Source organism: Salmo salar, chromosome 02 (assembly GCF_965601325.2).
Source record: "Salmo salar chromosome 02, fSalSal1, whole genome shotgun sequence".
Taxonomy (NCBI): domain Eukaryota; kingdom Metazoa; phylum Chordata; class Actinopteri; order Salmoniformes; family Salmonidae; genus Salmo; species Salmo salar.
In genome coordinates, this window is record NC_138292.1 from 70,076,336 (window position 1) to 70,146,288 (window position 69,953).

General features: G+C 42.3%; 3 protein-coding genes and 1 long non-coding RNA gene across 5 annotated transcripts; 2 read left to right on the forward strand and 2 right to left on the reverse strand.

Moving 5' to 3' along the window:
• The first annotated feature begins 4,378 nt into the window (after window positions 1-4,378).
• On the forward strand, window positions 4,379-17,627 carry LOC123733207 (uncharacterized). The gene is made up of 2 exons (XM_082966413.1): window positions 4,379-5,001; window positions 14,935-17,627. Exons 1-2 carry the CDS (start codon window positions 4,656-4,658, stop codon window positions 15,726-15,728), a joined length of 1,140 nt encoding a protein of 379 aa, XP_082822539.1. The 5' UTR covers window positions 4,379-4,655; the 3' UTR covers window positions 15,729-17,627.
• Window positions 17,628-24,192: 6,565 nt separating this feature from the next.
• On the forward strand, window positions 24,193-28,185 carry LOC123730790 (uncharacterized). Its single transcript, XM_082969381.1, has 3 exons — window positions 24,193-24,299; window positions 24,537-25,135; window positions 26,396-28,185. The coding sequence occupies exons 1-3, from the start codon at window positions 24,193-24,195 to the stop codon at window positions 26,521-26,523; spliced, it is 834 nt and encodes a 277-aa protein (XP_082825507.1). The 3' UTR covers window positions 26,524-28,185.
• A 5,037-nt stretch (window positions 28,186-33,222) lies between these two features.
• LOC106593715 (uncharacterized) lies at window positions 33,223-36,739 on the reverse strand. Of its 2 annotated transcripts, XR_006762233.2 has the most exons (3): window positions 35,267-35,889; window positions 34,882-35,008; window positions 33,223-33,717 (listed from the first exon to the last, which is right to left on the reverse strand). It is a non-coding gene; the product is annotated as an uncharacterized LOC106593715 (long non-coding RNA). The 2 variants fall into 2 exon arrangements; XR_014381849.1 differs by lacking the exon at window positions 34,882-35,008 and having other exon boundaries at window positions 35,267-36,739.
• Window positions 36,740-43,239: 6,500 nt separating this feature from the next.
• LOC106590815 (uncharacterized) lies at window positions 43,240-46,700 on the reverse strand. The gene is made up of 2 exons (XM_014181974.3): window positions 45,937-46,700; window positions 43,240-43,906 (listed from the first exon to the last, which is right to left on the reverse strand). Exons 1-2 carry the CDS (start codon window positions 46,301-46,303, stop codon window positions 43,386-43,388), a joined length of 888 nt encoding a protein of 295 aa, XP_014037449.3. The 5' UTR covers window positions 46,304-46,700; the 3' UTR covers window positions 43,240-43,385.
• Window positions 46,701-69,953: the final 23,253 nt, after the last annotated feature.

Here is a 69,953-nt window from a genome sequence, read left to right on the forward strand (position 1 = left end):
TACTGAAAAAACAAGTAAAAATCCTTGGACTGAGGATGGGCAAAATAATCAAATGGATTTTCAGTGCTTTCGCTGTCCCTTTCTATTTTCCCTGTACTGGGCTCTAAATCTCTCCTTCTGCCCATCTGGTTGTTCTAAAGAATTGTAAGAACCGACGCCGGACAGGAGAAGCAGGTACGGGGAGTCAAACATTTATTCTGCAATGGACAAAGAACACGACAGGAACAGCGTCAGCACACGGATAAACAAGGCCATATGACAAACAATCCCGAAGCAGGGAACAGAGCTAGGAAACAGACAGTTATAGGGAAGGAAATTACACAAGTAATTGAGTCTACGTGAGTCCAATGAGCGCTGATGCGCGTGACGGGGAAAGTCAGGTGTGCGTACTGAAAGTGGCTTGAGTGCGTAATGTTGGGGAGAGCAGGAGCACGCATGACAAGAATGAGATTAACATTGTAAATAACCTAAATTTAAAAGTGTATTACTTGTGCAGTCATCGATTGTATGCCCCCCCATTTACAGTCCTACTGATAATCTCATAAATAAAGTACATATTCATCTAAAATCATAGCCTACATGTTTAGGTTTGTGCTCTTAAGTTGTACCTGAAGGTTCCTGCTCTGAGTCTGACTCTGTACTGACCACCATCTCCAGTTCTGCAGGAGCACCTGAAGCTCTAGTGCTGCTGCTGCTTCCTTCCCCACCTTTACAAAGAAAATACTCTATTATCATACTCACTATCATTACTGTATCAGTAGGCTACATTAATACAGCTCTGGAAAAAAATTGAGTGGTCTCTTAGTGTGGTCTCTTAATTTTTCCCCAGAGCTGTATATTATTGTAGTAACTTGTAATGCTGGTACTAATGGTGCTAATGATCTTTGTCATTTCCTGTGCTGTGTCACACAGGCTACTGTGTTAAGTTCATGGACGTATTATGGTTACGTTACTGTAGCCTGTTTTGCTGTATGTGCACTTTCCCCAGCTTATGTGGCATGAGTCATGACCGAATCCTGGCAAGTCCTTAGTCTAGGTTTACTATTAGTTGAAACATATTGCCTTCAATGTCATATTATGATCGCTATGTTGCCCTCATTGCTATGATATAATTCCTCCACAAAGATATAAGACGTGCAAACTGTTTAGCCTACCGGCCGTCGTGTCACTATTATTAGCTAGGCTACTTAGCTAGCCACGCTGGGTGTCGTGTGTCAGTGTGTGTGTTTTAGCTAGTGTTTTTGACTGACCTGGTCCCTTACTGGCAAAAATGTCGCTTATTTTGCAGAATTTAGCTGCATCTGTGGCAAGGGCCTTTCTCTTTTTTTATTCTCTCCCTCTCTGCTCCATCTTTCCTTTTCTGACCGTCCATTTCGCCTTGCGACTTGTCCAAAATGTTATCGGTAACAGAAAAAACAAAACAGAGATGCTTGTTCTAGGTCCCAAGAAACAAAGAGATCTTCTGTTGAATCTGACAATTAATCTGGATGTACAGTCAGTCGTCTCAAATAAAACTGTGAAGGACCTCGGCGTTACTCTGGACCCTGATCTCTCTTTTGAAGAACATATCAAGACTGTTTCAAGGACAGCTTTTTTCCATCTACGTAACATTGCAAAAATCTGAAACTTTCTGTCCAAAAATGAGGCAGGAAAATTAATCCATGCTTTTGTTACTTCTAGGCTGGACTACTGCAATGCTCTACTTTCCGGCTACCCGGATAAAGCACTAAATAAACTTCAGTTAGTGCTAAATACTGCTGCTAGAATCCTGACTAGAACCAAAAAATGTGATCATATTACTCCAGTGCTAGCCCCCCTACACTGGCTTCCTGTTAAGGCAAGGGCTGATTTCAAGGTTTTACTGCTAACCTACAAAGCATTACATGGGCTTGCTCCTACCCATCTTTCCGATTTGGTCCTGCCGTACATACCTACACGTACGCTACGGTCACAAGACGCAGGCCTCCTAATTGTCCCTAGAATTTCTAAGCAAACGGCTGGAGGTAGGGCTTTCTCCTATAGAGCTCCATTTTTATGGAATGGTCTGCCAACCCATGTGAGAGACGCAGACTCTGTCACAAAAAGAGCCGTGTTGAATAGACCAAACTGCAGCGGGAATATGGATGCTCATGTTTTAATTCAAAAAAGGAGTAACGCATCCACTGGAAAACAATATACACGACAGGACCAGTTTTGCAGGCACACAACACGCAGTGCAAAAACAACTACCCACGAAAACCAAACAAACACACACCTACTTATGGGACTCCCAATCAGAGGCAACTAGAAACACCTGCCTCCAATTGAGAGTCCAGCACCCAAAACTACACATAGAAAAACAAACCTAGAACCTATACCAAACTAATACACCCCACTACACCACACACAAAACCCCATAATACAAAACAAATATACCTCTGCCACGTCCTGACCAAATATAATAGAAATAATACCTAAATATTGGTCAGGACGTGACAGACTCAGTCTCAACCTTTAAGTCTTTACTGAAGACTTATCTCTTCAGTAGGTCCTATGATTAAGTATAGTCTGGCCCAGGAGTGTGAAGGTGAACGGAAAGGCTGGAGCAACGAACCGCCCTTGATGTCTCTTTCTTGCCGGTTCCCCTCTCTCCACTGGGATTCTCTGCCTCTAACCCTATTACAGGGGCTGAGTCACTGGCGTACTGGTGTTCTTCCATGCCATCCATGGGAGGGGTGCGTCACTTGAGTGGACTGAGTCACTGACGTGGTCTTCCTGTCTGGGTTGGCGCCCCCCCCCCCCTTGGGTTGTGTCGTGGCGGAGATCTTTGTGGGCTATACTCGGCCTTGTCTTAGGACGGTAAGTTGGTGGTTGGAGACATCCCTCTAGTGGTGTGGGGGCTGTGCTTTGGCAAAGTGGGTGGGGTTATATCCTGCCTGTTTGGCCCTGTCCGGGGGTTTCATCGGATGGGGCCACAGTGTCTCCTGATCCCTCCTGTCTCAGCCTCCAGTATTTATGCTGCAGTAGTTTATGTGTCGGGGGGCTAGGGTCAGTCTGTTACATCTGGAGTATTTCTCTTGTCTTATCCGGTGTCCTGTGTGAATTTAAATATGCTCTCTCTAATTCTCTCTTTCTCTCTTTCTTTCTTTCTCTCGGAGGACCTGAGCCCTAGGACCATGCCTCAGGACTACCTGGCATGATGACTCCTTGCTGTCCCCAGTCCACCTGGCCGTGCTGCTGCTCCAGTTTCAACTGTTCTGCCTGCGGCTATGGAACCCTGACCTGTTCACCGGACGTGCTTGTTGCACCCTCGACAACTACTATGATTATTATTATTTGACCATGCTGATCTTTTATGAACATTTTAACATCTTGACCATGTTCTGTTATAATATCCACCCGGCACAGCCAGAAGAGGACTGGCCACCCCTCATAGCCTGGTTCCTCTCTAGGTTTCTTCCTAGGTTTTTTGCCTTTCTAGGGAGTTTTTCCTAGGGAGTTTTTCCTAGCCACCGTGCTTCTTTCACATGCATTGCTTGCTGTTTGGGGTTTTAGGCTGGGTTTCTGTACAGCACTTTGAGATATCAGCTGATGTACGAAGGGCTATATAAATACATTTTATTTTATTTGATATCGGTAGAGAAGCAGGTAGACGGTTGCTATGTGCGTCGTGGAGAGACCTGATGTAATTTTTGAGCAGGGTCACTGCAGCAAGAGAGTGAGAGTTGCGCCTGATGCGTGGATTCTCCATCAACTCATTCCTGCTATATATATATATATATATATATATATATATATGTCAAGTTGACTATTCACCGCAGGCCAAAACGACCCTCAGGCCACTGGGAAATGTCCCGGTGCTCCCTACGGCCAGTCCGCCACTGCCGCTCAGCCATTGCTCATCCATATAAATCTATGTACATATTATTATTCACCCCTTTAGATTTGTGTGTATTAGGTAGTTGTTGGGGAATTGATAGATTACTTGTTAGATATTACTGCACTGTCAGAACTAGAAGCAGAAGAATTTCGCTACGCTCGCATCTGCTAACCATGTCTACGTGACCAATAAAATTTGATTTGATTAGATTTTCCAGTTAGCTACCAACTTGAAAGAGGGAACTTTAGCTAGTGTAAAACCCACATGGAAAACGGAGATTCGGCAAATAACATAACGAGTGGCTTATTTGACTCCAAACCAACAACAGTAGTTACTAAAACATAAATTGCTAATGTATGATGTAAAAGGTGGATTTTATGATGTAATGTCAACTTTATACATTCCTATCCCCGGGACCAAAAACTCATGCTTCGTACATTGAACTTGTCTGCAAATTTTAAATATACGTTTTACTCAACTGCGTTACCCACTCCAGTCAGCCGATGGCGATGTGGGAATTTAAGGCAATGACGATAGTGTGACGTATAATCTAGTGGACGGAACGCTTCTTTCAACAGTAGCAACAGTCAGTCAGCCACCTCAGTAGCTTGCTAGACAAGATAGCCGAATCAATAAAGCTCTTTAGACGCTTTCGTGTATATTAGCCACTTTGTTTTAAACTCACTTCTGTTGTCTAGTTAGTTATCCGATTTTATTTCATATTTACGTTGTTGTTATTGGTCAGCTAGCTGGCTTGTTAAGTTAGCACTAGCCTAGCTAGCTAACATCCCCGACCATGAGCTCACTAAGCTACTTTCCAGCTAAAGAAGTGAAAGAGGAGGAGGATGTAACAATACAAAAACAAGTAGAGGGTGAGGCTGTTACAGTGAAAGAAGAAGAGAAAGACGATTCAGTGAAAGATGAGCATGACGCGTTCAGAGTGAAAGAGGAAGAGGATGTTAGAGTAAAAGAAGAGGAGGATGCAGTTTTTGGAGTGAAAGATGAGGAGCGGGAGATGACTGTCACATCGAAAAAGGAGGAGGAGGAAGAAGAGGAGGAAACTGGATATCTGGGCCCGGTTTTCAAAAGGCATGTTAAGGCATCCAATGATTCTAAGGATGAACGGACCCTGGTTAACACGAGTAAGTACTGTCTTAAATACAGAGGCACAAACTCTGCCGTTGTTGAACTGATGTGTGGTGTTAAAGGGGAAATCTGCAATTGCTACATCCATATTTAGACTTTTAAATTATTTATTTATAGCCATTGATTCTTGAAGAATATAACACATGCCCCATGAGCTTAGTTCAACTGTTGTACCCCATCAGATCCCCAAATAAGCTTTTTTTACTCCAATGTTTAGAAACAATGTAAACCAGTACTGTATAGCCTCAACATGGTTAAAACTATAATGTTGATATCATTGATGGTCAGTCCTTGCATCCATAGGTCTGTCTATGAATTTGAGACCAGTTACATTTCTCCAGCCCCATCCATCATCTTATTACCAAAACAGTGGTGGAATTACAGCTTTGTTATTGTTTCAACTGCAGATTGGTTGATTGTTGTGTGGCTTTTTTTAAACCGAGGATTTAAACAGAAGAAAAATGTCAGCCCAGAGACCTGAGCTGTGTTTGAATACTAACAGCACTGTTTGTGATGTAAATTGAGTAATAGTATGCTTGTTGGTCATAGTATGGATATAGTTAGTATGCCAAAGGTTCCTGGATGTCGTACTACATTCGCCAAAATACGAAGTATACAAGCAGTGGACACTATTTCAGTGCAATTCTTCAGGAAATGGGCGTGGCTTCACATTGTTTTCCGATATGAAGAAAATGTCGGAAAACATGCAGCCGAAGTCCAACGAGATCCGATACAAATTCATTTCTTTAACGATTATGACAAATGTTATGAAAATGTTGAGCATTGTAATAAAGTAATTACTTTTCAAATAAGTTAACTCATGATAATTAGTTAGCTACGCTGTCCTTATGAACCACATAACATATCATTACAGCAGTATGTACCGGTATGTTAACTAGCTACCTAACGTTAGTTGGCTACTTATACATCAAACTTGCCAGTATATTAACTATATTCTATCTAACTAACTACCGAACGTTTATTGACTTGATTATTCCCGTCATTCTTAGCTAAATGGTATAGTCGTTGTGCGTTATCAATGGACATTCGGGTGCTTTCATAAATTCGCTCTGGCTATCTACTCCGATTTCAGAGCACTCTCTTCTGAGTGTACCAGAGTGCAGAATAATGAATTTGCTAGCGCTCAACACCCGTTGAATATGTCCAGGTGTCAATAAATGTAGGCAAAAAAGCGTAATTAAATGTTTTCCAGCAGCACAGTTACAGTCACCAACGCTCTGGATAACATGAAAACTGCTTAACCAGCTCTGCTAGGGCGAGTAAAATGGTCAGAGTGGTCTCATTTGTGTCTGGAAGTAGCCAGTTAACTTGGGTACCATTGTGAGGTCAGAATGCTCGGATCAAACCTACTCCTCGGCCAGAGCGTCCAGCAGAACAGTTTAATTTCTTTTATAATAGTATCTCAAAATCATTGTCTGTGAGAATGTAGATTAATATCTAAATCTAAATCAAAATTATACAAATCTATAAGTAACTTTTATTGCCATTGCCAACTATGTAAAAATAGCCTACATAAAGCCAACAAATAAAAGCATTGCAGCCTGCAGGTAGAAAATATCCTGATAAAAATAAATATCCTATAAATCACATTTGCTGCACATGGCCTGTCTAGAATGAACTTCAAACATTGTATCAATTATCAACTGGGTCAGCCCGAAACTCGAGATAGCAAGCTTGCAACATTGTATAAAATATTCTGGGCCCTCAGTTTCCTGCTGTCAGTGAGTTCGGACAGACACAGTTGTCGGCTATTTGTGCAAATAATGAGAAGTAATCAGGTATTTTATAATATTTCCACTGGATCAGAGCATTACATTTTTCCCTTTCGTACTGAGTGGTTATCGAAAGGCCATGAGCTGGAAATATTTTTCAAATACGTTGAACTATTGTCATTTACAAATGATTTTGATTAGACTTTGTTTACTTGCTGTTTGAGGTGAAGATTCTTTTTGAGAAGCTCCACAACTCATTAGTGGTGGTGCGTTAAGACAATCAGAAATACTATCAGACATCCCCAAATGGGCACATTTATAGGCCTACATTTGTGCGCAGGTCAGGTAGACTAGTCCTACTTCTACATGCGTAATCAGGTGTGCGTCCTTACTCAACATTGACAGTAATGTTTCAAACAAAAGACAATGAATAAATTGACAAAACTGACGCATCTTGCGGGGTCAGGTCTGGGTGGTCTGCCATGGGCCGTTTCATTTAGTATCCGTTTGGGTCGGCATGGGGAATGATTGTATTTCCCCATAGTATGTTGTACCGAAGTTGACCGACTGAAAGGGAGTGTAACTTTATGACTATAATTACTGTTCCCTGAAGGAGGGAAATGAGGTACAACACCTGTTTGGCGCTGCCCTTTCCTGGGTTGGTGAAGAGCAGTATTACATTGAAGGAATAAATCTGAGCCTCATGTTCATCACCTGTGGAAGGCGGGGCTTCCAGCGAGGCGTAGATTTAATAGTATGTTGTACCTAGTTTCCCTCTGTCGTGTCTTTGGCATCATTAAAACTGAAGACATATTTATCAAATAACTCTCTGTAATTATTGTTTCGCGATTAAACTGATTAACCTGTCTGGGCTAGGTGGGACGTCACCGTCCCACCCTATTCAACAGCGTGGCGCGAAATACAAAAACTAAAAAATGCAATAATTTCAATTTTTCAAACATAGGACTATTTTACACCATTTTAAAGATAAGACTCTCATTAATCTAACCACATTGTCTGATTTCAAAAAGGCTTTACAGCGAAAGCAAAACATTAGATTATGTTAGGAGAGTACATAGCCCAAAATAATCAGACAGCCATTTTCCAAGCAAGCATATATGTCACAGAAACCCAAAACACAGCTAAATGAAGCACTAACCTTTGATGATCTTCATCAGATGACACTCCTAGGACATTATGTTATACAATACATGCATGTTCTGTTCAATCAAGTTCATATTTATATCCAAAAACAGCTTTTTACATTGGCATGTGACGTTCAGAACATGAATTCCCACCCAAAACTTCCGGTGAAATTACTAAATTACTCATAATAAACGTTGACAAAATACATAACAATTATTTTAAGAATTATAGATACAGAACTCCTTTAAGCAATCGCTATGTCAGATTTTAAAATATATTTTCGGCGAAAGCACATTTTGCAATATTCTGAGTACATAGCTCAGCCATCACGGCTAGCTATTTTGACACCCGCCAACTTTGGGGAACACTAAACTCAGAATTACTATTAGAATAATTGTATTACCTTTGCTGATCTTCGTCAGAATGCACTCCCAGGACTGCTACTTCCACAAGAAATGTTGTTTTTGTTCCAAATAATCCATATTTATGTCCAAATACCTCAATTTTGTTCGTGCGTTCAGGTCACTATCCAAAGGGTAATGCGCGAGCGCATATCGAGACAAAAAAATCAAAATGTTCCTTTACCGTACTTAGAAGCATGTCAAACGCTGTTTAAAATCAATTTCTATGGTATTTTTTTCGTAAAATAGCGATAATATTCCAACCGGACAATAGTGTATTCATTCAAAGAGGAAAATAAAAAACAGCGTGGTCTCGTGAACACGCATCTCCAATCTCTTAGTCATCAGGCAGACCACTGACAAACTGAGCTACCATACTCTGCCCAGAGACAGGAGACGCCTCAATCCACTTTGTGAAGGCTTTAGAGAGCCAATGGAAGCCTTAGAAAGTGCAACATAACCCCAGAGATACTGTAGTTTCGAAAGGGACAAGAAAGAAGAACTACAAATTATCAGACAGGCCACTTCCTGCTTGGAATTTTCTCAGGTTTTTGCCAGCCATATGAGTTCTGTTATACTCACAGACACCATTCAAACAGTTTTAGAAACTTCAGAGTGTTTTCTATACAAATCTACTAATAATATGCATATTCTCATTTCTGGGCAAGAGTAGTAACCAGTTTAAATCGGGTACGTTTTTTTATCCAGCTGTGAAAATACTGCCCCCTAGCCCAGACAGGTTAATCGTGTAACTGTAATTAACTAGGAAGTCGGGGCACCAAGGAAAATATTCAGATTATAAAGTTATAATTTTCCTAATAAAACTTTCAGATATCATAATATCTGATCTATGAGTCTTCTGATTAATGACGTATTTGTTTACCTCGTCAGTCTCATTCCAAACATCGTAAATTGTTGGTTATCTGCACAAACCCAGTCTTCACTATGAGTCATCCATACATCAATTGTCTTAAAATCATTTATTTACTAACTAAGTAATTCACAGAAATGCATACAAAACAGTAGATATGGTTACAAGGAAATTATAGAATGTACCCTAGTGGGCTAAACTGGCATGGCGGCTTGTTAGACAAAAGAGTTGATAATTATAACAATTGATATGCTAATCCTTTGCACATGAACGCTCATTCATTCGGGAACAATTGCAATCAATATATATATTTACACTCAGTGTGTCGTCGGGACCTTTGTTGAAAAGTTCATTCTGTTGGAGAGTTTGTTCTCGCGTTCTCTCTGTCTCTCTCTCTCTCTCTCTCTCTCTCTCGGTTAGAATGGATATTTCAAAGTGACATTCATTAATGTTGTTATAGGACAGATGTTTCGTTGGTCTTCGCGTTCAATGATACCGAATTCCTAGCTGCAGACTAGTAATTCATATCAAAGACTTGTTCTTATTCTGTCTGTATCAATAGTCTAAGAGTTTAACCACGTTGTATGGTTAAAGTTCAGAACGAGGAATGCATGGTCAAACCTTGGCCCTCGTTATCGAGGTAAGCTGGTCTGGTGATAGAAACCCTGGGTGGGGGTTATATTCGGAATAACAGAAAAAGGCTGTCTCATGACGCCAGGTCCCGTCTGTTCATGGGGTGTGCCGATGACTTGGTGAAACTTTAAACAGAAACACAATTCTCTCACATTAACATCTTACAAGCATCCCAACATATTCCCAATTGCTTTATCCTTATTCATTCATTTTTATACAAGCATTAGATGTAAGTCTCACAACTGAGGCTATTTTATAAACAGCGCCATGGTAATGTGGCCGTATTGTCTCTCATGAGCTTCACAAAATTGTACCAAACGGACCAGTTCGTTGCTGGAATCTTCACCGATCTTTTATACCTTCTCCAGAACATAAATGTCGTTCAGTTCTCCAGTCCTGTGAGGTGGAAGAACTCCTTGGTTCTTTCTATGAAACCCACTCTGTCTCCATACTGTGGCCATGAGGCAGGACATTCTCTTTAGGAATTTACGACCGCTCTCACAGAGCCTGGGTGGGGGAGACAGAGGTAGGGGGATGGTGCATAGAAAACCCAAAGAGGGCAACGTCATGACACCTCCTTCAGGGAACAGTAGTTATAGTCATAACGTGTGGATTTAATAGTATGTTGTACCTAGTTTCCCTCCTTCAGGGAACAGTAGTTATAGTCATAACGTTAACCTGTTATGGCTAGGGGGCAGTATTTTCACGGCAGGATAAAAAACGTACCCGATTTAATCTGATTATTACTCCTGCCCAGAAACTAGAATATGCATATAATTATTAGCTTTGGATAGAAAACACTCCAAAGTTTCTAAAACTGTTTGAATGGTGTCTGTGAGTATAACAGAACTCATTTGGCAGGCCAAAACCTGAGAAGATTCCATGCAGTGCCCTGTCTGACAATTTCTTGCCCTCCTTGATTATCTCTATCCAATACAGGGGATCTCTGCTGTTACGTGACACTTCCTACGGCTCCCATGGGCTCTCAGAAGGCGGAAAAAAGCTGAATCGTGGCTTTGCAGGCTCTGGCTGAAAAAAAGTAGCGCGTTTGGATAGTGGCTGCTCACAGTACTGTGAGACTCAGGCGCGTGCCCGAGTCGACCCCATGCTTTATTTTCTTTCGTCTTTTTACCTAAACGCAGATTCCCGGTCAGAATATTATCGCTTTTTTACGAGAAAAATGGCATAAAAATTGATTTTAAACAGCGGTTGACATACTTCGAAGTACGGTAATGGAATATTTAGAAATCTTTTGTCATGAAATGCGCCATGCTCGTGACCCTTATTTACACTTCGGATAGTGTCTTGAACGCACGAACAAAACGCCGCTATTTGGATATAACAATGGATTATTTTGAACCAAACCAACATTTGTTATTGAAGTAGCAGTCCTGGGAGTGCATTCTGACGAAGAACACCAAAGGTAATCAAACTTTTCTAATAGTAAATCGGAGTTTGGTCAGGGCTAAACTTGGTGGGTGTCTAAATAGCTAGCCGTGATGGCTGGGCTATCTACTCAGAATATTGCAAAATGTGCTTTCACCGAAAAGCTATTTTAAAATCGGACACCTCGATTGCACAAAGGAGTTCTGTATCTATAATTCTTAAAATAATTGTTATGTTTTTTGTGAACGTTTATCGTGAGTAATTTAGTAAATTCACCGGAGGTTTGCGGGGGGTATGCTAGTTCTGAACGTCACATGCTAATGTAAAAAAGCTGGTTTTTGATATAAATATGAACTTGATTGAACAAAACATGCATGTATTGTATAACATAATGTCCTAGGTGTGTCATCTGATGAAGATCATCAAAGGTTAGTGCTGCATTTAGCTGTGGTTTTGTTTTTTGTGACATTATATGCTAGCTTGAAAAATGGGTGTCTGATTATTTCTGGCTGGGTACTCTGCTGACATAATCTAATGTTTTGCTTTCGCTGTAAAGCCTTTTTGAAATCGGACAGTGTGGTTAGATAAAGGAGAGTCTTGTCTTTAACCTGTTAGGGCTAGGGGGCAGTATTGACACGGCTGGATAAAAAACATACCCGATTTAATCTGGTTACCACTCCTACCCAGTAACTAGAATATGCATATACTTATTACATATGGATAGAAAACACCCTAAAGTTTCTAAAACTGTTTGAATGGTGTCTGTGAGTATAACAGAACTCAAATGGCATGTCAAAACCTGAGAGATTCCTTTACAGGAAGTGGCCTGTCTGACCATTTCTGGAACTTCTTTGACATCTCTATCTTTTACTAAGGATCTCTGCTCTAACGTGACACTTCCTACGTCGTCCATAGGCGCTCAGAGCCCGGGAAAAACCTGAATGTCGTCATCCCAGCCCCAGGCTGAAACACATTATCGCCTTTCTCAAGTGGCCGATCAAGGGACTCTGGGCTTAGGCGCGTGACCTGGCCGCCCCCGTCTTTGTGATTTTTTCCTCTGTTTGCCGAAAAGGAGATTCCCGGTCGGAATATTATCGCTTTTCTACGAGAAAAATGGCATAAAAATTGATTTTAAACAGCGGTTGACATGCTTCGCAGTACGGTAATGGAATATTTAGAATTTTTTTGTCACGAATTGCACCATGCGCGCGACCCTTCTTTACCATTTCGGATAGTGTCTGGAACGCACGAACAAAACGCCGCTATTCGGATATAACGATGGATTATTTTGGACCAAACCAACATTTGTTATTGAAGTAGCAGTCCTGGGAGTGCATTCTGACGAAGACAACAAAAGGTAATCAAACTTTTATAATGGAAAATATGATTATGGTGAGTGCTAAACTTGCCGGGTGTCTAAATAGCTAGCCCGTGATGCCTGGGCTATGTACTTAGAATATTGCAAAAATGTGCTTTCACCAAAAAGCTATTTTAAAATCAGACATATCGAGTGCATAGAGGAGGTCTGTATCTATAATTCTTAAAATAATTGTTATGCTTTTTGTGAACGTTTATCGTTAGTAATTTAGTAAAATGTTAGCGAATTCCCCGGAAGTTTGCGGGGGGTATGCTAGTTCTGAACGTCACATGCTAATGTAAAAAGCTGTTTTTTGATATAAATATGAACTTGATTGAACAAAACATGCATGTATTGTATAACATAATGTCCTTGGGTTGTCATCTGATGAAGATCATCAAAGGTTAGTGCTGCATTTAGCTGTCTTCTGGGTTTTTGTGACATTATATGCTAGCTTGAAAAATGGGTGTCTGATTATTTCTGGCTTGGTACTCTGCTGACATAATCTAATGTTTTGCTTTCGTTGTAAAGCCTTTTTGAAATCGGACAGTGTGGTTAGATTAACGAGAGTCTTGTCTTTAAATAGCTGTAAAATAGTCATATGTTTGAGAAATTGAAGTAATAGGATTTTTAAGGTTTTGAAAATTGCGCCACAGGCTTCAAGTGGCTGTTACGTAGGTGGGACCAATTCGTCCCGCCTAGCCCAGAGAGGTTAAAATGCTGTAAAATAGTCATGTTTGAAAAATGGAAGTTTTTGTATTTTTGAGGAATTTGTAATTCGCGCCACGCCTATCATTGGATATTGGAGCAGGTGTTCCGTTAGCAGAACGTCTAGATGTAAGAGGTTAAGCTTGTCATATGATGAACTTCAACTTAAATACTGGATCTTGCTGTCGGACAGTTTTTTTGTATTCAGATCTCTGAAATGCACTCTAACTACGTAACATTTAGTGGCTCCTTATGTTACGCTGGGCACAGCAATTATAAATAATTTCAAAATCCAATGGTTCTGAGTCACCTTAAGTTGATTCACAATACCCAAATGGATACTGTCATTAATGTGGTTCTTCAATAATTACACATAATACTTAATACTGTAGCTATTTAGTTTACAGTCACATGTTCAGCTATCAGCTGATCCAGGAAATCATTTTCTGAATGCCAGTCAAATGACAAATATCACTACATGCAACAAATTGCTTCTTTATTCATTACTCTGGTAAAGACAGTTGGTGTATGTTGTTGTTAAGTTAAGTTATGGGTCCTACAGTAGGTCTATGTTGTTGTTAGGTGAAGCTATGGGTCCTACAGTAGGTCTATGTTGTTGTTAGGTGAAGTTATGGGCTAATTTGGCATACACTAATTGTACATACCCTCATTGTCAGGGAAAAGCTAACCAAGGAACATTTCACTGGTTGAAGTGGTTTTTTTAAAAAGTATAAAGCAGTTGATTTGAGACAATAAAACAAACATATTAAGCAGGACATTGTTAGGTTGCGTCAATTCGAATCTGGTAGTAGAACAAAATAGTCAGCACAGAGTAACTTCTGATTTCTTTGTACTTTAATTAATTCAATGATATATAAATGGTAAATATGATGTTTGTATATATGGGCTCACTGTGACACCACGCAGGGCAGACAGAGAACTAACTGTCACACCCAAAGTTCTTCTTTAATACTCTGACAGAGATAGTTCCTGCTTCAGAGCCAGCCTGTCAGAGTAGAGGCTGAGTGTGGTTTAGACTTACTCAGCCTATCGTAGGTGCACAGGCTGGTCCCAGCCTCCTGGCGCATCACTGTTGCCAAGCATAGTTGTCTTCTAGCTTATCTTCGTGTGTGTACCCGAGAGTCAGACACCCAAGGACAGTGTCTGTTTTTATGCTACAGTTAGGACAGTTTCTGCTTTTGTGCTACAGCTATCTTCCATTCTACCAGTCCCCCACGTACACATGTCCTTGAGTGGTTCCACAACCAGGCAGTGTGTGTGTCACGAGTCTACTCAGCCTACACCCTAGCTGTCCAGCAACCCTCCAGTTAGTCACGTCTATTCTATGTTAATACAATACAAATCTATTATGTTTAACATTAATGTATTCATATGCTATGCAACACATCTAGTTTAATAAAATATAACCCAACAACATTCAAACGAGCATTACAATTATAATCCAAAAGTAGTGTGAAATGCACTCATAAGCAACCTGTAAATGGAGGCTATTTTTGCTGTCAGCCTATGAGAACTCCCCTGAATTAGTGAATAGACACAGAACTTAAAGTGAGTTTCCTTGAGTAGCACTCCCGATCTTGCACTTCATGGCTACACTGTTGGCATAACCTTTTACAGGGGATTTCCGCTGTTGTGGGCCTTTAAACATCTGTCTGACTTTGTTGTTCACACAGGAGAGAGACGTGATTATCGTGGATCCTCTGGGGAGCCTCAACAACCTCATGATGCTGACGAGGCAGAGAAGAGTCTCTGCAGATCAGGACACCTCAAGAAACACCAGCAGAGACCCAAAGGAAAGAAAACTCACCGCTGCTCTGACTGTGGGAAGAGTTTTGTTTTCTCAGGACAATTGAAATCACACCAGAGAACACACACAGGAGAGAAATCATATAGCTGTGATCAATGTGGGAAGAGTTTTACTACATTTAACAATCTGATGATACATCAGAGAACACACACAGGAGAGAAACCTTATAGCTGTGATCAATGTGGGAATAGTTTTGTTTCATCTGGCCTTCTGACTGTACACCAGAGAATACATACAGGAGAGAAACCATATAGCTGTACTCAATGTGGGAAGAGTTTTACTCAGCTAAGCAACCTGATATCACACCAGAGAATACACACAGGAGAGAAACCGTATAGCTGTACTCAATGTGGGAAGAGTTTTACTCAGTCAACCAGCCTGATATCACACCAGAGAACACACACAGGGGAGAAACCTTATAGCTGTGATGAATGTGGGAAGAGTTTTGCTACATCTAGCAATCTGACACTACACCAGAGAACACACACAGGAGAGAAACCGTTTAGCTGTGATGAATGTGGGAAGAGTTTTACGACATCTAGCAAACTGACTCTACACTACAGAACACACACAGGAGAGAAACCTTTTAGCTGTTCTCAATGTGACAAGAGATACTATGATAAATGTTCTCTGATTACACATCAGAAAATACATGCATGAAGGACTTGTTTCATGATATCAATGAAATAATGTAGAATATTTTAACGTTGTAGAAGGTGTATTTTAATGATATCACAATGTAGAACCTAAACATTTGCCCCCTGTTCTATTGAGTTCAGCATGATATGGATATTAGCCTCAGGGGGAAAATCCAGGCTCTGAATTGAAAGAGTATTATTTATGGGATTTAAAAAAAAGTGACAAAAAAAAGAGCTGTGTTACACTTACCGCGTTGGTGACCCACTTGAATCAAAATGTAGCTAGCTGTTTTCTACAAATGGTCCTCTAACCAGTGATGTACACATTATACCCAGATTCCATGTGGTTTTTGAGCTGTTAGTTTAAACAGGATGTGCAACCTCATCTCCCTCCTCTCGAGCAATTGATTTCAATATGATATCAATGAGTGATGACAAATAAGTGTTGCGTTCCTTTGTTTAGTGACCCCTACATTTAAATGCATCGCTCCAAAATGTAGCTTACTGTCTTCTGCAGGTTGTCCTCTAACCGGTGAGGTAACAGATATCTCCCATTTCCATGTGTTTGCTTTAGTTGTTAGTTTCAACAGCACGTACAACCTGATTTCCCCCCTAATAGATATCAGTGATTTATTGCTACTTGTCAAAACAACAGCGTTTCTGGTGCTTGTGCAGTTTATTAAGGTGCTTGTTTAAGAAAAATACAATTAATGTGATTATTGTGGCAGATGTTTGTGTACATAGCACATTTTATGTTGAGGTTTTCAATTTATCCCAAACTGTTTCTGCATATTGGTTATTGTTTTGGAAACGTTTAAACTGTGTTTTGACATTGGGCTATCCCACCTAGCAAAATGTAATTGAAAAGATGTTGAAAGTAGACTATGCAACCAAATATTTCATATTTACATTTCATGTAACATTTAGTACTGATAATTATTTATGCAACCAACTGACAATTTTTTGGGGTACAGTTATATTGACATTGTTGCCCTGCTTTTAGAATATCAGGGTTCATTCTCAGATGTGCCAACCCAAATGTACTAGAGCATGACATTAGGGACTGGGCCCAGATCCAACAACATGCCTATCTAGTGAACCCTGAAAAGAGAGAGAAGCTCCGCAGTGAGGTGGAAAGTTACTATGGATATTGCAGGAGTTTCCTCTTGAAATCGCACATGTCCGCGGTAATTACAACTTGGTTGCTGATTTTCTCAAGGGTGGGCAGTCAAAAAGATTTGTGTTTTGCGTTTAGCCAGTGCGTTGCCATGGATCACAATTTATTTTGACTGCACGTTTTTCTGTATTGGGGATTCGTTTTTTTGGGCTCGTTCCAATGGGACGAGAGTTCTAGAAGCTAGTGAGTTTTCGGAAGACGAGAGTTCTAGAAGCTAATGAGTTTTAGAATTCTATAGAAAGAAAAAGGACAAAAGATACGATTGTATGTTATTATTTAGAAATGTTTTTTCAGGTTTTTAATTGTTGACAGCCAGTAAACACCATGTTTATATTGTAGAAGGTGAAGCATTGTAGTTGATTATAATGAGAAATGGAAGTTGTTTTCTGTTAGTGGTGAGCAAACTTGTCCAACAAAAATATAGGATATATTTGTTGTCTTAAAGGGGAAGGTGTTACAGGCTTTGGTTTTTCCATTTATGTTTTGAGGTTGGACTTTAGCTCGTTAGCACGTAGGGGTGCACTGATTGGTGTCACCTCGTTAGTCAGTATGTGTTACACCTGTGCTGGCTTGTCCATCTAGTTATGGTTGAGTTTTTAATCAATGGATTCTCGTTAATCTTCTGTTTTTTATCCTCTTATGTTTGTTTTTTCCTGTGAAGACATTGCGTTGCATCCATGTCTGAAATGTGCTGTATAAATAAAGCTCAATTTGAACATATTGCAAAACAAATGAACCTCATAACAGACTTTATTTTTATTTTATTTAACCTTTATTTAACTAGGCAAGTCAATTAAGAAATTTTTATTTACAATGATTGCCTACAAGGGAACAGTGGGTTAACTGCCTTGTTCAGGGGCAGAACAACAGATTTTTACCTTGTCAGCTCTAACCACTAGGCTACCTGCTGCCCTCTTGCAAACCAATGAGCACATATCTTGGTCCATCTTAGTATTAAAAACAGTATATCTTCCACTATGTCAAAATAGTGCATGGTATGTAAGTTTAGTATCACTTTTCAACCAACGCAGTGCATTTGTTGAAACTGAACAGTTTTGAAATCAACAATACGTCAAAGGATTCAACAACTGAAAACTGAAACAAACAGATCGATTCAGACCCTGCAGGGCTTAGATTAAGCCAGAACTAGTTAAACTAGGACATTTAAGTAGCTTTGAATGTGTCTTAAATTTGGCAAAGTTAGTCAGAGACTGGAGTCCTGGAGTCAGGTAAGTAAGCCTAAATGAGAACACCTGGGTTAATCCTGATTAGGTTCAGTATGAACACCTGGGTTAACCCTGATTAGGTTCAGTATGAACACCTGGGTTAACCCTGATTAGGTTCAGTATGAACACCTGGGTTAATCCTGATTAGGTTCAGTATGAACACATGCTGTTGGTCTAGTGGTGCTCATTAAAACCCGGAATTGAAAACACCAATACTGGTGTGAATCTTGAGACGAAACAACGGCAGAGGCAAAAATAATTTGTTAAAAAAAAACTTTTGTGTGTATGAAAAAAACGCTCCAAAACAAATGTTGTTAAGCCATCCAGTTATTGAAGGTTAAAACCCCACCGCTGCTACTGAGCAGTAGAACAAGAGGGTTGGGCTGCAATTTGCAGTGAATTCAATGGAAATGTAACCACAAGAAGAGTACAACAACTAGAGGTGAGATATCTGCATTATTATCAGGTTTACAAGAAGAAACAACTTCAGGTGAGAGATCTGCATTATTATCAGGTTTACAAGAAGAAACAACTTCAGGTGAGAGATCTGCATTATTATCAGGTTTACAAGAAGAAACAACTTCAGGTGAGAGATCTGCATTATTATCAGGTTTACAAGAAGAAACAACTTCAGGTGAGAGAGCTGCATTATTATCAGGTTTACAAGAAGAAACAACTTCAGGTGAGAGCTGCATTATTATCAGGTTTACAAGAAGAAACAACTTCAGGTGAGAGAGTTGCATTATTATCAGGTTTACAAGAAGAAACAACTTCAGGTGAGAGAGCTGCATTATTATCAGGTTTACAAGAAGAAACAACTTCAGGTGAGAGAGCTGCATTATTATCAGGTTTACAAGAAGAAACAACTTCAGGTGAGAGAGCTGCATTATTATCAGGTTTACAAGAAGAAACAACTTCAGGTGAGAGAGTTGCATTATTATCAGGTTTACAAGAAGAAACAACTTCAGGTGAGAGAGCTGCATTATTATCAGGTTTACAAGAAGAAACAACTTCAGGTGAGAGATCTGCATTATTATCAGGTTTACAAGAAGAAACAACTTCAGGTGAGAGATCTGCATTATTATCAGGTTTACAAGAAGAAACAACTTCAGGTGAGAGATCTGCATTATTATCAGGTTTACAAGAAGAAACAACTTCAGGTGAGATATCTGCATTAGTATCAGGATTACTTCCGGATGCTGGAGTGAGTGGTCGTGCTGCACCTCGCTCCGCGGGTAATATTACATTTCATAACATTACATTACATTTTAACGATTTGATTAGTGTATTGTTAGCTAGCTGCATAGTTGTATCTGCTGTCTTTGTATAAAGGATAAAGGTGTAGCTCTGAGGAACTAACAAGGTTAGCTAGCCAGCTATTCGTTCGTTCGTCGCGCCGTTTTCGAAACGGCGTCAACACCATAACACCACAGCAAGCTAGCCAACTTTACCAATTAGCAGTACTGTAGAAACTATATACATTAAAACGGAATGATTTGACTAGTGTAATGTTAGTTAGCTACATAGTTGTCTTTGTATCAAGATAAAGGCGTAATACAGAGTAACTTTCGAAGTTAGCTAGCCAGCTACATTTTCTAACATAGTCTACAATGCGCCCACTGCTAGCTAGCTAACCCTACCAGCTAGCTGTATCATTTTTAGTCAATAAGATTTTTGCAACGTAAGCTTAACTTTCTGAACATTCGAGATGTGTAGTCCACATGTGTAGCTAGCAGGACTGACTTTGTGTTAGCTAGCCAATGTTTAATTACTTCTGCGTTATGAACTAGACACGGACACGAATGATCCATTGGTAGCATGTTGTTACCAAGTATTGGTGCTAACCGTGTGTTTTGGATGCCAGCATGCTAGTTAGCTACGGCGTCATAGGACACGGTGCACTAGGCGGGTTTTCACGGAAGAATACTGTACCAAGTTAACTAGCGGAATAAACTAAGTTTGAGCCTATTCCTGGAAACATTGAACCACTGTAGTTTACATCAATTTTAAGTTCTAGTGGTAGCTAGAAAAGTTATATTTTAGTGTTTCAGTGAATTGTTAGTGAGGGAGGGACTGCTCTCTCGCTTCTCCAGTTGTTTAGTTAATTTTTCATGCCAATCTCCTTTGCATTAGCGTAGCCTCTTCTGTAGCCTATCAACTATGTGTCGGTCTACCCCTGTTCTCTCCTCTCTGCACAGGCCATACAAACGCTTCACATCGCATGGCCGCTGCCACTCTAACTTGGTGGTCCCAGCGCGCACGACCCACGTGGAGTTCCAGGTCTCCAGCAGCCTCTGGAACTGCCGGTCTGCGGCCAACAAGGCAGAGTTCATCTCAGCCTATGCTACCCTCCAGTCCCTTGACTTCTTGGCGCTGACGGAAACATGGATTACCACAGAAAACACTGCTACTCCTACTGCTCTCTCCTCGTCTGACCACGTGTTCTCGCACACCCCGAGAGCATCTGGTCAGCGGGGTGGTGGCACTGGAATCCTCATCTCTCCCAAGTGGACATTCTCTCTTTCTCCCCTGACCCATCTGTCTATCTCCTCCTTTGAATTCCATGCTGTCACAATCACTAGCCCATTCAAGCTTAACATCCTTACCATTTATTGCCCTCCAGGTTCCCTTGGAGAGTTCATCAATGAGCTTGACGCCTTGATAAGTTCCTTTCCTGAGGATGGCTCACCCCTCACAGTTCTGGGTGACTTTAACCTCCCTACGTCTACCTTTGACTCATTTCTCTCTGCCTCCTTCTTTCCACTCCTCTCCTCTTTTGACCTCACCCTCTCACTGTCCCCCCCACTCACAAGGCAGGCAATACGCTTGACCTCATCTTCACTAGATGCTGTTCTTCTACTAATCTCACTGCAACTCCCCTCCAAGTCTCCGATCAGTACCTTGTATCCTTTTCCCTCTCGCTCTCCTCCAACACTACTCACTCTGCACCTACTCAGATGGTATTGCGCCGTCGCAACCTTCGCTCTCTCTCTCCTGCTACTCTCTCCTCTTCCATCCTATCATCTCTTCCCTCTGCTCAATCCTTCTCCAACCAATCTCCTGATTCTGCCTCCTCAACCCTCCTCTCCTCCCTTTCTGCATCCTTTGACTCTCTATGTCCCCTATCCTCCCGACCGGCTCGGTCCTCCCCTCCTGCTCTGTGGCTTGACGACTCATTGCGAGCTCACAGAACAGGGCTCCGAGTGGAAATGGAGGAAAACTAGCCTCCCTGCGGACCTGGCATCTTTTCACTCCCTCCTCTCTACATTTTACTCCTCTGTTTCTGCTGCTAAAGCCACTTTCTACCACTCTAAATTCCAAGCATCTGCCTCTAACCCTAGGAAGCTCTTTGCCACCTTCTCCTCCCTCCTGAATCCTCCTCCCCCTCCCCCCCCTCCTTCCTCTCTGCGGATGACTTCGTCAACCATTTTGAAAAGAAGGTTGACGACATCCAATCCTCGTTTGTTAAGTCAAACGACACCGCTGGTCCTGCTCACATTGCCCTACCCTATGCTTTGACCTCTTTCTCCCCTCTCTCTCCAGATGAAATCTTGCGTCTTGTGACGGCCGGCTGCCCAACAACCTCCCTGCTTGACCCTATCCCCTCCTCTCTTCTCCAGACCATTTCCGGAGACCTTCTCCCTTACCTCACCTCGCTCATCAACTCATCCTTGACCGCTGGCTATGTCCCTTCTGTCTTCAAGAGAGCGAGAGTTGCACCCCTTCTCAAAACCTACACTCGATCCCTCCGATGTCAACAACTACAGACCAGTATCCCTTTCTTTTCTCTCCAAAACTCTTGAACGTGCTGTCCTTGGCCAGCTCTCTTGCTATCTCTCTCAGAATGACCTTCTCGATCCAAATCAGTCAGGTTTCAAGGCTGGTCATTCAACTGAGACTGCTCTTCTCTTTGTCACGGAGGCTCTCCGCACTGCTAAAGCTAACTCTCTCTCCTCTGCTCTCATCCTTCTAGACCTATCTGCTGCCTTTGATACTGTGAACCATCAGATCCTCCTCTCCACCCTCTCCGAGTTGGGTATCTCCGGCGCAGCTCACTCTTGGATTGCGTCCTACCTGACATGTCGCTCCTACCAGGTGGCGAGAATCCGTCTCCGCACCACGTGCTCTCACCACTGGTGTCCCCCAGGGCTCAGTTCTAGGCCCTCAACTATTCTCGCTATACACCAAGTCACTTGGCACTGTCATATCCTCACATGGTCTCTCCTATCATTGCTACGCAGACGACACACAATGAATCTTCTCCTTTCCCCCTTCTGATAACCAGGTGGCGAATCGCATCTCTGCATGTCTGGCAGACATATCAGCGTGGATGACGGATCACCACCTCAAGCTGAACCTCAGCAAGACGGAGCTGCTCTTCCTCCCGGGGAAGGACTGCCCTTTCCATGATCTCGCCATCACGGTGGACAACTCCATTGTGTCCTCCTCCCAGAGTGCTAAGAGCCTCAGCGTGACCCTGGACAACACCCTGTCATTCTCCGCTAACATCAAGGCAGTGACCCGATCCTGTAGGTTCATGCTATACAACATTCGCAGAGTACGACCCTGCCTTACACAGGAAGCGGCGCAGGTCCTAATCCAGGCACTTGTCATCTCCCGTCTGGATTACTGCAACTCCCTGTTGGCGGGTCTCCCTGCCTGTGCCATTAAACCCCTACAACTCATCCAGAACGCCGCAGCCCGTCTGGTGTTCAACCTTCCCAAGTTCTCTCACGTCACCCCGCTCCTCCGCACACTCCACTGGCTTCCAGTTGAAGCTCGCATCTGCTACAAGACCATGGTGCTTGCCTACGGAGCTGTGAGGGGAACGGCACCTCCGTACCTTCAGGCTCTGATCAGGCCCTATACCCAAACAAGGGCACTGCGTTCATCCACCTCGGGCCTGCTGGCCCCCCTACCTCTGCGGAAGCACAGTTCCCGCTCAGCCCAGTCAAAACTGTTCGCTGCTCTGGCACCCCAATGGTGGAACAAGCTCCCTCACGACGCCAGGACAGCGGAGTCAATCACCACCTTCCGTAGACACCTGAAACCCCACCTCTTTAAGGAATACCTGGGATAGGATATAGTAATCCTTCTAACCCCCCCCCCCCCCCCCCAAAAAAAAAAATATATATAGATGTACTATTGTAAAGTGGTTGTTCCACTGGATATCTTAAGGTGAATTCACCAATTTGTAAGTCGCTCTGGATAAGAGCGTCTGCTAAATGACGTAAATGTAAATGTAACAAGAAGAAACAACAACTTCAGGTGAGATATCTGCATTATTATCAGGATTACAAGAAGAAACAACTTCAGGTGAAATATCTGCATTATTATCAGTATTTCACATTTCTCAAATTCATATTTTTGTGACATTACTTCTATTATTAAATGATATCTGCCTTTTATAGACTCTGGAAGAACCTTAAAATGGCTTTAAAAAGAGAAAGCAGAGATCAGAAGAGAGCGATTTACTATTGGTGGTGGACCACCAAAACAAGACTGATGAATTGAGTGACTTCCTGTCTGGAATAATAGAGCAGCAGCAACCTCTGGATGGTATACCAGACGATGACCAACCTCTGGATGGTATACCAGACGATGACCAACCTCTGGATGGTATACCAGACGATGACCAACCTCTGGATGGTATACCAGACGATGACCATTTGGACAGTTCAGATGAAGAACTGAGCACAAATGGTATATATACCAAAGACAGTAAATTGGTTACTGCCTTTGGTAAATATATTCCACTGTCTGTGTCAATCTTTATTCTTCTTCATTCTAAGGACCATATGAGTTTATTTGTGCTTCTAACCGTGTTCTTTTTCCAGAGGAAAGGAATGTGAACAGGTTGGAAGAGCCAGTACACAGTGAGGGTGGAATGTGAACAGGTTGGAAGAGCCAGTACACAGTGAGGGTGTAATGTGAACAGGTTGGAAGAGCCAGTACACAGTGAGTGTGTTCCCTCCACATCTGCTATAACATCCCTGAGAGAAGATGCTGCCACCACCTTTCAGCAGAGAACAAAGAAGATGACCATGCATGAAACGTTAACCAGAGAATTTCATGAGCATAAAATGAAATATCTGAAGGAAGAACATGAAATGAGAATTCTACAGGTTGAATTGGATATGAAGTTGGAAGAGCGAGGTATGATCCAAGACAATTGTGATTACCAGCCATGGTGAACAATATGATATGTCAAAAATGAATGTTTTGTCATTTGGATATTCATGAGAGCGAGTATTTTAATCACCACAAACTACATTTTAAACCAGCCTTGGTTTAGTAACTCATTTCATTTTGCTGCACACCATTTGAATTTTGTACCGAACAAACATTATCAAAGCAAAAATAAGCCATAATGAACACATTCCATATTTAAATGAATCTCATCTAGTTGAAATGCTGCAATGTGAAGCAACTCCGTGTGCAAGTCCTCGTTGGTCATTGCCTGCCTCATTCATGGACACATCTGCCTCAGCCACGGACACATCTGCCTCAGCCACGGACACATCTGCCTCAGCCACGGACACATCTGCCTCAGCCACGGACACATCTGCCTCAGCCACGGACACGTCTGCCTCAGCCCGGCACGCGCCCGCCACGGACACGTCTGCCTCAGCCACGGACACGCTGCCTCGCCCGGCCGCGCCTCAGCCACGGACACGTCTGCCTCAGCCACGGACACGTCTGCCTCAGCCACGGACACGTCTGCCTCAGCCACGGACACGTCTGCCTCAGCCACATCTGCCTCAGCCACGGACACATCTGCCTCAGTCATGGACACGTCTGCCTCAGCCACGGACACATCTACCTCAGTCATGGACACGTCTGCCTCAGCCACGGACACGTCTGCCTCAGCCACGTCTGCCTCAGCCACATCTGCCTCAGCCACGGCTACGTCAGCCTCAGCCACATCTGCCTCAGCCACGGCTACATCTGCCTCAGCCATGAGCACATCTGCCTCAGCCACGGACACATCTACCTCAGTCATGGACACATCTGCCTCAGCCATGGGTACATCTGTTTCTCACCCTAATATCCTCTGACCATATTACTATGTAGTAACTATTAGTAGACCATATTAATATGTAGTAACTATTAGTAGACCATATTACTCACCCTAATATCCACTGTCACCAAGTAGTTGTCCACTATGTTGTCCTTTCTGAAACTGAGAACAATGAAGAGTGGAGGGAAATCCTTCAATCCTGAGTTGCACCTTTCCAACGGGCAACAATGTTTGAGAACTATAAATTAGGAGTGCATCCACCCTGAACATAGATGGAAAACCAGTTGTTATGGTTCCGGTACTCCTCAGCATCAGGAGTTGATGGTAAACCAGTTGTTATGGTTCCGGTACTCCTCAGCATCAGGAGTTGATGGTAAACCAGTTGTTATGGTTACGGTACTCCTCAGCATCAGGAGTTGATGGAAAACCAGTTGTTATGGTTCCGGTACTCCTCAGCATCAGGAGTTGATGGTAAACCAGTTGTTATGGTTACGGTACTCCTCAGCATCAGGAGTTGATGGACACTAGATGGGAACATGACATCCATCTAACCAGCCAATCACTCCTGGGAAGTGCCCATATTCAGAGAATTGCACTTTATAGTTGGCTTGGCCAGCAGCATCAGGAAACTTGATGTAAAGACTCCTCAGTTCACAAATGGCCCTGCAGACTGAACTATTCTATACACAGTTGCTTCACTGGCACCACACAAATCACCAGTTTCACAATGAAAGATTCCATATGCCAAAAACCTCAAAGTGATCAGAACTTGGGAGAATTGGGTGAAGGCCTTCCTCTTTGAGACAGAGAGGAAAGTCTAGGCTCAAGCAAAGATATTATCTCCAATGCATTTTCTTTGTACATACGAAAGCGGTCTAAAAATAATTTAATGCATTACTCCCATCCACAAGTACTGGTCTGGTTGGCCTCTGTAGTGCATGTTGGTCTTCATTTAGATATTCCAAATAGTCCAGGCTTCCTCACAAACAGCACTAAGCAGAAGTTAAACCTGGCTCTTTTGAAAAATGTATTTAAGCTTCAATTTAGTCCTAGAGTAGCTCTAATCCTCCCTCTTGCAATCGGCTTTGTTTAGTCCAGAACAGGCTAAATCTACCACTATTTTAAGATAAGTCTGTGCTAGTTGCTTTGAGTTAAGACAGCTCAAACAAGCATTTTAGTCTGGGACTAAGCTTAAGCCTTGTTTGTAAAACCGGCCCTGAGTGTTTTATATAATATTACTAAATGTGTTTCTTTCCATGTTGCAGGGGCAGTCAAGAAATGGAACAGCAAGGCCACAGAACAGGACATAAGCAGAGCTGTGGGAGACCACCTCAAGCCCCTGGTAGAGCCGGGGGTGGTGTTTACCACTCCACCACCCCTTCAGCAGGCATGAAAAGTGATAGTTTTTCATACTAAGATTGACCAAGAAATGTGTTGCTTTTGCACATATTTGTTCATTGGTTTTGCAAGAGTCTTGTTTGGTCAGTCATTGGGTTCATTTGTTTTACAATATGTTCAAATCAAATCAAGCTTTATTTATACAGCACTTTTCAGACATGGATGCAACGCAATGGCTTCACAGGAAAAAAACAGAAATATTTAGTACACAACATACATAAGAGGATAAAAAACAAGACTAACAACTGAAAGACTAATGAACATTGATTAAAATATTAACAATTGGATGCAACATCCAACCCAAAATATAAGCTTGTTTTACACCATTGTTTGTTGTTACGTTCCCCAGCAAGAAAACATAAATGGAAAAACCAAAGCCTGTAACACCTTCCCCCTTAATAAGGCTAGGCGTCCCGCTAGCGGGACACCAGTCGACAACATCCGGTGAAATTGGATGGTGCGCAATTCAAATCTATAATCATAATATTAAACATTTATGAACATACAAGTATCTTGTATCGTTTAAAATCTTAAATTATTGTTAATCTAACTGCATTGTCCGATTTACAATAGGCTTTACAGCGAAACCATGCGATTGTTTGAGGACGGCGCCCCACAACATATTTGTCAACCAGCACAGGCTTCATAAAAATCACAAATAGCGATTAAATAAATCACTTACTTTTGAAAATCTTCCTGTTTGTAATCCCAAGGGTCCCAGCTACAACATGAATGGTCATTTTGTTAGATAAAATCCTTATATCCCAAAAAGTCAGTTCAGTTGGCGCCATCGATTTCAGTAATCCACTCGTTGAACGTGCAGACAAAGGAGTCCAAAAAGCTACCGCTAAACTTTGTTCAAACAAGTCAAACTACGTCTCTATTTAATCCTCAGGTATCCTAAAATGTAAATAAACTATAATATTTCATACGGAAAGAAGTATGTTCAATAGAAAAGTAAAATTAGCAAGCAAGCATCCTCTTCATCGCGCGCCAACAGACTGATATTGTACCGGGACTCTTTGTACAAAAACTTCAAATTCTTGCTCGTTTTTGAAGACACAAGCCTGAAACAATGAACAAAAACTGTTGACATCTAGTGGAAGCCATAGGGATTACATAGAACCCATAGCTTTCCATTATAAGAGCCTAGGAGCTCCAAAACAATTCTGGTTGGTTTTTCTTTGGATTTTCACCTGCCATATCAATTGTGTTATAGTCTCATACATTATTTTGTGCCCAAAGTAAACTGCCTGTAGCTCAGGCCCTGAAGCCAGGATATGCATATAATTGGTACCATTGGAAAGAAAACACTTTGAAGTTTGTAGAAATGTTAAAATAATGTAGGAGAATATAACACAATAGATATGGTAGGAGAAAATCCAAAGAAAAACCAACCGGAATTATTATTTTTTTCCCAGAGAGACCATCCTCTTAGAATTGCAAGAGAAGGGTCATATTGAAAATTAGCTCCCTGCATGCAATTCCTATGGCTTCCACAGGGTGTCAGCAGTCTATGTTCGAGGTATCAGGCTTGTAACTTCAAAAACAAATAAGAAATATCAGTTTAAGTAGAAGGACAGTCTTGGAAATGTGTGTTTGCGCGCGCCATAAAGACATTACGCACCTGCTAAAATTGATTCCTTTCTCTGCATGTTGAACGAGTGGATTACTCAAATCGATGGCGCCAACTAAACAGACTTTTTGGGATATAAAGAAGTATTTCATCTAACAAAACGACACTACATGTTATAGCTGGGACCCTTTGGATGACAAATCAAAGGAAGATTTTCAAAAAGTGAATATTTAATCGTTAATTGTGAATGCATGAAACCTGTGCCGGTGGAAAAATATTTTGATGTAGGGCACCATCCTCAAACAATCGCATGGCATGTTTTCGCTGTAATAGCTACTGTAAATCAGTGCAGTTAGATTAACAAGAAGCTAAGCTTTCTGCCGATATAAGACACTTGTATAAGACACACAAATTATTAAAATCCATAATATTTCTGATTATTTATTCCAACAGGAAGTTGTCCCGCTAGCGGAACCGTTATTACCATGACTACGGGGACTCCTATCCCTAAAAGTGATTATAGACTCAATTCATTATACTGCGTCCATGTGTATAGGCTGCAAGTACGTTGAAATTAAATAGATTTCTTTTCAACTTTCACCTACAACTTATATTGTATGTCGGGCATAGTCTTATTTTCAACACCATTTTGCTAGGTGGGATAGCCCCAATGTCACAGTTTAAAGTTGTCCAAATCAATAGTCCAAATGCAGAAAAAGTTTGTGATAAATTGAAAAACTAAACATAAAATGTGCTATATACACAAACATCTGCCACAATAATCATACTAAGTATTTTTTTACACAAGCACCAAAAACGCTAAAACTAACAGCTCAAAAACCACACGGAATCTGCAAATAATGTGTACATCACTGGTTAGAGGACAACTTGTAGAAAAGTTAGCTACATTTTGAAGTGTTGCATTTTGATTCAAGTGGGTCACCAACGTGGTAAGTGTAACACAGCTCTTTTTGTGTTAGTCACTTTTTGTTAAATCACATAAATAGTACTCTTTCAATTCAGAGCCTGGATTTTTCCAGAGACTAATATCCATATCATGCTGAAATCAATAGAACAGGGCAAACATTTATGGTTATACATTGATATCATTAAAATACTCCTACTACAATGTTAAAAAATTCTACAGTGTGACATTATTTCATTGATATCATGAAACAACTCCTTCATGTATGTATTTTCTGATGTTTGATCAGAGATCTTTTATCAGAGTATCTCTTGTCACATTGATCACAGCTATGAGGTTTCTCTCCTGTGTGTGTTCTCTGGTGTACAATAAGACTGCTAGATGAAGTAAAACTCTTCCCACATTGATCACAGCTGTAAGATTTCTCTCCTGTGTGTTTTCTCTGGTGTGATAACAGGCTGCATAAGTGAGTAAAACGCTTCCCACATTGATTACAGCTATAAGATTTCTCTCCTGTGTGTGTTCTCTTGTGTGATAACAGGGTGCTTGACTGAGTAAAACTCATCCCACATTGATTACAGCTATAAGATTTCTCTCTGGTGTGATAACAGGTTGCTTGACTGAGTAAATCTCTTCCCACATTGATTACAGCTGTACGATTTCTCTCCTGTATGTGTTCTCTGGTGTATAATCAGATAGCTAGATATAGTAAAACTCTTCCCACATTGATCACAGCTGTAAGATTTCTCTCCAGTGTGAATTCTCATGTGTACTTTCAGTGATTTTAATCTTAAGTAACTCTTCCCACAATCAAAACAGTGGTGAGATTTCTCTCCTGTGTGTACTCGCTGGTGTATTTTAAGTTCTGATGAAGATTTGCAACGTTTCCCACAGTCAGAGCAGCAAATAGATTTCTTCCCTGTGGGTCTCCGCTGGTGTTTCTTGAGGTGTTCTGATGTGGAGAGACTCTTCTCTGCCTTGTCAGCATCATGAGGCTCCCCAGAGGACCCACGATAGTCACATCTCTCTCCTGCGTTAACAACAAGTCAGACAGATGGTTAAAGGCCCACCCCAGCAGAAATCCACTGTAAAAGGTGATGCCAACAGCGTAGCCATGATGCTGTACAACAATTGACGTCTGTAATGAATGTTAAAATTATTTGACAATTGTCTTAAGACAGTCAAGTGAGCAACAATAGTCTTATACAGTGAGGGGAAAAAGTATTTGATCCCCTGCTGATTTTGTACGTTTGCCCACTGACAAAGAAATGATTAGTCTATCATTTTAATGGTAGGTTTATTTGAACAGTGAGAGACAGAATAACAAGAAAGAAATCCAGAAAAAAGCATGTCAAAAATGTTATAAATTGAATTTAGAGGTCGGCTGATTATGATTTTTCAATGCCGATACCGATTATTGGGGGACCCCCCCCCAAAAAGCCCATGCCCATTAATCGGCCGATTTTATACCATTTATTTATTTGTAATAATGACAATTACAACAATACTGAATGAACACTTATTTTAAACTTAATATAATACATCAATAAAATCAATTTAGCCTCAAATAAATAATGAAACATGTTCAATTTGGTTTAAATAATGCAAATCAAAGTGTTGGAGAAGAAATTAAAAGTGCAATATGTGCCATGTAAAAAAGCTAACGTTTAAGTTCCTTGCTCAGAACATGAGAACATATGAAAGCTGGTGGTTCCTTTTAACATGAGTCTTCAATATTCCCAGGTAAGAAGTTTTAGGTTGTAGTTATTATAGGAATTACAGGACTATTTCTCTCTATACGATTTGTATTTCATATACCTATGACTATTGGATGTTCTTATAGGCACTTTAGTATTGCCAGTGTAACAGTATAGCTTCCGTCCCTCTCCTCGCTCCTACCTGGGCTCGAACCAGGAACACATCGACAACAGCCACCCTCGAAGCAGCGTTACCCATGCAGAGCAAGGGGAACAACCACTCCAAGTCTCAGAGCGAGTGACGTTTGAAACGCTATTAGCGCACACCCGGCTAACTAGCTAGCCATTTAACATCGGTTACACCAGCCTCATCTTGGGAGTTGATAGGCTTGAAATCATAAGCAGTGCAATGCATTGCGAAGGGCTGCTGGTAAAACGCACTAAAGTGCTGTTTTGAATGAATGCTTACGAGCCTGCTGCTGCCTACCATCGCTCAGTCAGACTGCTCTATCAAATCATAGACTTAATTATAACATAATAACACACAGAAATACGAGCCTTAGGTCATTAATATGGTCGAATCCGGAAACTATCATCTCGAAAACAAAACGTTTTTCCTGTCAGTGAAATACGGAACCGTTCCGTATTTTATCTAATGGGTGGCATCCCTAAGTCTAAATATTCCTGTTACATTGCACAACCTTCAATGTCATAATTACGTAAAATTCTGGCAAATTAGTTCGCAACGAGCCAGGCGGCCCAAACTGTTGCATATACCCTGACTCTGCGTGCAATGAATGCAAAATGACACAATTTCACCTAGTTAATATTGCCTGCTAACCTGGATTTCTTTTAGCTAAATATGCAGGTTTAAAAAATATACTTCTGTGTATTGCTTTTAAGAAAGGCATTGATGTTTATGGTTAGGTACAGTCGTGCAACGATTGTGCTTTTTTCGCAAAACTAGTAATATCAACCATGTGTAGTTAACTAGTGATTATGATTGATTGATTGTTTTTATAAGATAAGTTTAATGCTAGCTAGCAACTTACCTTGGTTTCTTACTGCATTTGTGTAACAGGCAGGCTCCTCGTGGAGTGCCAGATAGGTTTTGACCAGATAGACACCTGCAGACACCTAGTATAGTGCCTCCCATGTACTCTCCTAAGATTGGACTTTTCTATATCACGTATCACATGACAGTGTATAAACTTTGATTTAATCATGTACAAAACTGCGGTAGAAAAGTTAAGTATTCAGACCCTTCACATTTTCCACATTTTGTTACGCTACAGCTTTATTCTAAAGTGTAATATTTTTCCCCGTCATCAATCTACACACAATACCACATAATGACAAAGTGAAAACTGTTTTTTAGAGATTTTTGCAAATGTATTTACTTAGGTATTCAGAACTTTTGCTATGAGACCCGAAATTGAGCTCAGATGCATCCTGATTCCATTGATCATCCTTGAGATGTTTCTACAACTTGATTGGAGTCCACTTGTGGTAAATGCAATTGATTGGACATGACTTGAAAGGCACACATCTGTCTATGTAAGGTCCCACAGTTGACAGTGCATGTCAGAGCAAAAACCAAGCCATGAGGTCAAAGGAATTGTCCGTAGAGCTCTGAGACAGGATTGTGTCGAGGCACAGATCTGGGGAAGGGTTCCAAAAAATGTCTGCAGCATTGAAGGTCCCCCGAGAACAAAGAGGCCTCAATCATTCTTAAATGGAAGAAGTTTGGAACCACCAAGACTCTTCCTAGAGCTGGCCGCCTGGCCAAACTGAGAAATCGGGGGAGAAGGCCTTGGTCAGGGAGGTGAACAAGAACCCGATGTTCATTCTGACAGAGCTCCAGATTTCCTCTGTGAAGATGGGAGAAACTTCCAGAAGGACAACCATCTCTGCAGCACTCCACCAATCAGGCCTTAATGTAGCAATGATTAAATTGTCAACATTTATTTCAATGGACAATTAAGTGAACTGTTCTGTGAAAGATGTCAGCTAGAGATGACATGCAGGGATTTGTAGTCTTGCATGTCATCTACTTTGACGCTAACTAGCATTTTAGAATCCGAGAGTAAAGAGAGACAAATATAGGCAGCAGCTACTCTTTCTGGGGTTTATTATGGATCCCCATTAGTTATTCACTAGGCAGCAGCTACTCTTCCTGGGGGTTTATTATGGATCCCCATTAGTTCCTGCCAAGGCAGCAGCTACTCTTCCTGGGGTCCAGCTAAAATAAAGGCAGTTATACCATTTTAAAAACATTGCAATAAATTCACAACACACTGTGTGTCCTCAGTCACCTTGTCCTAGAGAGATTTACATGGTTATCAAAACGTCACACCACTGTGAGCCTAAACAAAACACAGCCCTATGGGAAAAATGAATGGTGGAAGAACGATGTGAACCATTTCCCTGTTTGACCTGTAGTTGTTATGGATATGACGACTCTACAGAGCCCCACAGTGGACGTGTCAATATATGTTACATTGGTGAAGTACACTTTATTTAACCTCAATGTCATCTTGTTTTTACATGGCATTGTAGATTTTAGCAGTATATAGTATGTATTTTGGATGTTTTCAGTGTATTTTCAATGCTTTCAGACAATGGATTAATCTCATTAAAAAAATAGTGCACTAACATTACACAAAGTGAACTCAAGTCTGACAGTCCAAACAAAATCACAAATTCTCAGTCAAAAACACAAGTCAGAACACAGCCTCTCTATTCTCTCGTGTGATTTCAGGTCCTCTGACTGGGTAAATGTATTTTCACAATGAGAGCAGTGGTGTGTCTTCTCCTCCTGTGTATTAGTATGTTGGAAAGGCTTTTCTTCTGTGTGTTTTCTCTCATGCTTTTTCAGGACCCATAACCACCTAAAACTCTTTCCACAGTGGGAGCAGTGGTGTTGGTTAGGCGTCTCTGGGTCTGTTTCCTCTGAGGAACTCTTCCCGCTGTCAAAGTCTGGTCTCTCTCCTGCCAAAGACAAACAGATAATTTAATTAAACAGGGAGACCTGAATGAAACCTGCATTAAATAAAATTGTCTTCCTATGAAGTTTAATCCAGACTAGATCCCTCAAATATCTGAGGTCAGTCTTCACAACATTACATCAATAAACTTGGTGACGGTGAGATTTAAAAACAAATGATGTACAGTGAGGGAAAAAAGTATTTGATCCCCTGCTGATTTTGTACGTTTGCCCACTGACAAAGAAATGATCAGTCGATAATTTTAATGGTAGGTTTATTTGAACAGTGAGAGACAGAATAACAACAAAAACTCTTAAAGGGAGTGCTCCTAATCTCAGCTTGTTACCTGTATAAAAGACACCTGGGAGCCAGAAATCTTTCTGATTGAGAGGGGGTCAAATACTTATTTCCCTCATTAAAATGCAAATCATTTTATAACATTTTTGACAAGCGTTTTTCTGGATTTTTTTGTTGTTATTCTGTCTCTCACTGTTCAAATAAACCTACCATTAAAATTATAGACTGATCATTTCTTTGTAACTGGACAAACGTACAAAATCAGCAGGGGATCAAATACTTTTTTCCCTCACTGTAGAGCTCCAAATCTAATCTCTCAGGGAATGTCATGTCATAATATTAGATAATGTCATGTTTATAGGCTGAGCAGAGCTCTATAATAATAAATCATGTCATGTTTATAGGCTGAGCTTTATTATCTGTCTATAGCTTGACAACATTCAGCTGTTTTCTTGAAATGTATTATCTAACACTTACAATTTCTTTCCTTTTTGGTTACTAAGCAGTTAAATCAACATTTAGCAAATACGTTAAACTAGCACCATTAGCAAACCTGTTAGCTATATTTCAGAGGTTAAAAGTTAAATTAAATGTGTCACACAGTCGAATTTTACAATAAACAGAATGTCCCACAAAATGTGTACATATTACTTTTTTGAAAACTCTCATAACTTAACTAAAACCTAACTTAACTAAAAACCTAATTTAACTTACATGAATTGCAATGAAAATCCGTGGTCAGCTAGCTAGAAGGATGTATGTAGTCGAAGTTATTATTATTATTTCTTGTTGACTATTTTAATTGAAATCATTCACGGTAAGGTAGTTATGTTGGATAAATAAAACACATAAGAAGCCTTATGTATCTTACATTAAAGGGCCAATGCAGCCGTTTTTAATCTCAACATGAAATCCTTTCTGGGTAACGATGAAGTACTTTCCTGGTTTTGTTTTCAAAGATGTCCACTGTCTGGGTGTTCACTTCCCCCCACGGGTTTCTATAGCAACACACATCACGTATCATTTATATCTTGTTTGTCAATTCTGAGTGATATTAAAGTTGTTAATTTGATAATCCATTGTTAAGGTTTTGTTGGTGACACGCTCTTTGGTGGTAAACACATCTTACAGTGTAGTTATCAATTCCTACATTGAATAATAACATATTCAAGCATAAACATTCAGTAGAATGCTGCTTTAAAAACACACATCAGTTCAATAATAGTTTGTACTCCTGTTTTTAAGACAGTACTTACTAGTTTTAATCAGATCGCCTGTCTCCTCCTCCTGTTCTTCCTTCTCCTCCTTCAATGTGACAGTTATCTCCCCCTCCTCCTCCACTCCAAAAACGGCATCCTCCTCTTTCACTTCCTCTTCTTTTACTGTAAAATCTTCCTTCTTTCACTCTGAACGCGTCTTCCTCTTCTTTCACTGTAACGTCTTTCTCTTCTTCTTTCACAGTAACAGCCTCACCCTCTACTTCTTTTTTACTGTGACATCCTCCTCATCTTTCACGAAAACGTTCAGACCCAGAGCTTCTTTCTCAGTCCAGCAGACCTCATCTTCTTTATCAGGAGGAGAGTAGCTTAGTGAACTCATGGTCGGAGATGTTAGCTAGCTAGCCTAGCGCTAGGCAAATTTAAGACATCTGCCTGACTAACAACGTAAATATGAAAATAAATGGGGCAGCTAGCTATAAAACAGAAGTATGTTTCAAACACATAGGCAAGTATGCACTGAAACAGTCTAAAAAGCTTGAACGTTTAGGCTATATCGCCTAGCAAGCTACTGAAGTGACTGACTCGCTGTTGTTGTCGAAGTGTCCCGTCCACTAGATTATACGTCACACTGGCAGCATCCTCATCAGCTGACTGGAGTGTGTAACGCAATATAAGGAAATGTTTATTTTATTTCCTGACAAAAAAGGGTATTTTTAAAATGTATTTCATTAAATAATAATATTATATTGATACGTCCAAAGGAAAGCATGTGTTGATTGATTAGTGAAGATTTGTAATGAATGAGAATTTAAACTTTACATCTAACACTGCATTTAAGGCAATGTCATTAATTCCGTCAAACAAACGCTCTGCTGCCAAGTTTAACAGTGATCTACGTTCTATGAAAGCTGCTGGGAGCAAACTGCAGAGTAGCTCAAGGACAACAAAGATAACTGTTCATCCTCAGGCCCTGGTATATCAACAGACTGCATACAAAGAGGCACTGAACACTGCACACAAGTTATACTTTACCAATCTCATTGCAAATGGTGACGGGAACACCAGAATTACATTTTCTGTAGTAAAGAAATTAGTTCAACCACTCGATAACTCCTCCTTTACCCACTCCATTGAATAAAGTACCATTTTCATTGCATTTTTTCAAATCCCCAAATCTGAAATAAAGAGCATTTACTTCACTGTACAATCTACCCCTTGATTCAGACCTCTGTCTCTGCTTCACACTGAGCCTCCCAGCTGCAGTTTCGCCACATTCTCATTGACAACCCCAAAATCTGTCTCTGAAATGGTCCATAATATGAGGTCAACTACCTGCGCCTTGGACCCTTTTCCCACAGGACTCATACAATCATAAATCCCTTTCTTAATTCAGGCACTGTGCCTAATTCCCTTAAAACTGACTCCATTTACATTTACGTCATTTAGCAGACGCTCTTATCCAGAGCGACTTACAAATTGGTACATTCACCTTATGATATCCAGTGGAACAACCACTTTACAATAGTACATCGATATCTTTTTGGGGTGGGGGGGGGGGGGGGTTAGAAGGATTACTTAATCCTATCCCAGGTATTCCTTAAAGAGGTGGGGTTTCAGGTGTCTCCGGAAGGTGGTGATTGACTCCGCTGTCCTGGCGTCGTGAGGGAGCTTGTTCCACCATTGGGGTGCCAGAGCAGCGAACAGTTTTGACTGGGCTGAGCGGGAACTGTGCTTCCGCAGAGGTAGGGAGGCGAGCAGGACAGAGGTGGATGAACGCAGTGCCCTTCTTTGGGTGTAGGGACTGATCAGAGCCTGAAGGTACGGAGGTGCCGTTCCCCTCAGAGCTCCGTAGGCAAGCACCATGGTCTTGTAGCAGATGCGAGCTTCAACTGGAAGCCAGTGGAGTGTGCGGAGGAGCGAGGTGACGTGAGAGAACTTGGGAAGGTTGAACACCAGACGGGCTGCGGTGTTCTGGATGAGTTGTAGGGGTTTAATGGCACAGGCAGGGAGCCCCGCCAACAGCGAGTTGCAGTAATCCAGACGGGAGATGACAAGTGCCTGGATTAGGACCTGTGCCGCTTCCTGTGTGAGGCAGGGTCGTACTCTGCGAATGTTGTAGAGCATGAACCTACAGGATCGGGTCACCGCCTTGATGTTAGCGGAGAATGACAGGGTGTTGTCCAGGGTCACGCCAAGGCTCTAAGCACACTGGGAGGAGGACACAATGGAGTTGTCAACCGTGATGGCGAGATCATGGAACGGGCAGTCCTTCCCCGAGAGAAAGAGCAGCTCCGTCTTGCCGAGGTTCAGCTTGAGGTGGTGATCCGTCATCCACACTGATATGTCTGCCAGACATGCAGAGATGCGATTCGCCACCTGGTTATCAGAAGGGGGAAAGGAGAAGATTAATTGTGTGTCGTCTACATAGCAATGATAGGAGAGACCATGTGAGGATATGACAGAGCCAAGTGACTTGGTGTATAGCGAGAATAGGAGAGGGCCTAGAACTGAGCCCTGGGGAACACCAGTGGTGAGAGCACGTGGTGCAGAGATGGATTCTCGCCATGCCACCTGGTAGGAGCGACCTGTCAGGTAGGACGCTATCCAAGAGTGAGCCGCGCCGGAGATGCCCACCTTGGAGAGGGTGGAGAGGAGGATCTGATGGTTCACAGTATCAAAGGCAGCAGATAGGTCTAGAAGGATGAGAGCAGAGGAGAGAGAGTTAGCTTTAGCAGTGCGGAGAGCCTCCGTGACACAGAGAAGAGCAGTCTCAGTTGAATGACCAGTCTTGAAACCTGACTGATATGGATCAAGAAGGTCATTCTGAGAGAGATAGCAAGAGAGCTGGCCAAGGACGGCACGCTCAAGAGTTTTGGAGAGGAAAGAAAGAAGGAATACTGGTCTGTAGTTGTTGACATCGGAGGGATCAAGTGTAGGTTTTTTGAGAAGGGGTGCAACTCTCGCTCTCTTGAAGACGGAAGGGACGTAGCCAGCGGTCAAGGATGAGTTGATGAGCGAGGTGAGGTAAGGGAGAATGTCTCCGGAAATGGTCTGGAGAAGAGAGGAGGGGATAGGGTCAAGCGGGCAGGTTGTTGGGCGGCCGGCCGTCACAAGTCGCAAGATTTCATCTGGAGAGAAAGAGGTCAAAGCATAGGGTAGGGCAATGTGAGCAGGACCAGCGGTGTCGTTTGACTTAACAAACGAGGATCGGATGTCGTCAACCTTCTTTTCAAAATGGTTGACAAAGTCGTCCGCAGAGAGGGGGGGGAGGATTCAGGAGGGAGGAGAAGGTGGCAAAGAGCTTCCTAGGGTTAGAGGCAGATGCTTGGAATTTAGAGTGGTAGAAAGTGGCTTTAGCAGCAGAAACAGAGGAAGAAAATGCCTGCCTTGTGAGTAGGGGGGGACGGTGAGAGGGTGAGGCCAAAAGAGGAGAGGAGTGGAAAGAAGGAGGCAGAGAGAAATGAATCAAAGGTAGACGTAGGGAGGTTAAAGTCACCCAGAACTGTGAGGGGTGAGCCATCCTCAGGAAAGGAACTTATCAAGGCGTCAAGCTCATTGATGAACTCTCCAAGGGAACCTGGAAGGCGATACATTTTGATAAGGATGTTAATTCAGCGTCTGATCCCGTTAGCGGGATCAAAATCCAGCGAAAAATCATATCGCCAATTAGCATTAAAAAAAAATCATAATTAAAAAAAGAATAATAATAATATTTTTTTATTTTTTTTTATAGATACACCTCTCCTGAATCGACCCACGTCGTCCGATTTCAAAAAGGTTTTACAGGAAAAGCAAATCATTAGATTATATTAGATGAGTCCATCGTAAAAAGCAGCTTCATAGCCATTTTCCGACCAACCACTTGCATCACATATAATCAAAAAACAGCTAAATGCAGCACTAACCTTTTACAAACTTCATCAGATGGCACCCCTAGGACATCATGTTATACAATGCATGCATTCTTTTGTTCAATAAAGGTCATATTTATATATAAAAACAGCATTTTACATCTCTGTCTGAGGTTGACTACATAATTTCCCCTCAAAAGCGTCCCGGTAAACAATGCTACATTTCCCTAAATTACTATCCTATAACGATTTTTTAAATGTATATTGTCAATCTAACATTTATAGATGAATATCTCTTGAGAACACCCGTCATACCAGATTTTAAATTAACTTTACTGGGTAATCACACTTTGCGATAAAAGGAGATGCGATACTCAGAAAATTAGCTAATATACAGAGCTCGGCGCCATCTTGGAAAGAATCGCATGTCACATCTCATCTTGTATAATATTGTCAATAATCGCCTACCTTTAGTTGTCTTCATCAGAAAGCATCCCAGGTCCACAACAGATGTATTTTCGGTCAAAAAGTCCATACTTCACGTTCCATTAGCCTGATGTTGGTAGCGCGTCCTATGGCTCTCTCCAAGCGCAGGTCTGAAGTTCAGAATAAATGCAATGCTCGCGCATGTAGGTTCGTTCAAACATGTCAAACGTTGTATAAAATAAATCTTCAGGGCCTCTAACACCAAGAGAGCCAATAAGATTCGAGGGGGATGATGTCATGGCCTTTAAAACCGTATCCAAAGGTGGGGGCAGACATGGCCGCCGGCGTCATAATGGTGATGGCCCATCCCCTGTGACCAATTTCAAACTCGTGTCATTCACTGAGTTTTGACTCTATAAGGCTCAAACCACTGTGAAAGGACTGGCGACATCTAGTGGAAGCAATAGGAAGTGCTCACTGAACCATGGTTAACGGTGTGATTAATAAGGAAAGATGAGAAGTCGAGTCCACAATTCAGAATTCCACTTCCTGTTTCAATCGGTCTCGGGGTTTTGACTGCCATTTGAGTTCTGTTATACTCACAGACACCATTCAAACAGTTTTAGAAACTTTAGAGTGTTTTCTATCCATATATAATAAGTATATGCATGCCCTATCTTCTGAGTTTGATTAGTAGGCCGTTGAAAATGGGAAGGATTTTTTTTCAAAATGCGCTGTGGCGCCCCCTATCCTACGGTATCCTCAAGAGGTTTTTAAGCTTGAATGGGCTAGTGATTGTGACAGCATGGAATTCAAAGGAGGAGATAGACAGATGGGTCAGGGGAGAAAGAGAGAATGTCCACTTGGGAGAGATGAGGATTCCAGTCCCACCACCCCGCTGACCAGATGCTCTCGGGGTATGCGAGAACACGTGGTCAGACGAGGAGAGAGCAGTAGGAGGAGCAGTGTTTTCTGTGGTAATCCATGTTTCCGTCAGCGACAAGAAGTCGAGGGACTGGAGGGTAGCATAGGCTGAGATGAACTCTGCATTGTTGGCCGCAGACCGGCAGTTCCAGAGGCTGCTGGACACCTGGAACTCCACGTGGGTCGTGCACGCTGGGACCACCAGCTTAGAGTGGCAGCGGCCATGTGGTGTGAAGCCTTTGTGTGGCCTGTGCAGAGAGGAGAGAACAGGGATAGACAGACACATAGTTGACAAGCTACAGGAGAGGCTACGCTAATGCAAAGGAGATTGGAAAGAAAATTAACTAAACTGGGGAAGCGAGAGAGCAGGGCCTCCCTCACTAACCATTTGCTGAAACACTCAAATATAACTATTCCAACGTCCACTTAGAAATTATAATTGATGTAAACTACAGTGGTTCAATGTTTCCAGGAATAGGCTCAAACTTAGTTTATTCAGCTAGATAACTTGACACAGTATTCTTCCGTGAAACCCACCCAGTGCACCGTGTCTTATGACGCCGTAGCTAACTAGCATGCTAGCATCCAATAACACACGGTTAGCACCAATACTTGGTTACAACAAACTACCAATGGATCATTCGTGTCCGTGTCTAGTTCCTTTCACAACGCAGAAGTAATTAAAAGTTGGCTAGCTAACACAAAGTCAGTCTTGCTAGCTACACAAGTGGACTACACAACTCGAAAGCTTACGTTGCAAAAATCTTATTGACTAAAAACGATACAGTACTGCTAGCTGGTAGAGTTGGCTAGCTAGCAGTGGCTGCGTTTACCTTTATCTTTGATACAAAGACAACTATGTAGCTAGCTAACGTTACACTAATCAAATCGTTCCGTTGTAATGTATTTAGTTTCTACAGTACCGCTAGTTGGTAAAGTTGGCTAGCTAGCAGTGGCTGTGGTGTTGTGATGTTGATGCCATTTGGAAAACGGCACGAACGAATACAGCTGGCTAGCTGGCTAGCTAACCTTGTTAGTTTCTCAAAGTTAGTTTCTCAAAGCTACACCTACACCTTTAGCTACACCTTTATCCTTGATGCAAAGACAACTATGTAGCTAACTAGCTAACATTACACTAATCAAATCGTTCCGTTGTAATGTAAGGAATGTAAGGAAATGTAATATAACCCGCGGAGCGAAGAACAGCACGACTACTCACACCAGCATCCGGACTCCATCAAACCAACCTTGAGAAAATGTGCATGAACCCTCCCAGTCTGACTAGATACTACAGAACTACCTCTCTACCAACAATCTACATGAACCCTTCCAGTCTGACTGTATACAACTACAGAACTACCTCTCTACCAACAATCTGCATGAACCCTTCTAGTCTGGCTAGATACTACAGAACTACCTCTCTACCAACAATCTGCATGAACCCTTCTAGTCTGGCTAGATACTACAGAACTACCTCTCTACCAACAATCTGCATGAACCCTTCTAGTCTGACTGTATACAACTACAGAACTACCTCTCTATCAACAATCTGCATGAACCCTTCTAGTCTGGCTAGATACAACTACAGAACTACCTCTCTACCAACAATCTGCATGAACCCTTCTAGTCTGACTGTATACAACTACAGAACTACCTCTCTATCAACAATCTGCATGAACCCTTCTAGTCTGGCTAGATACAACTACAGAACTACCTCTCTACCAACAATCTGCATGAACCCTTCTAGTCTGACTAGATACTACAGAACTACCTCTCTACCAACAATCTGCATGAACCCTTCTAGTCTGACTAGATACTACAGAACTACCAACAATCTACATGAACCCTTCTAGTCTGGCTAGATACTACAGAAGTACCTCTCTACCAACAATCTGCATGAACCCTTCCAGTCTGGCTGTATACAGCTACAGAACTACCTCCCAACTACAGGCGGCTGGTTGAACCTTAATTGGGGAGCCACCATGCTTCTACATCTGCATTGCTGTTTGGGGTTTTAGGCTGAGTTTCTGTATATCACTTTGTGACATCGGGTGATGGAAAAAGGGCTTTATAAAAATACATTTGATAACAAGGTGTGGAGACCATCATAGTATAGTAATGGAGCTAGTACAATAACAAGGTGTGGAGACCATCATAGTATAGTAGTGGTACTAGTAGTGGAGCCAGTACAATAACAAGGTGTGGAGACCATCATAGTATAGTTGTGGTACTGGTAGTGGAGCTAGTACAATAACAAGGTGTGGAGACCATCATAGTATAGTAGTGGAGCTAGTACAATAACAAGGTGTGGAGACCATCATAGTATAGTAGTGGAGCTAGTACAATAACAAGGTGTGGAGACCATCATAGTATAGTAGTGGAGCTAGTACAATAACAAGGTGTGGAGACCATCATAGTATAGTAGTGGAGCTAGTACAATAACAAGGTGTGGAGACCATCATAGTAAAGTAGTGGTACTAGACTGATAACATAATAGACTGGAGTCCTGTCCAGGGGAAGAACTTGTACATCAAGCTGCCTCATTACAGAAACAGGAGATAGGCTCATGTTACTATACTGTGGTACTGTATAGACTAGAGCCCTGTCCAGGGGAAGTACTGTACATCAAGCTGCCTCACACTACAGAAACAGCTCCTGCTACTATGAGCCGTTCTGGCTCAGACAAGCCAAGGCTACTTACTTCCTTATATAATCATTTACATTTAGCAATATCCAAATCATATTATGAACAACAGAGGGTTTATACTTGTAAACAATCAATCAAAGCTAATAAAGAAAAACAAAATACACATGTTAAAATATTTAATTGATTTTAGACATGATCAAGATGAAAAAAACAACAAAAACCGGCCTGTTGTTTTGGTCAGATTTTCATGTCTGATTTCATTTAAACAATATGATTTAATGTGACAAACTAAAACACGAATTCTCAGTCAAAAACACAAGTCAGAACACAGTCTCTCTATTCTCTCATGTGCCTTCAGGTCCTCTGACTGGGAAAATGTCTTTCCACAATGAGAGCAGTGGTATGTCTTCTCCTCCTGTGTATGTATTATTTCATGCTTATTCAGATGCCTTAACCGGTTAAATCTCTTTCCACACTGGGAGCAGTGGTAGGTCTTATCCCCTCCTGTGTGTGTCCTGTCATGCCTAGTCAGGCCCCCTAACTTGGTAAAACTCTTTCCACACAGGGAGCATTGGTAGAGCTTTTCTTGTGTGTGTCCCCTCTCATGCTTTTTCACACTTGTTAACCACCTAAAACTCTTTTCACACTGGGAACAGTGGAAGGGCTTTTCTCCTGTATGTATTCTCTCATGTGCTTTCAGGTGTAGTAATCGGGTAAAACTATTTCCACAGTAGGAGCATTGGTGTCGTCTTGCTGGTTTGGGAGTCTCTGTGTCTGGTTCCTCTGAAGGACTCTTTCTGCTGTCAGAGTGAAAGTCTGGTCTCTCTCCTGCCAAAGACAGAGTCATTTGTTTAATACTAAAGAGAGACCTGAATGAAACCTGCATTAAATAAAACTGTTTTTCTATGAGGTTTAATCTAGACTAGATCCCTCAATAACCTGAGGTCAGTTTTCACAACATTACATCATTAATAATAAACTTGGTGACGGTGAGATTTAAAAACAAATGATGTAGAGCTCCATATCTAATCTCTCAGGGAATCGCATGATGTCATAATGGATAATGTCACGTTTATAAGCTGAGCAGAGCTCTATAATAATAGATAATGTCATGTTTATAGGCTGAACAGAGCTCTACAATAATAAATAATGCCATGTTATAGGCTGAGCAGAGCTCTATAGTAATAGATAATGTCATGTTTATAGGCTGAGCAGAGCTCTATAATAATAGATAATGTCATGTTTTAGGCTGAACAGAGCTCTATAATAATATATCATGTTTATAGGCTGAACAGAGCTCTATAATAATAGATAATGTAATGTTTATAGGCTGAACAGAGATCTATAATAATAGATAATGTTTATAGGCTGAGCAGAGCTCTATAATAATAGATAATGTCATGTTTATAGGCTGAGCAGAGCTCTATAATAATAGATAATGTCATGTTTATAGGCTGAGCAGAGCTCTATAATAATAGATCATGTTTATAGGCTGAGCAGAGCTCTATAATAATAGATAATGTCATGTTTATAGGCTGAGCAGAGGTCTATAATAATATATATTACTATTTCAGTCAATGTTATAGGCTGCATTTGATCCAATGTTAATAACATTTTGTTGGTGGCCCACTTAATCTCTAAAGTAATAATTACCATCTTTTCTAAATGATAATTCTTTAGTTTAGCCAAGCCTTTCCTTGAAATGGCTATTTTGACCATGTTTTTTGTCAACTAACAAATGTTTGCTAATATGTTCAGTCTCCCCAAAACACTTGTCCTTTTGCTAATATGTTCAGTCTTCCCAAAACGCTTGTCCTTTTGCTAATATGTTCAGTCTCCCCAAAACACTTGTCCTTTTGCTAATATGTTCAGTCTCCCCAAAACGCTTGTCCTTTTGCTAACATGTTCAGTCTCCCCAAAACACTTGTCCTTTTGCTAATATGTTCAGTCTCCCCAAATTGCTTGTCCTTTTGCTAATATGTTCAGTCTCCCCAAAATACTTGTCCTTTTTCTAATATGTTCAGTCTCCCCAAAACACTTGTCCTTTTGCTAATATGTTCAGTCTGCCCAAAACACTTGTCCTTTTTCTAATAGGTTCAGTCTCCCCAAAACGCTTGTCCTTTTGCTAATATGTTCAGTCTCCCCAAAACACTTGTCCTTTTTCTAATATGTTCAGTCTCCCCAAAACACTTGTCCTTTTTCTAATATGTTCAGTCTCCCCAAAACACTTGTCCTTTTGCTAATATGTTCAGTCTCCCCATAACACGTGTCCATTTCATTTCAATAATGCTTCTTATTTTATGTATTGCTCCAACATTGTTTAGAAATCTGCTTTTATAGGGTATACACACCCCACGCAAGGTCTACAATAGACACAAGTCAAAAGTTTCATTTATAACTTGTTTGCCATTCTGTGAGACAATTAAGTTGTGATTTTGTGGTGGGAGGGACTCTGATGCTATACACATGTTACAGTTAAGCAATAAGACCAGAGGAAGTGTGGTATATGGCCAATATAGCATGGTTAAAGACTGTCCTTATGCACAACACAACTTAGAGTGCCTGGATACAGCCCTTAGCCGTGGTATATTGGCCATCTATCACTGAGGTGTCTTATTGCTATTATAAACTGGTTACCAACGTAATCAGAACAGTGAAAATACATGTCATACCCATGGTATACGGCCTGATATACCACGGCTGTCAGCCAATCAGCTTTAACATTATATTATAACATGAATTCCTATAGTACAGAACAACATTTTCAAGTATAGAATTTCAGTAGCATGCTGCTTTAAAACAACACATTCGTTCAAAAACTTTGGACAGTTAAAGCCCGTTTTTAAGACAGTACTTACTGGTGGTGGTAATTAGATCTCCTGACTCCTTTGTCAATATGACCGTTCTCTCTCCCTCTTTCTCCTTCTTCACTCCAAAAACTGCATCCTCCTCTTTCTCTTCCTCCTCTTCTTTTACTGTAACATCCTCCTCTTCTTTTACTGTAACATCCTCCTCCTCTTTCACTCTGAACGCGTCCTCTTCTTTCACTGAAACGTATTTCTCTTCTTCTTTCACTGTAACATCCTCACCCTCTACTTCTTTTTTTACTGTGACATCCTCCTCTTCCTTCTCATCTTTCACGACAATGTTCAGCCACAGACCCTCTTTCTCCGTCCAGCAGACCTCCTCTTCTTTAGCAGGGGGGGAATACATCAGTGAGCTCATGGTCGGGGATGTTAGCTAGCTAGCTAGCTAGCTAGTTAGCATGAGCGACTAGTATAGTGCTAGGCTAACATATCAAGCCAGCTAGTTTACTAACAATGTACCTATAACATTTAAATGGGGTCAATTAACTAGATGTCAGAAGTATATTTAAAACACAGAGGCAAATATGCACAGAAACAGTCTAAATGTTTTGGCTGTTGGCTACCAAGGTGGCTGACTCGTTGTTGTTGATGTTGAAGTGTCCCGTCCACTAGATAATACGTCACGCTCGCAGCATCGCCTGAAAGACGCACATCGCCGTCTGCTGACTGGAGTGGGTAACGCAGTTAAGATACGTTTTTTTATTTTTCATTTGAAGACAAATTTATTTTTCATTCCTTTCATTCAATAACAAAATTATATTGAGACGTTCAAAAAGAGCAGTGCATATTTTGAGTGAGAATTTAAAACATACTGTACTTCACATCTGTATTTAAGGCAGTTTCATATTCATTCATTTAAAGAAACCCACTGGTCACACACGGTTGAATTATCTGTCAAACTAGGAACTCTGCAGCCTAGTTTAACAGTGATCTAAGTTCTATGAACGCTGCTGGGAGCAAACTGGAGAATAGCTTGAGGAAAACAAACCTAACTGCATGCCCAGGCCCTGGTATATCAACAGACTGCATACAAACCTAACTGCATCCCCAGGCCCTGGTATATCAACAGACTGCATACAAACCTAACTACATCCCCAGTCCCTGGTATATCACCAGACTGCATACAAACCTAACTACATCCCCAGTCCCTGGTATATCACCAGACTGCATACAAACCTAACTACATCCCCAGTCCCTGGTATATCATCAGACTGCATACAAACTTAATTGCAAGCCAGCAGCATACCACCCTGCATCCCACTGCTGGCTTGCTTCTGAAGCTAAGCAGGGTTAGTCCTGGTCAGTCCCTGGATGGGAGACCAGATGCTGCTGGAAGTGGTGTTGGAGGGCCAGTAGGAGGCACTCTTTCCTGTCTTTTGGATGGGACGTTAAACGGTTGTCCTGACTCTCTGAGGTCATTAAAGATCCCATTGCACTTATCATAAGAGTCGGGGTATCAAACGTAACATCCCTACCGAAAAGTTGACAAAACAAAAAGCAGGTTGATTTTCTCATTCGTTTTGTGCCCACGGAAGAAGGCACCAGAGTCTACCGTGCTAATGGGTTCCCTCTAGATAACACAATCACACAGTACATGGAAAGCATGAGGTGAAGCTAACATTAACACGTTTGAGCAAGATACAAGCTAGCATACAAACTCTGTAGCACAGAGTAGATCCTCCATATGACGTTGAGAAATAGTGCATTGTGGGTCGTTTAGAAGATATCTGGAAGTGAATAAATATGTAAAAACGCAAAAACATAACTGTTAGTACTTATAGGTAACCAGATCTTCAATACAACTAAGTTACTAAGGCTTTAACCACACTGTTTTGTAACACTGGTGAGTAAAAACTCATGCTTCCTACACTTTAACTTTTTGTCTGAAAATTAAATATACATTTTACTCAACTGCGTTACCCACTCCAGTTAACAGATGACGATATGCGACTTTATGGCAATGCTGCTGGTGTGACGTATAATCTAGTGGACGGAACGCTTCTTTCAACAGCAGCAACAGTTAGTCAGCCACCTCGGTAGCTGGCTAGCCAAAATATCCGAACCAATAAAGCTCTTTAGGCGCTTTAGTGTGTATTAGCCACTGTGTTTTAAACCCACTCTGTCGTCTAGTTTGTTATCTGATTTAATTTCATATTTACAGTGAGGGAAAAAGTATTTGATCCCCTGCTGATTTTGTACGTTTGCCCACGGACAAAGAAATGACCAGTCTATAATTTTAATGGTAGGTTTATTTGAACAGTGAGTGACAGAATAACAAAAACAAAATCAAGAAAAACACATGTCAAAAATTTTATAAAATGATTTGCATTTTAATGAGGGAAATAAGTATTTGACCCCTCTGCAAAACATGACTTAGTACTTGGTGGCAAAACCCTTGTTGGCAATCACAGAGGACAGACGTTTCTTGTAGTTGGCCACCAGGTTTGCACACATCTCAGGAGGGATTTTGTCCAACTCCTCTTTGCAGATCTTCTCCAAGTCATTAAGGTTTCGAGGCTGATGTTTGGCAACTCGAACCTTCAGCTCTCTCCACAGATTTTCTATGGGATTAAGGTCTGGAGACTGGCTAGGCCACTCCAGGACCTTAATGTGCTTCTTGAGCCACTCCTTTATTGCCTTGGCCGTGTATTTTGGGTCATTGTCATGCTGGAATACCCATCCACGACCCATTTTCAATGCCCTGGCTGAGGGAAGGAGGTTCTCACCCAAGATTTGATGGTCCATCGTCCCTTTGATGCGGTGAAGTTGTCCTGTCCCCTTAGCAGAAAAACACCCCCAAAGCATAATGTTTCCACCTCCATGTTTGACGGTGGGGATGGTGTTCTTGGGGTCATAGGCAGCATTCCTCCTCCTCTAGCAAGTTGAGTTGATGCCAAAGAGCTCCATTTTGGTCTCATCTGACCACAACACTTTCACCCAGTTGTCCTCTGAGTCATTCAGATGTTCATTGGCAAACTTCAGACGGGCATGTATATGTGCCCGCTTGACCCTATCCCCTCCTCTCTTCTCCAGACCATTTCTGGAGACCTTCTCCCTTACCTCACCTCACTCATCAACTCATCCTTGACTGCTGGCTACGTCCCTTCCGTCTTCAAGACAGCGAGAGTTGCACCCCTTCTCAAAAAACCTACACTCGATCCCTCCGATGTCAACAACTACAGACCAGTATTCCTTCTTTCTTTCCTCTCCAAAACTCTTGAGCGTGCCGTCCTTGGCCAGCTCTCTTGCTATCTCTCTCAGAATGACCTTCTTGATCCAAATCAGTCAGGTTTCAAGACTGGTCATTCAACTGAGACTGCTCTTCTCTGTGTCACGGAAGCTCTCCGCACTGCTAAAGCTAACTCTCTCTCCTCTGCTCTCATCCTTCTAGACCTATCTGCTGCCTTTGATACTGTGAACCATCAGATCCTCCTCTCCACCCTCTCCGAGTTGGGCATCTCCGGCGCGGCTCACTCTTGGATTGCGTCCTACCTGACAGGTCGCTCCTACCAGGTGGCATGGCGAGAATCCGTCTCCGCACCACGTGCTCTCACCACTGGTGTCCCCCAGGGCTCAGTTCTAGGCCCTCTCCTATTCTCGCTATACACCAAGTCACTTGGCTCTGTCATATCCTCACATGGTCTCTCCTATCATTGCTATGCAGACGACACACAATTAATCTTCTCCTTTCCCCCTTTTGATAACCAGGTGGCGAATCGCATCTCTGCATGTCTGGCAGACATATCAGTGTGGATGACTGATCAACACCTCAAGCTGAACCTCGGCTTGACGGAGCTGCTCTTCCTCCCGGGGAAGGACTGCCCGTTCCATGATCTCGCCATCACGGTTGACAACTCCATTGTGTCCTCCTCCCAGAGTGCTAAGAGCCTTGGCGTGACCCTGGACAACACCCTGTCGTTCTCCGCTAACATCAAGGCGGTGACCCGATCATGTAGGTTCATGCTCTACAACATTCACAGAGTACGACCCTGCCTTACACAGGAAGCGGCGCAATTCCTAATCCAGGCACTTGTCATCTCCCGTCTGGATTACTGTAACTCGCTGTTGGCGGGGCTCCCTGCCTGTGCCATTAAACCCCTACAACTCATCCAGAACGCCGCAGCCCATCTGGTGTTCAACCTTCCCAAGTTCTCTCACGTCACCCCGCTCCTCCGCTCTCTCCACTGGCTTCCAGTTGAAGCTCGCATCTGCTACAAGACCATGGTGTTTGCCTACGGAGCAGTGAGGGGAACGGCACCTCCGTACCTTCAGGCTCTGATCAGTCCCTACACCCAAACAAGGGCACTGCGTTCATCCACCTCTGGCCTGCTGGCCCCCCTACCTCTGCGGAAGCACAGTTCCCGCTCAGCCCAGTCAAAACTGTTCGCTGCTCTGGCACTCCAATGGTGGAACAAGCTCCCTCACGATGCCAGGACAGCAGAGTCAATCACCACCTTCCGGAGACACCTGAAACACCACCTCTTTAAGGAATACCTGGGATAGGATAAAGTAATCCTTCTAACCCCCCCCCCCCCAAAAAAAAAGATATAGCTGTACTATTGTAAAGTGGTTGTTCCACTGGATATCATAAGGTGAATGCACCAATTTGTAAGTCGCTCTGGATAAGAGCGTCTGCTAAATGACGTAAATGTAAATGTTGAGCAGGGGGACCTTGCGGGCGCTGCAGGATTTCAGTCCTTCACGGTGTAGTTTGTTACCAATTGTTTTCTTGGTGACTATGGTCCCAGCTGCCTTGAGATTATTGACAAGATCCTCCCGTGTAGTTCTGGGCTGATTCCTCACCGTTCTATTGATCATTGCAACTCCACGAGGTGAGATCTTGCATGGAGCCCCAGGCCGAGGGAGATTGACAGTTCTTATGTGTTTCTTCCATTAGCGAATAATCACACCAACTGTTGTCACTTTCTCACCAACTACTTGGCGATGGTCTTGTAGCCCATTCCAGCCTTGTGTAGGTCTACAATCTTGTCCCTGACATCCTTGGAGAGCTCTTTGGTCTTGGCCATGGTGGAGAGTTTGGAATCTGATTGATTGATTGCTTCTGTGGACAGGTGTCTTTTATACAGGTAACAAACTGAGATTAGGAGCACTCCCTTTAAGTGTGCTCCTAATCTCAGCTTGTTACCCGTATAAAAGACACCTGGGAGCCAGAAATCTTTCTGATTGAAAGGGGGTCAAATACTTATTTCCCTCATTAAAATGCAAATCAATTTATAACATTTTTTACATGTGTTTTTCTGGACTTTTTTGTTGTTATTCTGTGTCTCACTGTTCAAATAAACCTACCATTAAAATTATAGACTGATCATTTCTTTGTCAGTGGGCAAGCGTACAAATCAGCAGGGGATCAAATACTTTTTTCCCTCACTGTACGGTGTTGTTGTTATTAGTCAGCTAGCGGGCTGGTTAAGTTAGCATTAGCCTAGCTAGCTAACTGTTAGTTAACATTCCCGACCATGAGCTCACTAAGCTACTCTCCTCCTGCTAAAGAAGAGGAGATCTGCTGGATGGAGAAAGATGGTCTGTGGCTGAACGTTGTCGTGAAAGAGGAAGATGAGGCTGTCACAATACAAAAACAAGTAAAGGGTGAGGCTGTTACAGTGAAAGAAGAAGAGAATGACGTTACAGTGAAATTAGAGGAAAACGCGTTCAGAGTGAAAGAGGAGGAGAAAGAGGAAGACGCTGTTTTTGAAGTGAAAGAGGGGGAGATGACTGTCACATTGGAAAATGAGGAGGAAGAAGAGGAGGAACCTGGATATCTGGGCCGTAAGATGGTTTTGAGAAACAGGGCCCTGATGAACACTAGTAAGTACCGGCACACATTTGCGCCGTAGCCTAGTTCCATGCTGTTACTATAGCCTCTTTCGATAATATGACTGCTTCTTCAGTTCTGTCCCCACAGCGACTGCAGTGAGAATAGCTATTGCATGAAATCTGTATCCTGCTCTCCTGTTATCTCTGTTGTTTTCTTCCCGTCTGGTGAGGTGGCCTCCTGTATACAGGAGATGTGACCGTATTATTACGGAGAACCTCACTTCTGGGGATGTGGCCTCCTGTATACAGGAATCTGTAGCTAGTCTTTCTGGTGAGGTGGCCTCCTGTATACAGGGATCTGTAGCTCGTCTTTCTGGTGAGTTGGCCTCTTGTATACAGGGATCTGTAGCTAGTCTTTCAAGTGTGGTGCCTTCTTAGACAAACTCATTACTGAAAGTTGACAACACTATCTCTGCTAATCTCACTGTGATCTGGGTATGTGTAATGTTCAATTTAACTTCATAGTCTCTGTATTGTACACAGTTAGCTGTCCCTCTACTACCAGCTATCCTCTGTAACAATATACACAGAGGAGTGGTATCGTTCCTCAGAGACTCTATTAGCTGTCCCTCTACTACCAGCTATCCCCTGTTACAATATACACAGAGGAGTGGTATCGTTCCCCAGAGACTCTATTAGCTGTCCTTCCTATACTACCAGCTAATGCCTTGGTCCCCAGTCATATTACATTCTCCTCTCCCAATTCCCTGTAACATTAATGCCTTGGTTTTTGGGACTCCATAGAATGACTGATATCTGTCCTGACAGAATCTGCAACTAACACTCCATAACACTGACCCTTGACCCCCCCCCCATCATACTGTCTACACTGATGGATATCTGTCAGTCACTAGTTCAGCCCCTAAATGAGTCTGGAAGTCTGTCTTCCTCTGCTCATATGCATCTTCTTCCCCCTGACGCTTGACTGTACGAATAGTTTGGTTCCCATATTCCCCCCTTAGGATGTTGTCCAGAGTATAATTACCCCAACAAGCTGTCTCTCCCCAGGCTCCTGGTTTACTGGATATAAGAGCAACATCAACTCACCAACATTACGGCCAGGAATATGACTTTCCTGAAGCGGATCCTCTGTTTGGCCCACCACCCAGGACAATGGATCGGATCCCAGCCGGCGGCCCAAAACAACGATGCCGTAGAAGGGGCAGACGGAGCGGTCTTCTGGTCAGGCTCCGTAGACGGGCACATTGCGCTCCGCTCCCGAGCATACTACTCGCCAATATCCAGTCTCTTGACAACAAGTTAGACGAAATCAGAGCAAGGGTAGCATTCCAGAGAGACATCAGAGACTAACGTTCTTTGTTATACGGAAACATGGCTCATTCGAGACACGCAATCTGAGTCGGTACAGCCACCTGGTTTCTTCACACATCGCGCCGACAGAAACAAACATCTCTCTGGTAAGAAGAAGGACGGGGGTGAATGCCTTATGATTAACGAGACGTGGTGTGATCATAACAACATACAGGAACTCAAGTCCTTTTGTTCACCTGACTTAGAATTCCTCATAGTCAAATGCCGACCGCATTATCTACCAAGAGAATTCTCTTCGATCATAATCACAGTCGTGTATATTCCCCCCCAAGCAGACACATCGACGGCCCTGAAAGAACTTAATTAGACTCTATGTAAACTGGAAACCACATATCCTGAGGCTGCATTCATTGTAGCCGGGGATTTTAACAAGGCTAATCTGAAAACAAGGCTCCCCAAATTCTATCAGCATATCGATTGTGCTACCAGGGCTGGTAAAACCCTGGACCACTGTTATTCTAACTTCCGAGACGCATATAAGGCCCTCCCCCGCCCTCCCTTCGGAAAAGCTGACCACGACTCCATTTTGTTGCTCCCAGCCTATAGACAGAAAATAAAACAGGAAGCACCCGCGCTCAGGTCTGTTCAACGCTGGTTCGACCAATCGGATTCCACGCTTCAAAATTCCTTCGATCATGTGGACTGGGATATGTTCCGCATTGCGGCGAACAACAACATTGACGAATATGCTGATTCGGTGAGCGAGTTTATTAGCAAGTGCATTGGTGATGTCGTACCCACAGCGTCTATTAAAACATTCCCCAACCAGAAACCGTGGATTGATGGCAGCATTCGTGCAAAACTGAAAGTGCGAACCACTGCTTTTAATCAGAGCAAGGTGATCGGAAACATGACCGAATGACCGAATACAAACAGTGTAGCTATTTCCGCCGCAATCAAACAAGCTAAGCATCAGTATAGAGACAAAGTGGAGTCGCAATTCAACGTCTCAGACACGAGAGGTATGTGGCAGGGTCTACAGTCAATCACAGACAACAAAAGAAAAACCAGCCCCGTCCCGGACCACGATGCCTTGCTCCCATACAGAGTAAACAACTTTTTTGCTCGCTTTGAGGACAATACAGTGTCACTGACACGGCCCGCTACCAAAACCTGCGGGCTCTCCTTCACTGTAGCCAACGTGAGTAAAACATTTAAACGTGTTAACCCTCGCAAGGCTGCAGGCCCAGACGGCATCCCCGGCCGTGTCCTCAGAGCATGCGCAGACCAGCTGGCTGGTGTGTTTACGGACATATTCAATCAATCCCTATCTCAGTCTGCTGTTCCCACATGCTTCAAGTGGGCCACCATTGTTCCTGTTCCCAAGAAAGCTAACTGAGCTAAATGACTACCACCCTGTAGCACTCACTTCCGTCATCATGAAGTGCTTTGAGAGACGAGTCAAGGACCATATCACCTCCACCCTACCTGACACCCTAGACCCACTCCAATTTGCTTACCGCCCCAATAGGTCCACAGACGACGCAATCGTCATCACACTGCACACTGCCCTAACCCATCTGGACAAGAGGAATACCTATGTAAGAATGCTGTTCATCGATTACAGCTCAGCATTTAACACCATAGTACCCTCCAAACTCGTCATTAAGCTCGAGAACCTGGGTCTCGACCCCGCCCTGTGCAACTGGGTCCTGGACTTCCTGACGGGCCGCCCCCAGGTGGTGAGGGTAGGCAACAACATTTACATTTGACATTTTAGTCATTTAGCAGACGCTCTTATCCAGAGCGACTTACAGTAGTGAATACATACATTTCTTTTTTTTGTGCATCTCCACCCGGCTGATCCTCAAAACTGGGTCCCCACAAGGGTGCGTTCTCTGCCCTCTCCTGTACTCCCTGTTCACCCACGACTGCGTGGCCATGCACGCCTCCAACTCAATCATTAAGTTTGCAGACGACACTACAGTGGTAGGCTTGATTACCAACAACGACGAGACGGCCTACAGGGAGGAGGTGAGGGCCCTTGGAGTGTGGTGTCAGGAAAATAACCTCACACTCAATGTCAACAAAACAAAGGAGATAATCGTGGACTTCAGGAAACAGCAGAGGGAGCAGCTCCCTATCTACATTGACGGGACAGTAATGGAGAGGGTGGAAAGTTTTGAGTTCCTCGGCGTACACATCACGGACAAACTGAAATGGTCCACCCACACAGACAGCGTGGTGAAGAAGGTGCAGCAGCGCCTCTTCAACCTCAGGAGGCTGAAGAAATTTGGCTTGTTACCAAAAACACTCAAACTTTTACAGATGCACAATCGAGAGCATCCTTTCGGGCGGTATCACCGCCTGGTACGGCAACTGCTCTGCCCACAACCGTAAGGCTCTCCAGAGGGTAGTGAGGTCTGCACAACGCATCACCGGGGGCAAACTACCTGCCCTCCAGGACACCTACACCACCCGATATCACAGGAAGGCCAAAAAGATCATCAAGGACAACAACCACCCGAGCCACTGCCTGTTCACCCCGCTACCATCCAGAAGGCGAGGTCAGTACAGGTGCATCAAAGCTGGGACCGAGAGACTGAAAAACAGCTTCTATCTCAAGGCCATCAGACTGTTAAACAGCCATCACTAACATTGAGTGGCTGCTGCCAACATACTGACTCAACTCTTGCCACTTTAATAATGGAAAAATGTATGTAATCAATTTATCACTAGCCACTTTATATATTGCTTACATACCCTACATTACTCATCTCATATGTATATACTGTACGCTATACCATCTACTGCTTCTTGCCATCTTGATGTAATTAAATGTATCACTAGCCACTTTAAACAATGCCACTTTATATAATGTTTTCATACCCTACATTACTCATCTCATAAGTATATACTGTACTCTATACAATCTACTGCATCTTGCCTATGCTGTTCGGGCATCCCTCATTCATATATTTTTATGTACATATTCGTATTCATTCCTTTACACTTGTGTGTATAAGGTAGTTGATGTGAAATTGTTAGGTTATATTGCTTGTTAGATATTACTGCATGGTCGAAACTAGAAGCACAAGCATTTCGCTGCACTTGCATTAACACCTGCTAACCATGTGTATGTGACAAATACATTTGATTTTATTTGGTCATCCCTTTATACCTCAAATAAACAATGGATTTCTGCTGTTGTGGGCATTTAACCATCTGTATGACTTTGTCGTTCACACAGGAGAGAGACGAGACTATCGTGGATCCTCTGGGGATCCTCAGCAACATCATGATGCTGACGAGGCAGAGAAGAGTCTCTCCAGATCAGAACTCCTCAAGAAACACCTGTAGAGACCCACAGGGAAGAAATCTCACTTCTGCTTTGACTGTGGGAAAAGATTAAACTCCTCAGTAAAACTTCAAATACATCAAAGAATTCACACTGGAGAGAAACCATTTGGCTTGGATGGGTTGGATGTTGCCTCCAATTGTTCATATTTTAATCGATGGCATTTCCTTAGAATGCTCATCAGTCTTTCAGTTGTTAATCTTATGTTTGTTGTGGTAAATATTAGTTTTTTCCTGTGAAGCCATTGTTGCATCCATGTCTGAAATGTGCTGTATAAATAAAGCTTGATTTGAACATATTGTAAAACAAATGAACCCAATGACTAACCAATCAACAGACTCTTGCAAAACCAATGAAATATTATGTGCAAAAGCAACACATATCTTGGTCCATCTTAGTATGAAAAACAGTATAAATTCTGTGTATCTTCCACTATGTCAGAATAGTGCATGGTATGTAAGTTTAGTATCACTTTTCAACCAACCCAGTGCATTTGTTGAAGATGAAAAATGTTGAAATCAACAATACATCAAAGGATTCAACTACAGAAAACTGAAAAAAAGAAATGGATCAAACAGTATCAATCACACTTTTCCAGCCTGCTGAAGGCGTGGTGGAGTGGTAAACACCTCCCACAGCCCTGCTTATGTCATGTTCTGTGGCCTTTCCATTCCATTTCTTGACTGCCCCTGCAACACAGATACACATTTAGCCATAATATATAAAACACTCAAAGTAATGGATATGGAGCATCTATGGCCTCAGTTACACCTGGCACCTAAATGTGACTTCTGTCATCCGATCACTCTAAGCTGCATTAGGTTCAGATCTACCAGGATGGGCCTTTGACATTGTCTGGATGCAGTCAGGCCACTGAATATGCATACGCAATGTAAAAAGATGGGGTGAATGAGTGGGGAAAAATACATTTGACACAAATTACCTTCATAAATCAAATCAAATGTTATTTGTCACATACAGGTGTTCAGCAGATGTTATTGCGGGTGTAGCGAAATGCTTGTCCTTCTAGGTCCCACAGTGCAGCAATATCTAACAATTAATATCTAACAATTTCACAACAAATACCTAATACATACACATCTAAGTAAAGGAATGGAATTAGGAATATATAAATATATGGATAAACAATGTCAGAGCAGCATAGACTGAGATACAGTTTATACATATGAGATGAGAAGTGATATGTAAACATTATTAAAGGGACAATGATTTCATGATGCCTGTTTAACAGTCTGATGGCCTTGAGATAGAAGCTGTTTTTCATTATTTCGGTCCCAGCTTTGATGCACTGTACTGACCTCGCCTTCTGAATGATAGTGGGATGAACATGCAGTGGCTCGGATAATAACAAAGAACAAATATGTGTGCCTGAGGGGAGATTAACTTTCATACAGCCAGAAGGGTTGAGAAATTTAGTTTTTTAGCTTTTTGTCTGAAAGTATTTTCTCAACTGCGATACCAACTCCAGTCAGCAGATGGCGATGTGCATCTTTCAGATGATTCTGCCACTGTGACGAATAATCTAGTGGACGGGACGCTTCTTCAACATCAACAGCTAGTCAGCCACCTTGGGTCACTCTAACTTGATGTAAAAAGGTTTATTCAATAAATATAGCAACTCCTCTCATACTGGGAAGAACCCCCCCCCCCCCCCTCCGAATTTTCAGGCCTTAAGGGCAGTTTTATTTCAAATGTAGTACCCGGACGGAGAAAATCCAATAAGCGTTTTATAGTTACATCGTTAGGGTAACTTACCCTAAAGTGGACACACTCCCAGTTTGAGACAACTGCCCAGACTTTGTAGACTGTTTAATAATGCTTAAACCTCATCTTTATCAAATTATCCATTAAAGATACCAACTCAAAACCTACGTTCGTCTACATTTGGTTTGTTTATTAAATTGTATCTAATTATATTCCCAGTATTACTTCATCAAATCTCTAGTAATCGATTATACACATTCAATTCATCATATTTTCATATATTCACAGAATCCATATAAAATGTAAGAAATTCTTAGGTACTCACAACAACCATTCCATTTGCTTTTTCAAGGACTCTCCATAGCTCTCCAAACATACTCCCAGCAGAACAAAAAATAAACTTTTGTTTCCCGGACAAGGACCATGGGATCGCCAACCTCCCAGAGACCACGGAAAAATCAAGCCTCCCAGGAACTACAGAACTTCCGCTGCTTTCTAAAATATCATCCCGCTTATTATCCAAATTTCAATAATCTGATTAAGCATATTTCTATATGTTACTATCCAAACATCAGATTAAGACTCATTTCCACATTCACACAACTCTCATATCACAGTGACACAACTCTCATATCACAGTCACACAACTCTCATATCACAGTCACACAATGCAATTCCCAAACATACCTAATCAATAAGTTGTTTTTCAACAATATTTTAACCTGCAGGAATATTTTAACATTTCTATCTCATGGTTCGTTCCTAGGATAATGTAACTCATACATTTACATCTTGCAATACTTCTAAAATGGGGTCCAGGTTTAAAACAATTACAGGTTTAAAACAATTACAGGTGCACCTTACTAACTTATACTATATCATAAATGGTCTTAACTAGTAAACACAGATTCTAGTTTTCATCCAGTTCACACAGATAGCTGACTCAGCCTCAGAGCCTTCTGACTGGGCCCTGTTTACACCTCCACACAGGAATACACACTCAAAGCCTCCTAACTGGGTCCTGTTTACACCTCCAAGGTGCCCCCCCCCCCACACACACACACACACAGGAATACACACTCAGAGCCTACGAGGATTTTCTAAAAACTCCACTTTGTGTGTTTCGCTCACCTCATTCTTTTTTTAAAACTGTTTGAGTTGTGGTATCCACTCAGATCAAAGGTGGGTTCATCTGCTCCGTTCCCGAAGTGTGGTCTCTCTGAGATCCCAAGTTAGAGGGATCCCTCGTGCACCATTTACCCAGGTCGTCAGTCACCAAGTCAAGATTCACATCCCCATCGCCAAATGTGGTTGTTAATTTCTTTAATATCAAATGAGACAAACTTATCACACAAGTCAGAGTTATTCTTAAAATAAATCTTTATTCACTTATAAGGGAGCAGGTCAATACAACGTACACATATAAAGTGAATCAATTGAGTGCTCTATGATAAATGATGGCTGGTCGACGAGTCACCCCCAGATGATTCATTGAGAGCCCAGAGACAAAAGTACAAAGGTCTTTTAAAGCCAAGATACACCCCTTTCAATCTACATGACGAACAGATGTATAGAACGGGTCACAAGGTTAAGATTTGTATGAAAGATACTTATAATTCTCAGCAGACAGTATCTGCTGTAAAAACAGTACTCTTTGTGTAGAGACCAGAGTTTGGCCCTGGGGGTCATCTCTCCCTGATACCATATAGAACAGAAACATTAACTCATGCTCTGGAACGCGCTCTCTTTAGGTTTTATCACCCAAAAGACATTGTAAATCTCCTGTCAGTGTTACCTCCCAGAGGCCCATCGTCAGTAGAACACAGACACAATAGTTAAAAATAAACTCTATTCTGTTGCATAAAACAACCATTTGATGCAATAAAAGTATTATAACAATCTTGCAGTTTTGTTCAGTGTCCACTGAAAGTTGACTAGTAACAACTGGGACATAAAAGTCCCCCATCATGAGACCCACTAAATCTGCCCAAGAAGAGGCAAACAAAAGAAAAACCCACAAACTAAAAAACAAGAAACAAACCAAAACGGTAGCACAACTAAAGTTGCTGACTCGCCACATCTATCAAGACAACTGGAGCACTGGGCCAGACACTCTTAAATAGCACCTGGGCGAGCACAGGTGAAACAACTTCCCAGTAACGAGATGGACAAGCCAGCACAGGTGTAACACATACTGACTAACGAGGTGACGCCAATCCGTGCGCCCGACATGCTAACAAGCTATACGTGCTAAAATCTAAACCTCAAAACATAAATGTGTCACAGGCGTCGTAAGGATTGGACCAAAACGCAGCGGGTAAAGTGCTCATCTTCTTTCTTTATTAAAGAAAACACTTAAACAAATAAACTGACGACAAAAACAGTCCAGTAAGGTGCACAGACTATACTGGAAATGACCACACACAAAACACAAGAGAAAACAAACCCAACTAAATATGGCCTCCAATTAGAGACAATGACAACCAGCTTCCTCTAATTGGAGGTCATTGCCAAAAACCCAACATAGAAATAGAAAACTAGATAACATAGAACATAAACCAAAAACACAAAACAAACACCCCCTGCCACGCCCTGACCAAACTACAATGACAAATAACCCCTTTTACTGGTCAGGACGTGACAGTACCCCCCCCCCCCCCCCCCCCCCAAAGGTGCAGACCCCGAATGCACCTCAAAAACAAATCCCGACAAAAACAACCCCAAACTTAAAGGGAGGGAAGGGAACAGGACGTACTGGAGTGGGCAGGCGCACTGAAGGTCTGATGCGTGGGACTGGCTTTGGAGGTGCCAGACTAGTGACACGCACCTCAGAGCTAGTGCGGAGAGCAGGAACAGGACGTACTGGACTGGAGAGGCGCACTAGAGGCCTGATGCGTGGGGCTGGCTTTGGAGGTGCCAGCCTAGTAACACGCACCTCAGGGCTAGTGCGAGGAGCAGGAACAGGCACAGGGTACACTGGGTCTTGGAAACGCACTGGAGGTCTGGAGCGCACGGCCTGCACAACCCATCCTGGCTGGATAGTCACTGTAGCCCGGCACGGACGAAGCGGGGGCACAGGGCGAACAGGGCTGTGCTGGGGAATGAGGGCTGCCGTGCGTAGAGCAGGCGCAAGGTAAACTGGGCCGAAGAGACGCACTGGAGACCAGATCCTCCCAGAAACGTCATTCTGCCTTTGCTGCCTCCAGTTCCTCCTTCGGTCGCCGGTACTCCCCAGCCTGGCTCCATGGACTCTTGCCATCAAGGATCTCCTCCCACGTCCATGACTCCAAATATCTCTCCTGCTGCTCCTTCTTCCGCTGCTTGGTCCTTTTTTGGTGGGTGGTTCTGTCATAGGCGTCGTAAGGATTGGACCAAAACGCAGCGGGTAAAGTGCTCATCTTCTTTCTTTATTAAAGAAAACACTTAATCAAATAAACTGACGATGAAAACAGTCCAGTAAGGTGCACAGACTATACTGGAAACAACCACCCACAAAACACAAGAGAAAACAAACCAAATTAAATATGGCCTCCAATTAGAGACAACGACAACCAGCTGCCTCTAATTCGAGTTCATTGCCAAAAACCCAACATAGAAATAGAAAACTAGATAAACACATAGAAATAGATAACATAGAACATAAACCAAAACCACCGAAACACACAAAACAAACACTCCCTGCCAAGCCCTGACCAAACTACAATGACAATAAACCCCTTTTACTGGTCAAGACGTGACACAATGGAAAAACCAAAGACTGTAACACCTTAAGAGAATGCTTACCACCAACAGAAAACAACGTCCAATTCACATTATAATCAACTACAATGCTTCACCTTCACCAATATAAACATGGTGTCCACTGGCTGTCAACAATTAAAAACAATATTTTTTAATACTTTTTCCCCCACTAGCTTCTAGGACTCTTGTCCCCTTGGAATGAGCCCAAACAAAACTCATCTCCAATACAGGAAAAACGTGCAGTCAAAATAAATTGTGATCCATGGCAACGCACTGGCTAAACGCAAAACACTGAACTTTTTGACTGCCCACCCTTGAGACAATCAGCAACCAAGTTGTCCTTACCACGGACATGTCTGATTTCAAAATGAAACTCCTGCAATATCCGTAGTAACTTTTCACCTCACTGCAGAGCTTCTCTCTCTTCTCAGGGTTCACAACTCATCGATATAATGCTAAAATCATTTGTGCGAGAGGAGATGAGGTTGCACGTCCTGTTAAAACTCACAGCTCAAAAACCACACGGAATCTGGGAATAATGTGTACATCCCTGGTTAGAGGACAATTTGTAGAAAACAGCTTGCTACATTTTGGAGTGTTGCATTTTGATTCCAGTGGGTCACCAACGTGGTAAGTGTAACACAACTCTTTTTTTGTTAGTCACTTTTTGTTAAATCACATAAATAGTACTCCTCCATTTCAGAGCCTGGATTTTCCCCCTGAGGCTAATATCCCTATCATGTTGAAATCAATTGATTAGGGGGCAAACGTTTGGGATTCTACATTGTGACATTATTAAAATACTCCTACTACAATGTTAAAACATTCTACAAACTGACATTAATTCATTGATATCATGAAACAACTCCTTCATGTATTTTCTGATGTTTAATCATAGATCTTTTATCAGATTATCTCTGGTCACAGCTATGAGAATTCTCTCCTGTGTTTCTCTGGTGTCGAGTCAGAATGCACGAGGTAATAAAACTCCTCCCACATTGATTATAGCTAAAATACTTCTCTCCTGTGTGTGTTCTCGTGTACAGTCAGCTGCCCAGATGTAGCAAAACTCTTCCCACATTGATCACAGCTATAGGATTTCTCTCCTGTGTGTGTTCTCAGGTGTACAATCCGATTGCTAGATGTAGTATCAAATCAAATCAAATTTATTTATATAGCCCTTAGTACATCAGCTGATATCTCAAAGTGCTGTACAGAAACCCAGCCTAAAACCCCAAACAGCAAGCAATGCATGTGAAAGAAGCCCGGTGGCTAGGAAAAACTCCCTAGGAAAAACTCCCTAGAAAGGCCAAAAACCTAGGAAGAAACCTAGAGAGGAACCAGGCTATGAGGGGTGGCCAGTCCTCTTCTGGCTGTGCCGGGTGGATATTATAACATAACATGGTCAAGATTTTAAAATGTTCATAAATGACCAGCATGGTCAAATAATAATAATCATAGTAGTTGTCGAGGGTGCAACAAGCACGTCCGGTGAACAGGTCAGGGTTCCATAGCCACAGGCAGAACAGTTGAAACTGGAGCAGCAGCACGGCCAGGTGGACTGGGGACAGCAAGGAGTCATCATGCCAGGTAGTCCTGAGGCATGGTCCTAGGGCTCAGGTCCTCCGAGAGAAAGAAAGAAAGAGAGAATTAGAGAGAGCATATTTAAATTCACACAGGACACCGGATAAGACAAGAGAAATGCTCCAGATGTAACAGACTGACCCTAGCCCCCCGACACATTAACTACTGCAGCATAAATACTGGAGGCTGAGACAGGAGGGATCAGGAGACACTGTGGCCCCATCCGATGAAACCCCCGGACAGGGCCAAACAGGCAGGATATAACCCCACCCACTTTGCCAAAGCACAGCCCCCACACCACTAGAGGGATGTCTCCAACCACCAACTTACCGTCCTAAGACAAGGCCGAGTATAGCCCACAAAGATCTGCGCCACGGCACAACCCAAGGGGGGGGCACCAACCCAGACAGGAAGACCGCGTCAGTGACTCAGCCCACTCAAGTGACGCACCCCTCCCATGGACGGCATGGAAGAACACCAGTAAACCAGTGACTCAGCCCCTGTAATAGGGTTAGAGGCAGAGAATCCCAGTGGAGAGAGGGGAACCGGCAAGGCAGAGACAGCAAGGGCGGTTCGTTGCTCCAGCCTTTCCGTTCACCTTCACACTCCTGGGCCAGACTATACTTAATCATAGGACCTACTGAAGAGATAAGTCTTCAGTAAAGACTTAAAGGTTGAGACTGAGTCTGCGCCTCTCACATGGGTAGGCAGACCATTCCATAAAAATGGAGCTCTATAGGAGAAAGCCCTACCTCCAGCCGTTTGCTTAGAAATTCTAGGGACAATTAGGAGGCCTGCGTCTTGTGACCGTAGCGTACGTGTAGGTATGTACGGCTGGACCAAATCGGAAAGATAGGTAGGAGCAAGCCCATGTAATGCTTTGTTGGTTAGCAGTAAAACCTTGAAATCAGCCCTTGCCTTAACAGGAAGCCAGTGTAGGGAGGCTAGCACTGGAGTAATATGATCAAATTTTTTGGTTCTAGTCAGGATTCTAGCAGCCGTATTTAGCACTAACTGAAGTTTATTTAGTGCTTTATCCGGGTAGCCGGAAAGTAGAGCATTGCAGTAGTCCAGCCTAGAAGTAACAAAAGCATGGATTAATTTTTCTGCGTCATTTTTGGACAGAAAGTTTCTACCCACTCTGATCACAGCTAAAGGATTTCTCTCCTGTGTGTATTCTCCAGTGCACTGTAAGATCCCCAGATTGACCAAAACTCTTCCCACATTGATCACAGCTATAACATTTCTCTCCTGTGTGTGTTCTCTTGTGTACAGTCAGCTGCCCAGATGTAGCAAAACTCTTCCCACATTGATCACAGCTATAACATTTCTCTCCTGTGTGTGTTCTCTGGTGTACAATCCAATGGCTGGATGTAGTAAAACTCTTCCCACATTGATCACAGCTATAGGATTTCTCTCCTGTGTGTGTTCTCTGGTGTAATGTCAGCTGGCCAGATTGAACAAAACTCTTTCCACATTGATCACAGATACAAGGTTTCTCTCCTGTGTGTGTTCTCTGGTGTATAGTCAGATTGCTAGATGAGGTAAAACTCTTTCCATATTGATCACAGATACAAGGTTTCTCTCCTGTGTGTGTTCTCTGGTGTATAGTCAGATTGCTAGATGAGGTAAAACTCTTCCCACATTGACCACAGCTATAAGATTTCTCTCCTGTGTGTGTTTTCTGGTGCGATATCAGGCTGGTTGACCTAGTAAAAATCATCCCACATTGAGTACAGCTAAAAGATTTCTCTCCTGTGTGGATTCTCTGATGAATTTTAATGCCTGATGAGGAGGTGAATCTCTTCCCACAGTCAGAGCAGCAATGAGTTCTCTTCCCTGTGAATCTCTGCTGGTGTTTCTTGAGGTGTTCTGATCTGGAGAGACTCTTCTCTGCTTCGTCAGCATCATGATGTTGTTGAGGCTCCCCAGAGGATCCACGATAGTCCTGTATCTCTCCTGTGTGAACAACAAAGTCAGACAGATGGTTAAAGGCCCACAACAGTGGAAATCTACCGTAAAAGGTGATGCCAACAGCGTAGCCATGATGTTGTACAACAATTGACATCTGTAATGAAATGTTACAGTTATTTGACAAATGTCGTAAAATGGGCAAGATTAGTCATATTTTGTCTTGTTTTCACATTAGTAGTAAAATTGATGATTGTATAAGTTATAAGTTATAAGTAAATAAGTTACAGTTGCTGAAATCCTAAGCGGTGTGCCAGACGACTTTTGGTCTCCAATATAGGCCCCTTTATGTGTTTAATAAAATTGCGGCACGAGGGTGATTTGATTACAGACACAATTTGAATGCAAAAACACCTCCCTGCTAATGAGGAAACCGATAGTTACTGCCAAAGTATATCTGCCTGAAGCAAAAATGGTGAGCAAAGATCTTAGTTTTTCACAATGTATTCTGAATGTGAATGGGGGGAAACTCAGGGGAGTAACCTCCATTATCAGGTTGCTTACGAGTACATTTCACACTACTTTGGATTATAATTGTAAGGCTCGTTTGAATGTCCTGCTTAATATAATGTTTGTGTCATCATCGCAAATCAACCGCTTTGTACTTAAAAAACACTTCAACCAGTAAAATGCTCTTTGGCTAGCTTTTCCATCAGCCTGACAATGAGGGTTTGTACACTTTTTGCCAAATTGGCCCATAACTTCACCTAACAATGACATAGACCTACAGACCCATAACTTCACCTAACAACTAATATACCTATGTCGTGATGTTTGTCATTTGACTGGCATTCAGAAAATGATTTCCTGGATCAGCTGATGATAGTTGAACATGTGACTAACTAAACAGCTACAGTATTAAGAATTATGTGTAATTATTGAAGAACCACGTTAATGACAGTATCCATTTGGGTGTTGTCAATAAAGTAATGATTTTTTACATTTATTTAATGTTTTTTTCACTTTTATTTAACCAGGTAGGCCAGTTGAGAACAAGTTCTCATTTACAACTGTGACCTGGCCAAGATAAAGCAAAGCAGTGCGACACAAACAACAACACAGAGTTACACATGGAGTAAACAAATGTACAGTCAATAACACAGCAGAAAGATTTGTATACAGTGTGTGCAAATGGAGTAAGGAGGTAAGGCAATAAATAGGCCCTAGTAGCGAAGTAATTACAATTTAGCAAATTAACACTGGAGTGATAGATGTGCAGATGATGATGTGCAAGTAGAAATACTGGTGTGCAAAAGAGCAAAAAAAGTAAATAAAAACATGGGGATGAGGTAGGCAGTTGGTTGGGCTATTTACAGATGGGCTGTGTACAGCTGCAGCGATCGGTAAGCTGCTCAGATAGCTGATGCTTAAACTTAGTGAGGGAGATATAAGTCTCCAACTTCAGCGATTTTTGCAATTCGTTCCAGTGATTGGCAGCAGAGAACTGGAAGGGATGACCAGTGAGATATACCTGCTGGAGCTCGTGCTATGGGTGGTTGTTGCTATGGTGACCAGTGAGCTGAGTTAAAACCTGTTAAGGACAGACGTTCCGCCTGCGGAACCCCTAGCCAACAGCCAATGGCATCGCACGGCGCGAAATACAAAACCAACTAAAATACCACAATTCAATTTTCTCAAACAATCAACTATTTTACACCATTTTAAAGACAAGACTCTCGTTCATCTAACCGCATTGTCCGATTTCAAAAAGGCTTTACAGCGAAAGCAAAACATTAGATTATGTCAGGAGAGTACCCTGACAAAAATAATCACACAGCCATTTTCAAAGCAAGCATATATGTCACAAAAACCAAAACCACAGCTAAATGCAGCACTAACCTTTGATGATCTTCATCAGATGACAATCCTAGGACATTATGTTATACAATACATGCATGTTTTGTTCAACAAGTTCATATTTATATAAAAAAACAGCTTTTTACATTAGCATGTGATGTTCAGAACTAGCATACCCTCCGCAAACTTCCGGTGAATTTACTAAATTACTCACGATAAACGTTCACAAAAAACATAACAATTATTTTAAGAATTATAGATACAGAACTCCTTTATGCAATCACGGTGTCAGATTTTAAAATAGCTTTTCGGTGAAAGCACATTTTGCAATATTCTGAGTAGATAGCTCGGCCATCACAGGCTAGCTAATTTGACACCCACCAAGTTTGGTGCTCACTAAACTCAGAATTACTATAAGAAAAATGGTATTACCTTTGCTGTTCTTCGTCAGAATGCACTCCCAGGACTTCTACTTCAACAACAAATGTTGTTTTGGTTCGAAATAATCCATAGTTATATTGAAATAGCTCCGTTTTGTTTGTGCGTTGAGGTCACTATCTGAAGGGTGACGCGCGAGCGCATTTCGTGACAAAAGAATTCTAAATATTCCATTACCATACTTCGAAGCATGTCAAACGCTGTTTAAAATCAATTTTTATGCTATTTTTCTCGTAAAATAGCGATAATATTCCAACCGGGTGACGTTGTATTCATTCAAAGACTGAAAGAACAAAATGGAGTAGTCTCGTGGACGCGCATCTCCAGTGTCACTGTCCCCAGGCAGGCCAGTAACAAACAGAGCTGCTGTACTTAGCCCAGAGACTGCAGACCTCTCATTTCACTTTCTGGCGCCTTCTGAGAGCCAATGGAAGCCTTAGAAAATGTCACGTTATTTTCGATAGAGAGGCTACAGAAGGACAATAAATTGTCAGACAGGGCACTTCCTGTATGGAATCTTCTCAGGTTTTGGCCTGCCATATGAGTTCTGTTATACTCACAGACACCATTCAAACAGTTTTAGAAACTTTAGAGTGTTTTCTATGCAAATCTACTAATTATATGCATATTCTAGTTTCTGGGCAGGAGTAGTAACCAGATTAAATCGGGTACGTTTTTTATCCGGCCGTGAAAATACGGCCTCCTATCCCAAACAGGTTAAGGCGGAGCTTTACCTAGCAAAGACTTATAGATGACCTGGAGCCAGTGGGTTTGGCAACGAATATGTAGCAAGGGCCAGCCGACAAGAGCATGCAGGTCAGAGTGGTGGGTGGTAGATGGGGCACTGGTGACAAAACGGATGGCACGGTGATAGCAAACTGGATGCAGTCTGAGTAGTGTTGGAGGCTATTTTCTAAATGACATCGCCGAAGTCAAGGATCGGTAGGATAGTCAGTTTTACGAGGTTATGTTTGACAGCATGAGTGAAGGAGGCTTTGTTGTGAAATAGGAAGCCGATTCTAGATTTAATTTTGGATTGGAGATGCTTGATATGAGTCTGGAAGGAGAGTTTACAGTCTAACCAGACACCTAGGTATTTGTAGTTGTCCACATATTCTATGTCAGAACCGTCCAGAGTAGTGATGCTGGTCGGGTGGGCGGGTGCGGGCAGCAATCGGTTGAAGAGCATGCATTTAGTTTTACTAGCGTTTAAGAGCAGTTGGAGGCCACCGAAGGAGTGTTGTATGGCATTGAAGCTCGTTTGGAGGTTTGTTAACGGTGTCCAAAGAAGGGCCAGATGTATACAGAATGGTGTCGTCTGCGTAGAGGTGGATCAAGTTATCACCCGCAGCAAGAGCGACATCGCTGATATATACAGAGAAAAGAGTCGGCCCGAGAATTGAACCCTGTGGTACCCCCATAGAGACTGCTAGAGGTCCGGACAACAGGCCAGGTCGATGAAGACGGCTGCACAGTACTGCCTTTTATCGATGGCGGTTATGATATCATTTAGTACCTTGAGCATGGCTGAGGTGCACCCGTGACCAGCTCGGAAACCGGATTGCACAACGGAGAAGGTACGGTGGGATTCGAAATGGTCAGTGATCTGTTTGTTAACTTGGATTTTGAAGACTAGAAAGGCAGGACAGGATGGATATAGGTCTAACAGTTTGGGTCTAGAGTGTCACCCCCTTTGAAGAGGGGGATGACCGCGGAAGCTTTCCAATCTTTAGGAATCTCGGACGATACGAAAGAGAGGTTGAACAGACTAGAAATAGGGGTTGTAACAATGGCGGTGGATAATTTTAAAAAGAGAGGGTCCAGATTGTCTAGTCCAGATGATTTGTACAGGTCCAGGTTTTGCAGCTCTTTCAGAACATCAGCTATCTGGATTTGGGTGAAAAAGAAGCTGGGGAGGCTTGGGCAAGTAGCTGTGGGGGGTGCGGAGCTGTTGGCCGGGGTTGGGGTAGCCAGAAGGAAAGCATGGCCAGCCGTAGAGAAATGCTTATTGAAATTCTCAATTATCATGGATTTATTGGTGGTGACAGTGTTTCCTAGCCTCAGTGCAGTGGGCAGGTGGGATGAGGTGCTCTTATTCTCCACTTTACAGTGTCCCAAAACTTTTTGTACTTAGAGCTACAGGATGCAAATTTCTGTTTGAAAAAGCCGGTCTTTGTGTTCCTAACTGACTGTGTGTATTGGTTCCTCACTTCTCTGAAAAGTTGCATATCGCGGGGACTATTCGATGCTAGTGCAGTACGCCACAGGATGTTTTTGTGCTGGTCGA

Coding starts and splice junctions, on each gene's coding strand:
- LOC123733207 (XM_082966413.1), top strand. CDS start 4,656: ATGAGCTCACTAAGCTACTTTCCAGCTAAAGAAGTGAAAGAGGAGGAG. Junction 5,002..14,934: donor ACGGACCCTGGTTAACACGA/GTAAGTACTGTC, acceptor TTGTTCACACAG/GAGAGAGACGTGATTATCGT.
- LOC123730790 (XM_082969381.1), top strand. CDS start 24,193: ATGAAATATCTGAAGGAAGAACATGAAATGAGAATTCTACAGGTTGAA. Junction 24,300..24,536: donor AATTGTGATTACCAGCCATG/GTGAACAATATG, acceptor TGCAATGTGAAG/CAACTCCGTGTGCAAGTCCT. Junction 25,136..26,395: donor CACATCTGCCTCAGCCATGG/GTACATCTGTTT, acceptor TCCATGTTGCAG/GGGCAGTCAAGAAATGGAAC.
- LOC106590815 (XM_014181974.3), bottom strand. CDS start 46,303: ATGAGCTCACTGATGTATTCCCCCCCTGCTAAAGAAGAGGAGGTCTGC. Junction 43,907..45,936: donor AGATCTAATTACCACCACCA/GTAAGTACTGTC, acceptor TGTCTTTGGCAG/GAGAGAGACCAGACTTTCAC.